The sequence below is a fragment of the Bactrocera tryoni genome, chromosome 3 (assembly GCF_016617805.1).
Source record: "Bactrocera tryoni isolate S06 chromosome 3, CSIRO_BtryS06_freeze2, whole genome shotgun sequence".
NCBI lineage: Eukaryota > Metazoa > Arthropoda > Insecta > Diptera > Tephritidae > Bactrocera > Bactrocera tryoni.
In genome coordinates this window covers 47,665,774-47,737,862 of record NC_052501.1, presented here as the reverse complement: position 1 = coordinate 47,737,862, position 72,089 = coordinate 47,665,774, and the positions used below count along the sequence as shown (strand labels likewise).

At 35.9% G+C, this 72,089-nt stretch overlaps 2 protein-coding genes and 1 pseudogene across 2 annotated transcripts; 1 reads left to right on the top strand and 2 right to left on the bottom strand.

The window, feature by feature from the left end:
• Window positions 1-50,953: 50,953 nt before the first annotated feature.
• Window positions 50,954-56,157, bottom strand: LOC120770634 (annotated as a pseudogene).
• Window positions 56,158-65,532: 9,375 nt separating this feature from the next.
• On the bottom strand, window positions 65,533-66,289 carry LOC120772556. Its single transcript, XM_040101240.1, has 3 exons — window positions 66,220-66,289; window positions 66,012-66,152; window positions 65,533-65,938 (listed from the first exon to the last, which is right to left on the bottom strand). Exons 2-3 carry the CDS (start codon window positions 66,124-66,126, stop codon window positions 65,724-65,726), a joined length of 330 nt encoding a protein of 109 aa, XP_039957174.1. The 5' UTR covers window positions 66,127-66,152; window positions 66,220-66,289; the 3' UTR covers window positions 65,533-65,723.
• A 4,440-nt stretch (window positions 66,290-70,729) lies between these two features.
• LOC120770633 lies at window positions 70,730-71,239 on the top strand. Its single transcript, XM_040098236.1, has one exon. It carries the CDS (start codon window positions 70,730-70,732, stop codon window positions 71,237-71,239), a length of 510 nt encoding a protein of 169 aa, XP_039954170.1.
• Window positions 71,240-72,089: the final 850 nt, after the last annotated feature.

Here is a 72,089-nt window from a genome sequence, read left to right as displayed (position 1 = left end):
TATTTAGAAATTAAATATTTATTTTCAAAAAAAAATAAAAGCGATTGGAGATATTTTTTTACTTATTTAATAACTTCAACGCCATTTGTTTTGATTACGTTTACAGTGTCTTGGCCCAACACTTTTAAATATATCTGTGTACATAGCTCAAATCAATAAACTAAGTTATCTTTTGATAAATAAAAAAAATTCAATAATAATTACACTACTTTTACAGTTTAAGTATTCAAAGTCTAAAGGTCCTAATTGGAGTGTCTAGAATGATATGATAAAGATTGACCGATTTCGGCTCGAGAGGCCTGTCAAGTAATAACCAAGATATTGCATTCCATGTATCTTTAATACATTATTACTTATTATTCTCTATAATTAGGAATATGTTGTTTCTTCTCATCAGCCTCTATGCCTTTCCCACTATTATGAGAACTCCAAACGGTCTTGTAATCCTCTTCCATGGCATCCGCTACAAACATATGAATTACTCTTATGATTATATTTTAGATTTGGTACGAAGTCGTCGCAAACAAAGCAAAGCGACAAACTACTACCATTTCAAACGAAATATATTTTGTATTGTGCATACTGAGAGTACATATTTTTTTGCTTTCTAGAGTAATTTTTAACTAATCAGGCACTTGTCAAACCAAACAGAAACCGTCACCATAGAAATTTAATACTATTCGATAACTTAAGGATAATGTCACGAAGCAGCAAATGTATATAGCATATCACTCATGGTTTCGCTTACTTTCAGCAAATTATATGGTACTAGATATGAGCTTTGCTCACTTATAATATTGCCTTTCTTCAGTACTGTGAAAGAGCCATAAACAGATAAAAATTCGTAACAATTACTCTAATTTGTTGCATTCTCCTTATCTAATAGTGGATGACTGAAACTAGAATATATTCTTATGAAGATTATGTGGTCCCAAGTTAGTAGAGACAATATCATAAGACAAAAATAAACTATCACTTATTTATGTAAGCAAGATTGCTTACTTTAGGAAAAAATTTATAATTGAAAGAATACAATACTGCTGATCAACAATGGCGTGGGTATTTCTAAAACCGGGAGAAGTATATTTTCATATTTATATATATTATATCGCCCATACTTTAGTGATTACTCCTCATGCCATTTTTCGGAAACACATGGTTGTATTTGTGTGTCAAGAAAGAATAAAAGCTTAACAAATATTTAAAAATTTCAGGGGTACTTATATCGAAATATGAATACTGTATTAGTAGCTTTGTTGAGAGACGGGAAAAATCTCTAAACGCATGAGTTGGTATATCGAAAGAGAAGAAGCAATGATATAGATTTTGAACTACAAGTTGAAAACGTTAGATAATGCATTATTATTTGATATCAATAAAAAAAAATACTACAAAGCAAATGCTAATCATATATAGCGTAGGTACGTAAAGGCTCAGTCGTGTACTTACATATTTTGTTCGCTACGTTCTTTCCATTTGTTTCTTTATTCCTCTCCTTCTCTTGTATAGAGAAAAAATTGTGTGTGATATGGTATACAACTATATAAGCTCACAATACGAGAATTAGTGCATGCAATCTGTCACTTGATATTTTGCATTCCATTTCCAGATTAAATCTTCGTTTTGCTTCGTTCAAGCCAATATTTACCGTTCACTTGATACATAACAAACAAAATGGCAGCAGAATGCGGGAACGTGGAAATTGGATAATAAAAATACTTCCTTTTTCCTCTACCTCATTTGTGTACGGCCACTATGTACAACCAAAATGTTTATACCCTTGTAACATGCTGCTAAAGAGTATAATAGTTTTGTTCATCTAGCGCATGACAAGATGAGTTGAAATCCGGGTGACTCTCTGTCCAAAACTTAAAAAACCCCAACAGTCGGCTTTCCAGATTATGGCGTCTGTATTTTGGGATGAGCATGGGATAGATTTTATTGACTACCTTTGACCAAAAATTATATCTAAATAATACTTTACGAAAAGTGTTGCCACCATTTTAAAAATTCAGGTCCATAAAATTAACAATTTTCAAAGTATTTATATTTTTTTAGGACAGGAAGTTAGAAATCCAATTAATTGCAAGACATGAGAATATCGTGCAAGTGTAGATATGAAATAAGGACTCATAAACACCTCTTGAAGAAAATTTTAAAAGCAAAATTAGCTTCAGAGTTTCAGAGTACCCGCAACCAATTGCAGCTGAACGTAAATATGTATATACAATGAAAATCTGTACAAGTTTGAGGAGACGATGTTTGAATAGTGCGGACATACTTGTATACGGGAGCAAATCTACATACATATACATATATCAAGTAATACGTGTGCTCATTTTAAGTGCTAATGATGATAATTTCAACGGAAATAAAACCGTTGACGACTGCCGCGGGGAGACGAAAACACTACAGAAGTTGAAAAAGACACTAAAAAGCAGAGACGACGAAGAAAGTGAAATGCGTGCTATTAAGCGCCTACCACGGTAAGGCAACCGAAGCCAAGATTTGGCTACGAAGATAATAACGTTGACAGACAGCAGCGTTAATCCGGATTAAATTCGCACTTAATTAGATCCAAATTTGTAGGTAGCAGACGACAATTATGCGCCTTTGAAACTCTCGTAAACTACTAGTTGTCATTTTTATAACATTTTCAATGAAAATGGATAAAAGATAAACACTGCGGTTGTTAGTCGACCAATTTTTACAAAAGCAATTTTTATTACAAAAACATATCAACACGTTAGTTTTAAAACTGCATCATACATAAAACTTCTTGTCTTATTATTGAACTATCAGTGTTGCCTGTTTTTCATTCACAATACATTAAAATTGACCATTTTTAACAATGTTACCAACGAAAATGCAGCTAACTCTTTAAAATTTTGAGGATTAAATGGGATTGTCTTCACTAACTCCTGCATTAATCTGGATTAACGCTTCCCTCTGTCAATGCTATAAGAAATAAAAGTGGATGTGCGAAAACATTTAACCAGCGATATTTAGCGAGTGCACATACCATACCTGCAAATCTATTTGCCAGCAAATACAGCAGATTGATGATTACATACCTGCTGGCGCCGTTAAGTAATCAACATTTCTTTATTATAATCTGCGTGCGGTACAAATTAATCAGTATGCTCGAAATAATTATGTTCATGTACAAGACCAACTAAGTAGTATGGGAAAGATAGAAAGAAAAAAAAGTGTTGACAAAAAGTACAGTTATGTGAGAGAGTGTTTCGATTACTCGCCTGGCCATTCGATCCGGTTTCGTAAATCAACAAAACATTTCCGATATACATTTAGGAATGCATGCTAAAATTAATGATGTTTTAGAGTTTTCATAGGTCAGCTGCGTCTGGTGGGTGTTAATACCTAAACTAGGCAGGACGATGCTTGTAAGGTGTACTGAGTCTTTACTTTTTTTGAATGCACACTTAAGTTCCAGTTCATTTTCATTTCTATTCATATGTATTTTTACTAAATTATACTTTAGAAAAATATATTTACTACTGAATTTGTGTTGGTAAAAAAAATTAAATTAAGCCAATTTGAAGGTTTGTCATCGAAGTTCCATTACGATTACAGCATACCTAGCATCCGCGTGGAGCGGAGACAGTTTCGTTAATGTAGATACTTGTATAACAGTGAATATTATTCTAAAGTTATATATGTATGTACACATACATTGTACAAATGTAATATATAAGTATATAAGTATATAAGTTTGTACGATTAAGATTAAAGAGAGAATATTTAAAAATTAACTGGCTGCTAAGGGTTGAGGATTATAAAATAACATTATTTACACTATGACAAGTGCAGTGTGATTTATTTAAATATTATTTTATTTATTATCTTCGCACCAGAATTGACAGTTTTGCTTATTTACGGCACCACTCAGATGAAAGTGGCAAAAACAGCAAACTCACGACGTTTACGGTGCAGTGGCCTTGGTGCTTGAGTGAGAACAATCTTATACAAATGCAAGCTTAAATTATTTCTCAAAATACGCCAGTTTGTGGCTTGAGACAGTCGCAAGTCTTGAGAATGTATTTGAATTGACAAACTGCGGTTTCAGCAACACTTTCCCTAACGGCAGCAACATTTTATTAATTCGAGCATCTCTTTATCTTTTGGCACTTGCTGGCAATGTTCGTTCAAAAATTTCAACAATGCTGCGAATAGCGAACACAAATGGATAATTATTACATCTATAAAATGGCAAAAGCGCACGAAAAGTTGCAACTGGAGAACGATTCTTTGAAAATATAGCTGAATAATTTGTAAACAGTGCTTTTGCGTATATCTTTACATGATGAATGCATTGGTTTGTGTGTACGTATATGATTGAGTATTTTATATATAAATGTGATTATTTTGCATAGAACTTCATTCGTTGTGTTCTTCTTTATTTCGGTGTCTCTTCTGCTGGGGCATATAAATATTGATAAAAAAATAAAATAAACGAACAGGTTTATGCTTATGTTAGTATACATATGGGGTTTTAAGTGACTTTATAATTGTTGTTTGTTTGGCTTTGTTAACATTCGAATTAGTATGCATTAAAACGTGTAAATAAATCTGTGTGTTTGTATATTTATGAATGTTGGCTACAAGCTATATCCGGAAAATATATGTGTTACTGTGTTGTTATTTGAATTGTATTAGTGATATGGTGTTCACACTTATATTCTCTCCTTGAAACTTGGAAAAAGTGTCATTACTAAAATAGCCAAGCCCAGCCGGTCAACAGCATTTCAGGTGTAAAAATTTGATACTTTAACAAGAAAGGAAGGGCTAAGTTCGGGTGCAACCAAACATTTTATACTCTTGAAACTTCAAGGATTTAAAGAAAAGGAAATGCCTTAAAGTGTAAAATGTCAACCAGAGAATCGGAATCCAAGCAATTGTATATACTTTATATAAGTCATATACTAACCGACATATTCGGCATACGATTTGTTAAGAAAACGATGATATACATATGTAGTATAATGGGAATGGGAAGTAGTATAAACCCGATTTTATGTTTTTTGTTCACCCCACATATTATTAATTAATATGCCACATACTCAAAATATGTTCCCTGAATAATTAGTGCAAAATTTTATCCAGTTACATCAGTTTCTTATTGATTTGTGTACTGAAAAGTGAAAGAATCAAAGATTTCGTTCTTTTTCACACAGTAATATAACAATGTAAGAGAAATGCTAGGTGTTTTGTCAAAATCAGCAGGTCGGGTCCTGAGATATGGGATTTCACCAAAAAATGGGCGGGGCTACGCCTATTGTCCAATTATTATTTATTCCTCTCTGCCGTATTTAGTTATTGATTTATTATGTTTTTGGTAGTTTTTAACTGTAGCCTTATACGCAATATATATCTATGCATATTAGGGTGTTTTTTTTTTTTGAACTATTAAGTTTTTTCAATCCCGCATGTAAAAATTTTCCATACAAAATGCACTACAATCGTGATTTTTTATCTTTAAATTCCTACAGATCAGAGGTGTTTTTTTACGATTCATTTCGTGACGGCATTGAAAATAAATAATAGTTCAAACAAAAAAAACACGAATGTATATATATATCAAGAAAAGTATTTGTAAAACAAACTATAATATAATAATTCATCTCAATACGGAATATGAACAATGTTAATGCATTTTATGATTCTAATATTTGCAAAAGGAGTACAAGGCAAATTAGAAGAAAAGTTTGCAAATAATATTAAGTTCTTAATACCTTGTATATTCTCATTTCAACATTTTAACGGCAGTCTAACACAATAAGCACAAGCTCTTTTACCACATATTAGTATACATAACTAATCATTCCAAACTTCGTTTATTTGCTTACAAGCAAATAAAAATCAACTTAATTAAAAAAAATAAAATAAATTTTAAAACAGTGGGTACGCAGCATTACACTGACCGGTACGTCTCCTCAAAATGGCACTCATACGCAAGGGCTAAAAGTATGTAGCCTTTTCAATTTTCGCTTGATTTCGTTGGGGTTCAGAGGTAGAATGTAGCTTTGCGAAGAAAAAACTATATCTTCTGAAAATTGCATACTGTAGATTATTTAAGATATTTGGTGAGTTTTCTTGCTCACTCTGCTACTCATTGAATATGTGGTTTACGTGTTAGCTGTTTTGTTTTATATTTTTGTTGCTAATTCAATTTTGATGAGATCTCCAGTCGCTTAGTTGAAAGAGGCAGAAGTTTAAGATAGGTGAATTATTTGGATATTTTACGCAGATGGGCATTCTCAAGCATTTTCAATGTATTGCTTTACTCTTTTATTATAACACTTTCAACCATTTAATATATTTACTGATCATTCCTGCTGATAACCCTTTAATCTAGGCAATATTTTATGCAAAATCCATTTCAATGCTTTCTAGCACTCTCGCTTGAAAGATATATATCTGTATGTTCATTTACATGTGTAAACTAATAAATAGCACATTTACTTGAAATTAAATACGAGACATGATTTTAACACAAATGTTAGCGACCCTTTTCAAAATTTACACTTCTGAACACATTCACATTTGCTTATTTATGTAAATAAAATATTTCAAGACTCTTTTGTGGTTTTCTGTATAAAACCCACTCACACACATTATATAAACCAAATTCTCAGCTTACAAAAGCAAATTGTATATTTCGTCGCCTTTTCTCTAATGATTTGTTGCACAAATTGTCATATTATAAATATCACTAGGTAAATCATTAATCAAATTATAAATTATTGGCACCCTAAAGTTAACAAGCGTTGGATATCTACAAATTATAAGCAAAGATACAAATAGCAAATGAACTGATCCAGAGCGGTGGCTGCTCGTGAGTAGTGACATAGCTATGTATTACGTACTACGTAATACTCATTAAATCGATGGTGGACTAGAATTAAGGATAAAAAATCAGAGTAAAGTTTGTGAAAGTGGCTACTACAAACGAGAATTAACTTCTTTCTCATTCAAACCTGAATCCTTCCAACGAACTCACTTGTACAGATGCAATTCGACGAAACCTAGCAGAGCCTGGCAGTCTTCCTGTGAAATGCTCTCTTTATTATTTCTTTTAACTAGTTTTCCTGCAACAACTTTCATCAAAGAAATGCAAATATTTATTGCCTAATCGGAAATTAGTCAGTCAGCACCAGGTGTATTTTTTTGTCAAAATTTTTTGGAATTATAATGAAATTCCCGATGTTGGGATTAAAAATTAGGTTTTTAGTATACATACATAATATTCAGATGAAATCTTATATACAGTGATGAACGAAAGTATTGGCACAGCAAGATACCTTGACTTTGGCACTGTTTTTTTACCACTTATAAAATAAGTTCTGTATACCAAATAAAAATGCTTAGTTAGGACGAGTAATTATCAATTATATTTCCTTTAATTCATTTAATTATCTCTTATAATTATTTAACAGTGGTTATAAAAAGAAAAAAGTGCTAATTTTAGCGAAACAAAGGTATTGGCTGCACCAATCTTGATGAAATTTTCAGAGATTGTTCGTTGTAGAACGGGGAAGGTTTAGAAATAAAAATACCTTATACTTTTCATGAGGAAAAGTCGGAAAATTGGACTATTCCAAAAAGTAACCTTTTTCCATACAAAGTTTTTTTCAATTTTTGTTTGTTTTGTTTTTCAATATTTTGATTTGAATCATTCAATTTTGTCCCGTTGCTTTTTTATTTCGACTATTCAAATGAAAAATTATTGAAAATTATTCAGTGAAAACTTTATGTGTGTTTTACACAAAGTGATCAATTACAGATTGAAATTTGTTACGAAGCCACGAAGAGGTCGCGCTAATATCGGTCGGCGTTCTCTTTGCCATCAAGGTATGGCAGCCCAAGGCAAGGCAAAGCAAGGCAAGGCACGAGTACTTCCAGGATGCGATGACATACGTGCGGAATTATGGACGGCCGGATATGTTTGTTTCACTTGCAATGCAAAATAGCCATAGATTGAATCGCGATCAATCAGTAAGATCGTCACGATGTCACAGCACAACTTTTCAAACAATAACTACGATGTTTGATGGACTTTACCTCATATCAATGTTCAGTATTGCATTTTGCTGAAATCGATCAAATACGTTTGCAAATACGTCACCAAAGATGGCAATTATTGGCCTTGAACGTGATAAGAACAACAAGTATCAAATGGGTTGATAAGTGAACTGCAATAAAGCGATTTTTGGGATATTTACTTTTGGAATTCATGAAAGTTTTCCGACTGTTGTGCGTCTCGCTGTTTAAATTCATTTAAGTCATTGCGTATTGTGGACGGTAAAGTGTGTGCAACTTTTTGAGAAGCATGCCAGCAATTGCAATTGCTGGAACATGATAATCACTGGAAACAAACGATAGCTACTTCGGATGTCACTGAAGGTCGCATACTTTTCGCGAAGATCATTTTGATATATCAACCTTAAAATTAGCGTTAATTATGGCATATGAAAAAAAAATGATATTGCCGATGACATTTTACATTGTATTCGCTAGGAATTGGAAGTGCGCAAATTTCGGTTGATACATCCAGTGGTTTGATATCAATTCTTCTTTTGTCAATTCACTTGAACGAAAGATGAACTCATCACGAATGTTTATCCGAACATTGGCCAAATTATCGTAACTGCGATTACTTGAGGGCACGAGCAATTTTAGCTGTTTAAAATACCGATGTTAATGACTTAAACTGGAAGATTCAAAGATAAATTCCGGGAGGTTTGCGCTCATACAAATCGATCTATCGTATTGACCATGAAAACGAAACAATGAATTATACAGTTTAATTTCTAAGTTCTTTGGAGAGGCTTGGTATGCCGCCGCATCATTTGTGTTTCAAAGTTGCATCTGTCATTATTATGTTTCACAATCTTCATGCGCCGAAACTGTGTAATGGAACCTGACTGATTGTGACGCAGTTATAGAATACAAGGGGAGATAACCATTTCAGTTCAAACGTATTCAGTTTCCAGGGAAAATTGCATTTGCGATGACATTCAACAGAAAAATGCGACATAAATCTGAAAATGCTATGTTTTTCACACGCTATACGTGGCGGGTTCACGAGTTGGAAAACCAGCTTCTCTGTACATTTACGCACCAGAACAGAAACCAAAAAATGTTGTTTATCAAGCTACGCTACATTGAAAAAAATATATAGAAAAATCGCAAATAAATGATTTTCAACACAACGTAAATTCAATTTTCTCTTCAATTCAAAAGATATAATTTCACGCTGGACAACGCCTGCAGGGTCAGCTAGTTAAAAATAAAATTTTAATTTTTTTGAATTAAAACATTAAAGTATTATTTTTTGATTTGAATTATTGTTTAAGCAAGTTTATTTTTTTTAATTTTTAAATATAAAATGTTTCTTATTTATTCTTTAATTCGGCAGTTGAGATAAAAATATATTAATACAGTTTTAATCTGGTATGTGAGAATAAAGTGGAAGAAGTTTTTCAAAACGTAAACGAAACTTGCTTTATTTTAAATGGAAAAAATGGTTAGTCACCAGCTGCTGTTGTCACTCGCTGTAAAGATTATTTAGCGAGAAGAAGATTTAATAGATTTAGTTAAAACCAACATCGGTAATGCAATCGGTGACGGACAATAAGTAATTTCGTACACCAAACAAACAACTAAGATACCACAATTAAACAAAATAAATGTTGAAATCACTACCTGAGACCATTGGAAGTGAAGATAAAAACCACACACCACCATCGCACTTTCATACAGACAGCAGCTACTGTCGGTATGAATACACATACATATGTGACACAAAGTAAGGCATACCCATCATAGACGGGATAGTGCACACAAACTTTTATAAAAGCCTAGCCAAGAATTTGTTATACATATAAAACACAAATATACAAATAAATTTGACTACACGAGAATGCAATTTGTTTAAGATCCCCATTGCTTTAGCGCCAATGAGATGTACATAGATATCTTTAAAGAATGCTAGTATCTGCAATACACTTCTTGTTTTCCTTTTTTAAGTCTCCAAAAAATATATTTAGGTGTTTCACATAGTCTCATAAAATCATAAGTTATAACGAACCGATAACGTAGCGTTGAAAATTGTAATAGCGTAAACTCATTTGTGTATGTAATCCAACAACAATTTTTTTAAAGAAATGTAAAAATTGATGATTTACGTATTATTTGTAAGTTGTTTGCTTTTTTTTGTATTGATTTCTTTAACTTTGATTTGCACTCAGAATTTTTTTATTTTACATATTTTCACTTGTTCTTTTGTTTTCATTTCTAATTTATTGAAGAAGTGATCTTAATGAAAATCATACTCAAAAACCAAATTATTCTGCATGTTTGTGAATCTGTGCAAGTGTTTGGAAACATACCAAATTAAAAATTAACAACTGTTTTCTTTTGGATGTTATAAAAATCGTTGCAAACTTAGAATACTTTGTTCAGGGTGTATAAACTACCATAAAATGATATAAGGTATATCAAATATTTTATGTTCTGTTAATTTCGCTGAGATTCCTTACCGTTATATACGGTATGAGAATCGCTTATTAGGTATTTGAGAGGAAGTATAGTATTGACCAGATTTATTCTATTTAACACATTACTATATATTATTAACAGAAAAATGCTCTTTGAATTTCATTAAAGTACCTCACATATTATCAACAACATAAAAGCAGTAAAGTTAACCAGATGTTTGACAATGCTGAAATTAGTTCTATTGAGTCTGGGAAAGTTTTCACCCGATTTTACCCATTTCAGTCGCAACCTGTTATGAGAAAAGCACGCTCATCCAACTTAATTAAGATATCTTGCATATTGCCCACTCTATGGAATATAAAGTCAGCCTGAAGCTCGAAAATCTTATATATGGGGGTTAAGGCAAATATTTACCCGATTCCACTAATTTTTGATAAAAACAGATACTATTATCAGAAAAGGATTATATCCAAATTTCACTTGAATGTCACACGCCTTGACAGATATTTTCAGCAAAAAGTGAGCCATAGACTATGGGTTCCACGTTTCCAGAATCTGAGGACTTGAATATTTTTGATTCGGTTTAAGCAATTTTTGGTCGGAATGTGGCACAGCTTAAAGGTGCTGCTCATTCACAGTTTTATCTGTATATACTGATTGGTTTTTGATTTGTATAAGAATCAGATGGAATCTAAAATTGTGTGATACGGGAAGTAGGCGTGGTAGTCCGATTGCGTTCAATTTTGCACTGTGCCAAAGGCATATCAGAATAATATTTCGCCCCGAGTTTGCTTGATATTGGTCAAGTAGTTCTTGAGTTATAGGATTTCTTCTAAAAATAGACGATGTCACGTCCGTTGTCCGGTTTTTATATTGGCTCTATAAAGCTAATTCATTCCATCTATATGAAATTTAATATATCTGACATATTTAGTTAGTGAGTTATCGCATATTACAGTTTTCGCTAAACCCATATATGGAAAGTGGGCGGGTTATAAAAATTTGCGAAGCTGTTGCTTTTCTTGTTATTTATTTTTATTTCTTCACATAAACAAACTGTTGCTAATACGCATGCATACAGGGTTCGGTGCTTAGCGTAATGAGTCCCCTGATTGCAATAGTCACTAAAAAAACTTCTGGTTTTCATGCCACTTTCTCTCGTGTTAAAGTTAAATGGGAATGAGGCTTATTATATGCGTATGGAGCTGCATAAATGAAGGCATCTCCACACAACGTACAGATTTAGCCTCAGTTGTCGATGAAAAAGTTGAGATCGGGTCATTGTTGAATCAATATTTGTTTTTATACTCTCGCAACAAAGTTGCCAAATAGAGTATTATAGTTTTGTTCACATAACGGTTATTTGTAAGTCCTAAAACTAAAAGAGTCAGATATAGGGTTATGTATACCAAAGTGATCAGGGTGAGGAGTAGAGTTGAAATCCGGATGTCTGTCTGTCCGTCCGTCCGTCTGTCCGTCCGTCCGTGCAAGCTGTAACTTGAGTAAAAATTGAGATATCATTATGAAACTTTTTACACGTATTTCTTGGCTCCAAAAGAAGGTTAAGTTCGAAGATGGGCAAAATCGGCCCACTGCCACGCCCACAAATGGCGAAAACCGAAAACCTATAAAGTGTTATAACTAAGCCATAAATAAAGATATTAAAGTGAAATTTATCACAAAGGATCGCATTAGAAAGGGGCATATTTGGGCGTAATTTTTTTTGGAAAAGTGGGCGTGGCCCCGCCCCCTACTAAGTTTTTTGTACATATCTCAGAAACTACTATAGCTATGTCAACCAAACTCTACAGAGTCGTTTCCTTCAGGTATTTCCATATACAGTTCAAAAATGGAAGAAATCGGATAATAACCACGCCCACCTCCCATACAAAGGTTATGTTGAAAATCACTAAAAGTGCCTTAACCGACTAACAAAACACGTCAGGAGCACTAAATTTTATGGAAGAAATGACAGAAGGAAGCTGCACCCAGACTTTTTTTTAAAAATTGAAAATGGGAGTGGCGTCGCCCTTTATGAACCAAAAACCATATCTCAGGAACTACTCCACCGATTTCAATGAAATTCGGTATATAATATTTTCTTAACATCCTGATGACATGTAAGAAATATGGGTGAAATCGGTTCACAACAATGCCTTCTTCCAATATAACGCTATTTTGAATTCCATCTGATGTCTTCTCTGTATAATATATACATTAGGAACCAATGATGATAGCGGAATAAAACTTTACACAAATATGGTATTTGAGCTGAGGTAACCCTTGTGGAAAAATTGTCGTGATCGGACTATAACTTTTCAAGGTCCCTGATATCGAACACGAAGAACTCAGTGCCTAACCTAACATAACCTAATTTTTCACCGAAAATATCGGTAAATCTCTCAGACATTTTCATGTAATTCAGAGGGCATCATTTTTATACTCTCGCAAAAAAGTTGCTAATAACAGTATCTCGATTATCACTTTATCATGCGGGAGTATAAAATGTTCGGTGACACCCGAACTTAGCCCTTCCTTACTTGTTATTATTGAGTATGTTACTAAGATAATTGGATAAATTAAATATTAAGAAAAGACGTTATCTTCAGTGTCATCGAAGCCACAGGACTCATTACAATTACAAAAGTTTTCATATAAGAACTTGATTTTTATTGGTTAGTTTATATGGCAGCTATATGCTTTGGCAATCCGATTTGAACAATTTCTTTAGAGAATGCATTATTACCTTAAAAAACTACTCATGCCAAATTTGTTGGGGATATCTCACCAATGAAAAATCTTTCCATACAAGCATTTTATATAGAGTTTTTATATCAGCTTAATTCTATAGTGTGTAGTTTATATATGTTATATAAATGTACGCTGAGTATTTGGTACACTTATGGTTTCTCAACAGTCAAAGTAACAAATGTACTACACTTCTTATTATCATTCACGATGCGTTGATAATTTGCTTTTAGTGAAATGCAAAATTATTGGTATTATTATGAACACATTTTTGTATTCCTTACAGGACTGATGACTTGCATTAATATAAATATATGTTGCTACAATATTGTTCAGCTCCGGTTTTGTACTGCAATTGGCAAGTCATTAAATGCGTGCTTGTGGTTTATTGGTAAAACCATATATGTATGAATACATACTCAGGAACATTGTATCGGGTGATTTTTTTGAGGTTAGGATTTTCATGCATTAGTATTTGACAGATCACGTGGGATTTCAGACATGGTGTCAAAGAGAAAGATGCTCAGTATGCTTTTACATTTCATCATGAATAGACTTACTAACGAGCAACGCTTGCAAATCATTGAATTTTATTACCAAAATCAGTGTTCGGTTCGAAATGTGTTTCGCGCTTTACGTCCGATTTATGGTCTACATAATCGACCAAGTGAGCAAACAATTAATGCGATTGTGACCAAGTTTCGCACTCAGTTTACTTTATTGGACATTAAACCAACCACACGAATGCGTACAGTGCGTACAGAAGAGAATATTGCGTCTGTTTCTGAGAGTGTGGCTGAAGACCGTGAAATGTCGATTCGTCACCGTTCGCAGCAATTGGGTTTGTGTTATTCGACCACATGGAAGATTTTACGCAAAGATCTTGGTGTAAAACCGTATAAAATACAGCTCGTGCAAGAACTGAAGCCGAACGATCTGCCACAACGTCGAATTTTCAGTGAATGGGCCCTAGAAAAGTTGGCAGAAAATCCGCTTTTTTATCGACAAATTTTGTTCAGCGATGAGGCTCATTTCTGGTTGAATGGCTACGTAAATAAGCAAAATTGCCGCATTTGGGGTGAAGAGCAACCAGAAGCCGTTCAAGAACTGCCCATGCATCCCGAAAAATGCACTGTTTGGTGTGGTTTGTACGCTGGTGGAATCATTGGACCGTATTTTTTCAAAGATGCTGTTGGACGCAACGTTACGGTGAATAGCGATCGCTATCGTTCGATGCTAACAAACTTTTTTGTTGCCAAAAATGGAAGAACTGAACTTGGTTGACATGTGGTTTCAACAAGATGGCGCTACATGCCACACAGCTCGCGATTCTATGGCCATTTTGAGGAAAACTTCGGAGAACAATTCATCTCCCAAGAAATGGACCCGTAAGTTGGCCACCAAGATCATGCGATTTAACGCCTTTAGACTATTTTTTGTGGGGCTACGTCAAGTCTAAAGTCTACAGAAATAAGCCAGCAACTATTCCAGCTTTGGAAGACAACATTTCCGAAGAAATTCGGGCGATTCCGGCCGAAATGCTCGAAAAAGTTGCCCAAAATTGGACTTTCCGAATGGACCACCTAAGACGCAGCCGCGGTCAACATTTAAATGAAATTATCTTCAAAAAGTAAATGTCATGAACCAATCTAACGTTTCAAATAAAGAACCGATGAGATTTTGCAAATTTTATGCGTTTTTTTTTAAAAAAAAGTTATCAAGCTCTTAAAAAATCACCCGATATAATAATAATTATGAATGTAAGGCTATGGATATTTGGTAATTTTCAATAATGATTGACTTTGATTTATTGGAAGATAATTGTGAGGAAGGAAATATTTAGAACGAATTTTTCCATTGTAAAACCTTTTAATTAAATTCCGTGCTAAAACCTATACGTCGAAATATTCTCTTTTCTTGAGTCTTATGACTGTCTGCGCCAAATGGCACATAAAAAATCATTAGTGTTTAGTATACGATTGTCTCTCTGAAGTACATAAAGTTCAATCAGCGATTTTACGATGAGTGAAATTATTCCTCAAAGAAGGTCCATTAAGTTTTGTGTTTTTTTTAGCCCTTTCTAATCTGTTTTTTAATGTATTAGGTACAACCCTGACCAAGTTATGACCAAAAATTGACAATACCAAACTACAACTGTTCAAGCTCCCGATAACGAACACATAGGCTCCAGTTCCTACATCGAACATTTTATCGAAAATCGATAAATCTATGAGAAGAGTTAGTGAGCTAATTTAAGATCACGTTCTCAGTCCTTTTGGTTTTGGATTTTAAGAGAATGATGGCACACTTAATATGCCCTGTTCAGGGTATAAAAATCAGAAATCAAAAGTGCATGAATATGTCTGCAAGATAGTCATCGTGCTGTTTTGTGTATGTAAGCAGAAATGCAGAAATATCTGAAAAAAAGTTTACAACTAACAGATAAAATACTGTTGAGAAGTGGAATGCGTGTTGTAAAAACCGAGAGTGTCGTGGATGGTTAAGTTGATGCATTGGCAGTGAAAGCTGCTGAGTGAGAGTCGCGTGGCATCACACACTTCCACGTATTTATACAAGTACCCGTAGAAAGACAATAATACTTGTAGGGTGCGACCAACAGACAATTAAATAAGTATATTTAAATTAAAGTAGAAAAATCAATGGCCTTTGATAAAACTTCTTACCTGAAAGTTCAATTATATAAATTTTCTATTTTGCAACAGATATTGAAGTAGTTATATAATATAACATCGCACATTTAAAAATGATTGAAAGCATTCTTCTTTCTTACTGGCGTAGACAACACTTACGCGATTATAGCCGTATTAACAAGAGCGCGTTGGTCGTTTCTCCTTTTCACTACGTGGCGCCAATTGGTGATTCCAAGTGAAGAAAGTCCTTCTCCACCTGGTCCTTGCAACGAAGTGGAGATCTTCCTCTTCCTCTGCTTGATCCGGCAGGTACTGCGTCGAATACTTTCAGAGCTGGAGTGTTTTCCTCCATTCGAACAACATGACCTAGACAGCCTTCCAGGCTGACATTGTTGGTGGTGGTTATGCTGGTTCCTAAATAGACGCAATTATCTACAACTTTAAAGCTATTTACAGTCACGTGAGAGCCAAATCCCGAGTGCGACGGCTGTTTGTTTGATGACAGGAGATATTTCGTCTTACCCTCGTTCACTGACGGATCCATTTGCTTTGCTTCCTTGTCCAGTCTAAAGAAAGCAGAACTAACTGCGCGGGTGTTGAGGCTGATGATATCAATATCATAGGCATACGCCAGCAGCTTTACGCTCTTATAAAAGATTGTACCTGCTCGACTAAACTCTGCAGATCGAATTATTTTCTCCAGCAGCAGATTGAAGAAGTCGCAAGATAGGGAGTCGCCCTGTCTGAAACCTCGTTTTATATAGATCGGCTCTGAGAGGTGCTTCCCGTTTTTGGTGTTGCTCAACGTCAGTTTACACAACCGTAATAGTTTTGCAGGTATACCAACTTCAGGCAACGCGGCATAAAAGCAGCTCCTTTTCGTGCTGTCGAAAGCAGCTTTCAAATCAACGAAGAGATGGTCTGTGTCGATTCTCCTTTAACGGGTGTTCTCCAAAATTTGACGCATGGTGAATATCTGGTCGGTTGTTGATTTGCCGCGTCTAAGGCCACACTGATAAGGTCGAATCACTTTGTTGACGGTGGGCTTTAATCATTAACCTAATACGCTCGATAGAACCTTATACGCGATGTTGAGGAGGCTTATCCCACGGTAGTTGGCGCAGATTGTGGGGTTGGGCATAGAACACTTAAATTCCAATCTTTGGGCATGCTTTCGTCCGACCATATTTTACAAATAAACTGATGTATGCTCCCTATCAGTTCTTCGATAGTGTTTGATTAGCTCAGCAGGCAATCCATCGGCGCCCGCTGCTTTGTTATTCTTCAGACGGGTAAATGCTACTCGAACTTCTTTATTCTATCTTTTCGTAGAATTTTCGAACATTACACCTGTCGGCCAGTTTATGTCTGCAAATGCGGGTTGTGGTCGATCGTAACGTTGCGAGGTGGGCAGTCTGTTTTCTCTCTGCTGCGATATGGCACTCCTCGTCATAACTGCTGTTCTTTTGAATTTTCCGAAAACCAATGATTTCGGTTGCAGCTGTACGTAAAGAGTTTTAAATGCCGTCCAACAGTTCCCTTATACCGAGTTGCGGACGAGTGCTCTCAGAGAGCAGGAATGCAAGTCGAGTAGAATATCGTTCTGCTGTCTGTTGTGATTGCAGCTTCTCGACGTCGAACCTGACGTGCGTTTTTTTGCTGCACAGAGGCGGGTGCGTATCTTGTCAGAAACAAGGTAGCGGTCCGAGTCGATGTTAGGATCTCGGAGCGCGCGCACATCTAAAACTCTGGGGACGTGTCTTCCGTCGATCACAATATGATCGATCTGATTGTCGGCTTTTCGATCCGGAGACAGCCAGGTGGCTTGATGTATTTTCTTGTGCTGGACTCTAGTACTGCAGATAACCATATTTCAGGCCGCGGCGATGTCGAACAGCCTCAACCCATTTGGGGATGTTTTGTCGTGGAGGCTGAATTTACCGACCGTAGGCCAAAGATACTTTCTTTGCCAATCCTGGCGTTAAAGTCGCCAAGCACGATTTTGACATAGTGGCGGGGGGCAGCTCTCATAAGCGCGCTCCAAGCGCTCATAGAAGGCATCTTTGGTCACATCGTTCTCTTCCATCCGGGCGTGGGCGCAAATCTGCGATATGTTGAAGAACCTCTCTTTGATGCGGATTGTGGCTAGACGTCCATTCACCGAAGTGAATGATAATACTCGCCGACGGAGTCTCTCTCCCACCACGAATCCCACACCAAACTTGCGCTCCTTTATATGGCCACCGTAGTAAATGCCACAGGGGCCCACTCGTCTCTGTCCTTGTACCGTCCATCGCATTTCTTGAACGGCGGTGATGTCAGCTTTTATTTTGACGAGTACATCAACCAGCTTGGCAGCGGCACCTTCTCAATTAAGGACCGGAGTTTGGAGTCATGTGTAGAAGTTCACGCAAGTGAGGAAATTTCTCTGATCGCCATTTACTTAGGAGTTGCCAGAAACGATTCGTTTGCATATGGCTCAAGTAACTCCCATCTTCCGGTCCTTGACTAAGTATCCTCTGGGTAGCCTAAGTACATCCGTTTAAAGGCAAGCTAAAGTGAGAAGGTGAAACATCCCCTCCGCAGGTTTGTGCGCAGGGTTTGGGACCCGCCACGTAAAAAACAGTACCAATGAAAAGATTGAAAGCATTACTTAATATTTATTTTTAAGGTAAAGCTCTAAACCTCTAAATCTCTCTATCTAACAACAAATGTCGTAATTTTATTCTACTGGTGTGTTTATTGGAAAATAAAAAATACAGGTTACAGAGGAAAGGGACGCAATAATACGCATATGCCCCTAAAAGTAACATAAGCTTTCAAATGTAAGGATGATATCAAAAATAATTTGATTGATTTACTGGATGGAAGAAAGGAAGGATAAAAAATTTAAAAGAACGGAAAAACATTGGGTAAAAATCTTAATATATAAAAATCCAATGTCCGTGTGTATGTTTTGAATGAACTCAAAAACGAGTCAACTTATATTCATGAAAGTTGGCATATACATGTAATTTGGTCCAAATTAGATGATAGGATAGCTTACATCTCAATTTATACTCGCAATATTATATTATATTAAATTATTTCTATTATTTGTTAGTTCAAAAAGAATTTAACAGATGTCGCTAATTATTGATTGGACTGAGTAAGTATTCTGTATGTTAAGAATACAAACGTTTCATATAAGCTACAATTTTATCGTCTCCACAATTAATAACTAACATTTTGTTTTACTTCTAACTTACAGTTACATAAATACAGCCAATTATATAATCTACAAAATCAGAGAACAGTGAAATTCATTTGCATTAAATTAAATTAAATTAAATTAAAAGTTTATAATTTTCAGCTGTCACAAAAACAACACTGACAATACCGACAACACTGAATGCTTACCAAAATTACATAAATACCAACAGTGCAGTATTGTATGCGGCAGGTAGTTTACTACAATACCCTATGTGGATGCCATTCGATGGCCACAGGTGGTGTGTATGCAGGAATAACTATTTCTATTTAGGAGATGCATGTATGCATTTATTTATATCATATTTAATGAAAAACTATTTAATAATGACCTGGTTTTGCATAAATATGCTGTAAATTACTGCTTTCTCAACATGTATCAACATGCAAAATTTAGCAACGACATGAACCTACGGTTATTTTCCAATTGGAAATGTGTTATGCGCAGCGTATAAGCACATAAAGAGAAGGGTTACCAGCACAAATAAGTTTAATTAAATTACAAATTATGAATGTAAACTTAAATTAAACGTAAAACAATGTAAGTTAAAAAAGCAATATACTTTAGCTGATTTATAAAAATACTGGTTTTGTACTGTTTTACAATTAATTTTTTATTGCTCACTCATCATTGAAAAAACAAACAAAAAACATTAAAGACTTTGCGACCCTATGCGAACAGTTGGGTATTATTTCTCCAATTGGAAAACAACCCACTACAAAAGCACCAACTACAACAATCTGAGACCTTTTCGTTTAACTGAAATTCTACAGCTGGTTTATTTGCTAACTGGTGCTGGAACACACAGGTGGAAATTCTCAATTAAATTTAATTTTTATAGAAATTTTTGTAATTATATTAAAAAATAGTTTGTTGAAAAACGGTGCAAATACAATAATAAAAATTTTAGCAGCAAAAAATGTTGATGTTGATCTGATTAACTACCAGATCCAACTATTATTACCAGGTGATTTAATGTCATTTAAGTCTATCGATGCTACTGTAGAAGAAACTAGACGGTGAATTTCCCAATTGAATTTTTAAATTCTTTAGATATATCAGGAATACCACCACACAATCTACGATTGAAAATTGGATCACCGATTATCCTACTGCGTAATTTAAACCCTCCTAATACCATGTTCAGACCGACACTTAATCACACGATTTCGGCTGTTGAGTGGTTTATCCCACTAATCTTATAAATTTATCAAGATTTCGCCATACAAAAATCACAGTTCAAAATCACTTCATCGGAGTGATTTGAAACTGATCCACGCTAAATCTCTCTGTGCGACTCTGATTTTGCGCCTACTTGGCAGCATTGGAAATCTATTACATTATCACAGCTCATTTAGACACAACAAAAAGGAAAAAATGTAAACAAACAAATTTTTATTAGAGCAATGAATCTAATTTCTGCTGAAAATCGACTTCCCAAATGAAAAAAATGGGTCCATTATTTCCATCATATGGAAAATATTTAAAAGAATACGGTTTTTATTACAAAACACTATATGACAATGTTTTCTTATGATAAATATTGTGCAATGTAAATTCCTGAATGGCAAAAACAGCTGTTTTTAATCTTTTCAAAGCCAATAAGAACACTTTTGGGTTATCAAATGCTTAAATGTATTCTAATCTTTTAAATTTTCGGTCTGAACATGGTATAAACTATCCACGTTTGGTACACGGTACACGTTTGGTGATCAAAAGAATTACTGTAAACGTTCTTGAAGCAACTATTTTGACAGGAAAGTTTAAAAGAGAAATTGTTTTGTTACCACATATTCCGATGATACCATCCGATTCTACCATTTAAAAGACTACAGTTTCCCATTCGTTTAGCTTTCGCGATGACGATAAATAAATCCCAAGGCCAAACAATATATATTTGCGGATTAGACTTGGCAAATTCATGTTTCTTCAATGAGCAATTATACGTATCGTGTTCACGAGTAGGAAGACCATCAAGTGTATTTGTATTAACAAAGGACCGATTGATCAAAAATATTGAACATCGATTGGCGCTTCATTGAACATTAACTGTGATTTATTACGAATAAAGACATTTAGAGTATATCTACATATATACTAGCTGACCCGGCGAACTTTGTACCGCCTAACAGTCAATGAATGTGGTGTTACAGATAAGCAGAACTTTATGATTTTTTGAAAGCAATACAATGAATACATATAATATTTATAGCGGCTTCGCTACATATAAAGTGAAATATTAAATCAAACTCATTTATAAAAAATATATTTAATTATTTGCTAGCTATTCTTGAGTTATAAAGTCACAACGAAAAATGGCATTCATTTTTATATACATAGACATAAGATTTTGGAATTCTTACAAATCCACTGCCGTTATGGCTTTATGTCAACTTCAGTAAGATGAATCCAAAAAATTTGGATAAACAATATTTTTTGTTTTTGCATTTTGAGCATGAATAAACAAACGGCTGGGGGTACCGACTCTGGAACAGGCAACATAAAGTTGGCTATGTGAAAAACATGATTCCTCCAAATTCACACCACAAACGTTAAGTGTTTGCTCTTGAGCTTTGTTGATGGACATCGCAAATGATAAACGCACAGGATATTGTAATCGTTTGAATTCAAATGGCATATCAGTTGGAATCATAGGGAAACTTCTCCTTTTGATTTACCAGTTAAGATCGTAGCTTCAATCAAATTTGGCAATAAATTTTTTACTGCCAATCTGGTGCCATTACGCAGTTTTGGTGGATTAATATTTCGCAATAATATAATCAAAGAACCCACTTTCAGATTCAAGCAATGCGGTGGCATACCAGCCGGTTCTAATGAATTTAAAAATTCAGTAGGATAATTCATTGCCTCACCTTGTTTCATAGCACTGTAAATTGATTTATATGTCGTGACTACGCCTGGCAGTTTTGCTTGAATTTGAAAATTAATGGCATTGATATGAATGTTCTTCGGTGCTAAAATGGCGCGTTCCCTCAACCAATCACGGTGTCTGTAATTCTGAAGAATATTTGGAACAACACATTCAATCAATTCATCTATCGATTTCGTAATTGTGCAAAAATTGTTCGGCACAGTGATCAATCCGTTGGTTCTGTCGATTTGTATTTTGCCATCATCAGTTTGTAACAATTGTTTTGAAAACTCATGGGCAGCTGGATCATTTTGTAGGTGAATACGCATATTAATGGTCAGTGTCAATTTTTGTACATATCTCCAAAGAACTGATGACTTCAAACAGGCATTTATTTCATCAGCAGGAGTTGACCGAGGAATGACAGGCAATGTTTGTCGAAAATCCCCTGAGAGTAATATCAAAGCACCACCAAAAAGCTGTTAATTACCACGTAAATCTTGCATTGTTCGATTAAATGCTTCTAGTAATTTTTTATTCGCCATTGTACACTCATCCCATAAAATAATTGACGTTAATCGTAGAACTTTTGTCATAGCAGAATTTCTTGAAATATTGCAAGTTGGAGTTTCAATCACTTGTACATTCAATGGCAATTTTAATGCAGAGTGTGCTGTCCGACCACCTTCTAATAATGTAGCAGCAATTCCCGAAGATGCAAGTGCCAATGCAATTTTCTGTTCCGATCGAATAGTGGCTAAAATCAGTGATATAACGAACGTTTTGCCTGTACCACCAGGTGCATCCAAGAAATATAACCCACCTGCATTGGAAATGGCTTGCATGATTGTGTCATAGACATGTTTTTGCTGAATATTCATTTTAGTTATATTCGATTGTACAAATAAACGCAAATCATTAGAATTGAATTTCTGCTCATGTTGCAATTCACGATCAAACAGATCTTGCATGTCACGATTTGGTGCGGTCATACCCAATTGTACTAATGTTTTATTTGCAATCCGTAGACACATATCTTCAATTATTATCAAAGCTTCGTTGTACATTTCCAAAGTTGGATGACGCATACGAATTAAAATATCTTCTGCAATATTATGTTGATATTTGTTCCATAATTCAAGTGGATTTGATGGCATACATGTTGATAATATAACGGCAAACGGCATTCGTATTTGTTGAGGATGAGCCGAAATAGATGCATCATGAAGTGTTGAATCCCAATGAGCATCATCCCCCAACCAATGCAAAAGTTGGCATGCTTCACGGTATGTTTCACACAAATGACCGTTGACTGTTCTAAATTCTTGAAATGATTTTGGGCCATTCACGTTAACTAATAGCAATCTCAAATAAAAACACTCAACATTGTTTGGATGTACTGTATATATTCTGCCAATTGCATCTGTTTGGAAAATGCCCATGAACTGCTGTTCCTTGTTTACGTCTTTGAAATTTTTTCGAAGACACATTCCATGTGTAATACTGAGGCACTTCAGAATATAACAAAGTTATCGCAAATGTATCAGTTTCGCATAATTTGAAAAAAGCTGTTAACGTAGTTGCTGGTGGCTGTGCTGCTCTTTCTAATAAATTTACTACATTAAAATAAACACGTTGGCCATTATCAAGATGTACAGCCAAGTGAACAACCGCAGGATGTCTTTCGTGCATTGGAAACAACATAATCCTTCAGACAGCTTCATTGCTACAAATATAGCGACCCATTTGATACTGAGTAATTTCATCATTTCTATTCTCACCAGCAACACCGAAAATAGCCATATCGCTCCCTTTATTTACATACTTGCAAATATATTTAATAGATTTGACAGAATTACAATATTCCACATTTATATGAGCGTTGAATATTTTTGATAATAATGGACAATACGGAACCACCCAACGATTATCAACTTCAACTTCCTGATTATGCATTCTAATGGTTGCCGTTTTGCCATTATCATTAGGTGATCTACGTCGGTACAACGGATATCAGTCATTGCCCGTTATTGTGTCTGAAGTAAATTGCCTTGGGTATTGTTTCGAAAACTTTTCATCAATCATACATGGTGAATTCATATTTAGTTCACCGCACGGTCCATGTATCATGTTTTTAACGACAACTTGAAATAACTCAGGATCAGCAGTGTGATTAGGAATTTCAGCTGATATAAAGCTATCTATATAAGGATTTGATCCAGAGTTACTTTATGTACCAGCCAAATTAGTATATGTGCTGCGGCAATCCCCTTTTCTGCCATTCAATGGAGTACATATGGCAACGCACCTCCCCAAATACATATAATTTCGCAATTAAATCCATAATTGCTTTACATTTTTTGTTGTCGACTGTCCTGCAAATAAATTGTTTTTGATGTCATCCCACTGCGGATTACATGTAAATGTAATGAACAGATCCGACCGTATTTTCTTACATAACACATTGCGTCTTGTGCATATTCGTTCATATTCCGTGGGCTACCAATATACGAAGATGGCAATATAGTTAAACGTCCGATGTCATTAATATTAGCATCATTCGCTATCGCATCTTGCAAATGAATATATTGTTCAGATCTTAATTTTGCTTGGTTGAAACGAATAAAATTAAGACGTTCTGTTTCTATTTTGACGTACATATCAACGATGTACTGATGATATAGTTTACGGCATCTCAACATATAATTTTGTTCTTGTGGACGAACCATCAATCGATAAGAATAAAAATTCATGGCACTAACTTCTGTTTTCTGTACATGTAGACCATCAAATAAGTGAAAAATGTGACTTAAGAAATTTCTACAAATGATGAAATGTCAACACACTGAAAATATTATTTACCTGTTCGTGGATCAATCATTGGTATATTTATATTATAGCCATCGTCAACTTTCCAATGCAATATTGGGTATTGTAATGCGTCATAACTACGATGAAGTTCCGAAACACGTTGCAATTGGTCATTTCTACGATGAAGTATAATATCACGCGATTGACACTGATCACCACGACTTACAATTGCAATCTCATCAATTGTCGGTGCATTGAATCGCCTTTCATGCTCTCCAAAAGGTGTTCTATCAGCCCTTATTACGATTTTGTGATGATCAGAGGGCATACGATCGAGAGCAATTTTGAACAATTGAACTAATGCGTTATGCTGATGGAAAAATCTTTGTAGCTCACAAATAATTTCTCGTCTTGTATTCAAAGCAATTGCACAACGTTGATCCAATTCACGATTTTCATCACCAATAAATAAATTAAATTTGCAAAAATTGATAATCAGCGTCGAGGTATGGCAATAACGAACCAGCTTGATGATAAACTGCAACATGTATGCAATTTTAGGTATATGTATGTTGCATAATAATTTTTAAAACTATAGAATACTTTTATGATTCAGATTGATTGGGACAATCCTGTTTAAGTATTTACCTTAAAAGTCGGCATAAAATTATCTCTAATAATGTAGATTTTAGTTTATTTGAATGTAACTTTTAGTTTATTTGAATGTAGCTTTAAGTTTATTTGAACAACAAAATGTATTTTAATTAAAAGTGATCGAAAAATTCAAAAGTAACAAGGCTTCTTTTTAATGCTCGATGAGTCGCGCTCGCCGTCTCATCTCCTACTCCTCGTCATCCTCCATTCAGTGAGTTGATGCAACAGCTCGCTCAGTCAGCTCGCTCAGGATAGAGTTGCCATCCCACATCTCGGCCATCCTGCTAGGCATTCGACTCGAATGTGCCACTGACTATATCATTCTCCGGCCAAGGCTTCATATACTCTGCACATGTTGTCGTGCGTTTGGCTCCTTCGCTGTCACCGACTCGTAAAACATCGTACGTGTTGTTTGCTTTTGTTTTTACCACGCTATATGAACCCAAAAACTTGGGTTTAAGCTTTAACCCTCCACCGAACTGCGTACATTTAATAGCCACAAGATCGCCATCTTTGTAGCGGGTTGCTGGTTTGCGACGAAGGTTATAGGATTTTCGATTTTCGTCTTGTAATTTCAGTATTTATTGTTTCGCTTCTTTTCGCATTATTTCACGGCCGTCGAACTAGCTGATGTACATGGTCGTCTTTAGTACGCATTTTAGTACCTACTAATAATTCAAACGGTGTATGACCAGTGCTTCTAGTGTACGTCGAGTTAATTGATTTTTGTACGCTATCCACATATTTGTACCACTTCGTCGGATCTTTTATGCTAAGTTTGGCTAAAACATTGCTAATTGTCGCATTGAGCCTCTCCACTTGGCCATTGGCTCTGGGTAGACCTGTAGTTACTTTGCAGTGTATGATGTTTTCCACCCCACAGTACGCTTTGAAATCTTCAGACATGAACGCCGAACCACGATCTGATACTATTTGAAATGGGTTGCCAAATACAGCACTCTGTATCTCTAACTTTGAAATTACCTCTTTAGCAGATGTCGTTTTGGTTGGGTAAAGCCAACAAAATTTGGTGAAAGCGTCGATTACCACCAATATATGTTTATATTGCTTGCTTGTGGATTCTAATGGTCCTAGAAAATCGACGTGATACGTATGTAACGGTTGGTCTCCTTTGGTTAAAGGATGCAGTTTTCCTTCTCGTTTACCTTGTTTACGGTTGCCTACAACACACTGCACGCAATTCGTAATAGTATTTCGGATCTTCACTTCTAGTACCGGTATAAAATATTCTTTGGTTATAAGTTCTTTCGTTTTCTTCACTCCGAAGTGCCCTCTTTCGTGCGCTTGCTTGATGATGGCTCTCTGCATTTCTTGAGGGACCACCAACAATTCAACGTCGTCGATCAACTTGTACAAAACGTCCCCCTTAATGAAATAGTCGTCGTATGCAGAGTTATGCTTTAGTACTTCCCTTATCGTTCGTAGCTCTTCGTCTTGGGATTGCGCGCGATAAATTTTTGTAAGTATGCTTTCACTGTTGATACTTAGCACGGCATATCTGCTCTAAGCATCGGCATGTCTCATTTGCGAGCCTGATCTGTGCTCCACTACATAGTCGTATTCCTGCAGAAATAGTACCCATCTAGCCACCCTGGTGCACAGATCCATTTTTTCCAATGTCTTTGTAAAGGCTTTGCAGCCTGTTACCAATTTAAAGTGCAAACCGAGTAAATAGACTCTAAATTTTTTTAATGCCTCGATAGCTGCCAACACCTCTAGCTTATAGCTCGAATATTTCTTCTCTGCATCTGCTGTCTTTTTGCTCATGTTTGTCTTCTGGTGATTTTTGTAGGAGTACGGCACCGTAACCATCGGCGGACGAGTCTGTGTGCACCTCTGTTTCATAACGCTGATTAAAAATATTCAAAACTGGTTTCTGGCTCAAAAGCTGCTTCACCGTGTCAAATGATTTTATTTGTTCTTCTCTCATTTCGAATTTCCTATTTTGTTTTCTTAAATCACTAAGCGGTTTAGTTATCGTCGAAAAGTTTCTTATGAATTTTCTAAAGTAATTAGTTAACCCTAGAAAACTTTCTAATTGCTTAAGGTTTTGTGGAAGTTTGTATTTTAACAAGGATTCGGTTTTACTTTGGGAAGGCGTAATTTGCTGATTTTCAATTGTATGTCAAAGGAACTCTACTTTTCTTTTAAGAAACTGACATTTTTTAAAGTTTATTTGCAGTCCATGGTCTCTACATACATTAAACACTTTTTCTAAATTGTTCAAAGCCTCACTTTCATCACTAATTGGTATTATGATATCATCAATGTACGACAGTGCAATGCCGCTTCGCATTAAATCACGGAAAATTGCGTTGATGTGTCGCTGAAAAACACTCGGCGAATTTGCAAGACCAAACGGCACCTTTAAGAATTGATACTGACCACTGTGCGTAATAAACGACGTGTATTTTTGACTACTCTTTGCCACAGGGACATGAAAAAAACCGTTCTTCAGGTCAATTGTACTGAAGACTTTCGCGTCTTGTAGTCTATCCAATTGGTCTTCTATCAGTGGTAGTGGAAATCTGTCTCTGATGATTACCTTATTCAATCTACGATAATCCACACATATGTAGCCTAGATGTACCATCGCGGTTTTTGACTAGGACAATCGGACTACTATACTCAGATTCCGATATCTCAATTATACCATCACTAAGCCATTGCTCAATTTGGTCGTCTACAACACATCGCTCACTAAAAGGCAATCTGCGCGGGGTACAAAATATTTGGCTTTCGTCTTTAACAACTATGTTCATTTGCACATTGGTAGATTTACACTTATCTGGTTTGTAGTCTTTTAGCAGTTCAAAAACTTTTTGTCTAGCATACGCACTAGCACCTACGTCAATATTTATTTTATCACCACTCTCTGGTTCAATATCAATGTTAAACACAAAAAACGCCTTATTTTCATTATCACTATTAAATTTTCTTATATTAAGTCCTGAAGGGTTAATTTTTATTTCAGCTAATAAACAAAAGTCAGCACCGACAATCATATCAACTTCCAAAAACTCAGTTGCCACCACTTGGAACAACAAATTGTAATAGTCATCGTCAATTTTTATTGTTTTTTCTATTTCACCCATTGGTTTAAAATTACATTTTTTACCAAAGCCAGTTAGCAGAATTTTTGATTCACTTATTGCCGGCCTATTTAATGTCTTGTATAAATTGAATGATATTATATTAACTTTGCTGCCGGTGTCAAACAAAGCTTTACAATACATACCATCTATGCTTGTGCATAATATCGTCTTTTGCACTCACTATGTTTACACTTTTTGCGTTGTTGCTCGATTTTTTAAACACAGAATCCTTCGCTATATGGCCAAATTGCTGACACTCAAAACATTTTGTACCTTTTTCTTTTTTATCGCAATTTACTGATTTGTGCCCTTTTGCACCACAGTTATAACACACAAAGTCTCGTTTAATATTTTTGTTATTTTCTTTTTCGTCATTTTCTTTTTTCAGCTGTTTTTTCACCGTCACTTGCTTGTTTCTTTCGCGTATACGTTCATAACATTTAAGTTTTTCCTTAAATTATTTTACATTTTTCGCGCCGTACAAAATTGTTTTATTAATGTTTAGATCTAACATTCCGTCAATCACGTATTGAATTAACGCGCATTCTTCGATATTGCCACGCGAAGCAATTTCCTTCATGTTAAAAAAATACCCCAGCACACTCTCATTTTCCTTCATTGTTCTACCCACAAGCAATTTATGCAATTGTGCACTATTTGTTACTGATTTGAATTCATCAAGTAAACATAGCTTTAATTTTGCCCACGACGTGACACCTCTTTCACTTGATATAAAAAGTTTAGCAAGTCCTTTAAGCGATTTTTTAGCTAACACAAATTTTTGAAATTCGTCCCAAAACATAATTGCCGCTGTCTCTTCAAACTTTTCTATCCATATTTCAACTGGTATTTTTTTTGTGCCGTCAAATGTTCTCACCGTATCTTCTAAGTCTCGAAAATTAATAGCAAACCGTGACATTTGTGTCGTAATATTTCTCGCCGCGTCTGTATTTATATTCGCTTCACCCTCATTCGCAAAAGAGAGAAAGTAATCGTCGTTAATATTTATACTCTCGCAACAAAGTTGCCAAAGAGAGTATTATAGTTTTGTTCACATAACGGTTGTTTGTAAGTTCTAAAACTAAAAGAGTCAGATATATGGTTATGTATACCAAAGTGATCAGGGTGAGTAGTAGAGTTGAAATCCGGATGTCTGTCTGTCCGTCCGTCCGTCTGTCCGTCCGTCCGTGCAAGCTGTAACTTGAGTAAAAATTGAGATATCATGATGAAACTTGGTACACGTATTTCTTGGCTCCATAAGAAGGTTAAGTTCGAAGATGGACAAAATCGGCCAACTGCCACGTCCACAAAATGGCAAAAACCGAAAACCTATAAAGTGTCATAACTAAGCCATAAATAAAAGTGGGCGTGGCCCCGCCCCCTACTAAGTTTTTTATACATATCTCGGAAACTACTATAGCTATGTCAACTAAACTCTACAAAGTCGTTTCCTTCAGGTATTTCCATATACAGTTCAAAAATGGAAGAAATCGGATAATAACCACGCCCACCTCCCATACAAAGGTTATGTTGAAAATCACTAAAAGTGCCTTAACCGACTAACAAAACACGTCAGAAACACTAAATTTTACAAAAAAAATGGCAGAAGAAAGCTGCACCCAGGCTTTTTTTAAAGATTGAAAATGGGTGTGGCGTCGCCCTTTATGAACCAAAAACCATATCTCAGGAACTACTCCACCGATTTCAATGAAATTCGGTATATAATATTTTCTCAACATCCTGATGACATGTAAGAAATATGGGTGAAATCGGTCACAACTACGCCTTCTTCCAATATAACGCTATTTTGAATTCCATCTGATGCCTTCTCTGTATAATATATACATTAGGAACCAATGATGATAGCGGAATAAAACTTTACACAAATATGGTATTTGAGCTGAGGTAACCCTTGTGGAAAAATTGTCGTGATCGGACTATAACTTTTCAAGGTCCCTGATATCGAATACGAAGAACTCAGTGCCTAACCTAACATAACCTAATTTTTCACCGAAAATATCGGAAAATCTCTCAGACATTTTCATGTAATTCAGAGGGCATCATTTTTATACTCTCGCAAAAAAGTTGCTTATAACAGTATCTCGGTTATCACTTTATCATGCGAGAGTATAAAATGTTCGGTGACACCCGAACTTAGCCCTTCCTTACTTGTTCTCGTTGAGTTTACTCTCATAGTCTGTACTCGTTCATTTACGTCATCGTTGTTGTGTTTTGAGCTTGCGCCGTCGCCGTCGTTGCTCTCGTCGTCGCTCTCTTCGTTTTCGTTAGCGCTGTCGCTGCCGCCGTCGTCGTTAGCGCCTGCGCATAACAAGCGTCACTTTTGAAGATTTTCAAATATGTAATGTTTTAAATTTTCGCGTTTGTAATTTAATACTTAAAATGTTGCATATGCAAGCGAGGTCGTTTTCGTTTAAATTTTTGTCTACGTATGCTAACTTTTGTAAGTATGCCTCGTCGCTGGCATCAAACAAAAATCCTTCAAATTCGCGCAACCGTTTGCGGTTTGCTCGGTCACCGTAACTTTCAAACACGAACTTGTGCAACGCCGTGATAGCCTCTTTTCTGCTACGCTTTACAGCCCTATTCTGAAAAAACCTCTCAACTGAGTTGAGAGGAAAAAGTTGAGAGATTTCTTGTGAGGCATATTTTGTGAGGCTATTCTTGCTCAAACCTCATAATAAAAAAGCTTAAAAAAGTCACCACGTGTGGTAAAAAGCTTTTTGCTGTCAGCTGTTTTAGTAAAAGTAAACAAACAAAAACACAAATGGATAATAAAGATATGTATGCGTCTGTGCTTGAGGGTGAAACAATCCCAATGTGGGTACAATCGATTGCGCCGATTGTGCCCTTGATCCCAAATTTGGTGTAAAATCTTTCAGAGAAAATTTATTTATTTATATTTATTTGTATTTATTTATCTTACCCCTTCTTTGTATCTGAAACATCCTGCGCGCTTTAAGGGCAATAAATTTCACTGCCCTTAACATCCATAATTAATTTCGAAATAAAGTGCAGAGCTGTAGACACAGAGGATTGGCTTATAGAGAGCATATAACTATTACCAACGCATTTTTGGTAAGAGCCATGCCCGTAAAAATACAAACACGCCAGGAAACGCAGATCAAAAGATATACTCGACTTCTGCACATCATGCGGCACCAATTCACCTATAAGTATGTACTTTACATAGCGATTTTGGGAATCGAAATGTATTTATAAATGTTGTGTCTTGCATGGTAAAAGGGTCGCTTTTGTCTCGTAAACCCTTCAAAATTTTCCTACTACCCCCGATTCCTCCTCCTCAACAATTGCCGCATACACAAAGAACAGTACCTCCATGCTAGTTATAACACTCAAATATTTTTTAAAAAATGTCAAATATTGATGTAAAACAAAACAAACACAGATGTTTTGTATTATGATGGCTGCTTTCACACGTCACAGATATTTGTGATAATAGTGAGCATTTGAGCTTTTGAATTTTCGCCAGAATAAGGTAGCCCTCACTATAGTGAGAAACATCACTGTAGTGAGGTTGGTAACTTTTGTGAGGGCATGAGAATAGGGCTGTTAGATTTTCAGGTATCTTTTCAAACGCAACAAGCGACGCCATTATCCCGAATCGCACACACGCCCGCACACAGCATAATTTTCACTTATGGACGAGCCCCCAAAATGTAGATTTTAGTTTATTTGAATTTAGCTTTTAGTTTATTTGAATGTAGCTTTAAGTTTATTTGAACAAGAAAATGCATTTGAATTAAAAGTGAACGAAAAATTCAAAAGAAACAAGGCTCTTTTTAATGCTCGATCAGTCGCGCTCGCCGTCTCGTCTTCTACTCCTCGTCATCCTCCATTCAGTGAGTTGATGCAACAGCTCGCTCAGTCAGCTCGCTCAGGATAGAGTTGCCATCCCACAATAATGTTAGTAGCACCAAAAGAAGTCATTTGAAATGCCGAATTGTATTGTTGAATATGACTCAAAAAGTGCTTCGAATTTTCAGAAGTCCCAAAAATTAAAGAAGACGATGGTTCGGGTGGAGTTTCTAATGGTGGCAATCTCAGTTTGCCATTAGCACAACACATGCCGGGCGTTTTACCTGGAAATTTAGCCGCATCACATTGTGGACATATTGCGTCCATTATTCCAATATATCCGTACATACTGTAATTAATCTGACTGTTGTAATTAAAAGCAGCACGCATAATTTCAGGTACAACAGATCTATTTCGTGCATTACGTTCACGCTGCGATGCATTAGCTTGTGCTCGTTCATCTGGAGTCTGTGATCGCCTTTGTAATGCCGTAACATTTGCATGACGCGTCCGCCGACCTATATTTCCTCGTGTGGGTCGTGGCATTTTTCTTTCAATTAAAAAAGAATAAATTAAATTTAAAAAAATGCCTACATTAATACATAGTGGTACACCATATGTTTTTTCAAATAAGGAAACACATATGTACATTCGTGTAATTCACTTCAATAGTTCAAAACTTACCGTTTTTTGCTCGGAAATTCGTTTTGCGCTATATTTATTTTTTTTCACAAATTCACACAAACTTCAATAATTATTAAAAAAAATATATAATAACTAATAATTTTGCACTGCGGTAATTTCGGACACTACTGAACGTATGGGGCCAAAGAAACGCTCCAGCGATGTTTACACTCCAATGTCATATATTCTCCTAATTTGAATTTTCTTAATGCTAAGAGTCAAAGCTCTATATACCTACAAAAAAAAAAAACAAAATATTAATGTATTTCTCTATGCAAAATAAATGCACAGTAATATAGTTCGATGTCTTTTCAAAGCCTACTTTGTTTGTCGATCTGCCTGCTACAAACATACCTACATGTGGATATAAATATAATGCAAGTAAGTTTGTAGGTGGGAATAATAAGTATGCTAGTTAAGACGAAAGTTCATAAATTTTGAGAGCGAAAGAGCGTAGCTAAGTAGGTAACAAATCGTTTAGTAAATGATTAAACTATTATCGATGTATGTATGTTAAGATGAAAACGTATAATCCGCTGGCTAAGTGGGATGAATCTGACCAAACAAATGGGTTTTTGGTGTGTTTTCAAAAATAATTTCACCATCCATTGAGCGCTTTTCAGCTTTCCAAGTAGGTACGAGTTAAATAAAAAATAAATGTAACATATGTGTGGTGAAATTTTTGAAACATTTTGGCCGATATCTCGAGACCCTAGTCACGGAGCGGCATCAAAAATACTCTATACTATAGAAATCATCAACAGTTTCCATTTGCTACCCATATTGTACAAACACATCCTAGGGTTACCCGGGTCTACGTTTTGGCCTATTTCTCGAGACCCTGGTATCTGATTCTTAAAATTTCAAAACACAAACCATACTGAATAGTCCAAACAAAGCCTAAAAATTTGGTTTGGATAGGTGAGCCCGTTCTTGAGTTATAAAGTCACAACGAAAAATGGCATTCATTTTTATATATATAGATTATATTTAATAAAAATATTTAAAGTATTTATTAAATATGTTATAAAAATGTTATGTTAATTTGTGTTAAATTTTGTCTTTCAAATCCTTTGAATCACTCAGCCACAGCAACGCGAATCATATGTATGTTGCGTCGCGGTGAACGGGTTTTTAAAAAAAGTCAAAAAATCAAATTGGATTACAACGAGGTGACGTTGATGGCGATCAAGAACAGACTGCCTTATTTTATAAAATTGGCTTAAAATGAAGCTTGTTCTAATTACAACTTGCTTATTAATAATATTAACTTATTTTTAACATATCATTGCTGAATAAGCATACTTTTATTACTTTCAGTAATTCTTAGGAAATTTACTTGTTAAATTAATTTTTGATTACCTTATTTGTATACGCAAATTGCAAAAAACGGAAATGGTGTTATGTTGCAATTGGCTTTAACAGTTCATCGTATTTGTCAAATGCATTGTCAGGTGTTTTTACATACTGAGTCCTAGATGTAACTACTCCCCCCTTTATAGTAGAATTCCCCTGAATTGTTTTATTTAATATTATTTTTACATATTTGTGTTTTTTGATAATGACACTAGCTACTAACAAGATTGTAATTATGCTCAATATGTTGCAAATATAGGTATGTATTTTCAATTTAAAAATGTTTTCTAAATTTGATTTATGTTCTTCTACTATTTCGTCAAAAGTAATTTTTTTCGTAAAATTCTGACTGTCTTTATATTTTAAAGTTACAATATTTTCTTTTATATCTTCAACAAAATTTGAAAAATAATAGTCATTAATTTTAATTGAACAATTATTAAACCTTATTACATAGTTTCCACTTATTAATGGTAATTCTTTATTACATGTATTATTAATTTTTAAAGTGTTTGGATTTTTAATAAGAACTGTTTTTATATTTAATTGTATTATTTCGAGTTCTTTACATTTTACAAGATTACAATTATTTCTTAAAATACAATGTTTGCTTATTTTCATTTGTTCTAATGATTTACTATCTTCAAGCATTAATGTTTTATTCTTGTAGGTAAATATTTCTTCTATTTTTGCATCTATTTCATTATTTTCTCTGCTAGGTATCTAGGTATTGGGATAATTTTTCTTATTTGTACATCTTCAAAATTTTTTGGTATTTTTATTCCAAATACTAGAAATGTATTATTTACAATTACTGTGCCTAGTTGTAAATATTTTAGCTTATTATAAATTATTATTAGTTAAAATATTCGGGTGTATTATCCCATATTTAGCGGATACTACATTTTCTTGTATGTGTTCTATTTTACTCTTTAACAACTGAATTTTGGTGTACTGATCTAAATATAAAGTTTGCTTGTATTCGTCATATAAAAGCTTGTTTATCATATTAAGCTCTTTTTCAATTTTTAATCTGTCACTTTTAACAATCTCTTTTAAGTGTTCAATAGCTGATGAGAAATAATAGTTAATTTTAATTTGTTCTTTTTATTTCTGTCAAATCTATTGTCCCGTTACAATGTTGTGTCATTAAAGCTATTACTGTCCACATTATCCAAATCTGTAAATTTTAAAGGTCTTTTTATATTACTAGTATGGATTTTTTCTAAGTTTTGTTTTCTATATTTAGGCTGTTCCTTGTGCCTAACTGCTTTATAATTTTTTATAAATCCCTCCGTTCTTTGTTCTGTATAGTCTTCCCTGTTCTTATTTAGTTTGTTGATTGTCTTTTCTTTTTGCTGTTCTAAATTTTTTCTTACTATCTCTTTATCTACTTTATTGTTATGTACCTCGTTGGGTGTGAATTTTATTGCAGAATGAAATCTGTCATTATAATTCCTAATAGCTTTTTGAATTAGCTGCTTAATTGATACATTTTTATTTAGTTTATATAACATTCTAAATTTTTCAGAAATTGTATTTGAAATCTTTCAATGTCTGCATTACCCGTGTGACTGTTGGGTTTGGTTAAATGGAGTTCTATATTTTCAATATTTAAAATTTCCCTAATTCTTGTAGCATTAAATTCATTGTCAGCTACTATTTTCTTTGGTTTTCCAATTTTGGTAAAATAGTCTTCTAATTGTTCGATGAATGTAATGTGATTTCTATCGGTTAAAGGATGTGCTACTCCATATTTGGAAAATTTGTCTATAATTGTTAAAAAATGGAATCTTTTTATTACATAGGTGTCTATGTGGATTATTTCATTATTCCTCGTAGGCGTTTCTGTATGAAAAAGTTTTTGTTTAATAGGTCTCCTATCATATTTTACTTATTGACATGTTTCGCATTGATTAATTACTATTTGTATTCTCCTAATTTCGGATAATAAATTTTATTTCTAAGTTGATTATATGTTTCTTGTATGCCCGAATGCATACTTTCTCTAATGTGATACAACGAAATTTGCTTAACAGTTTCCACTTCTGTTTCTATATCCTGTGCTCTCATTCTGCTCTTTATAAATTCTAATTGTTTATCATTTGAAAACATTTCCATTAGTTTCTCTTGTACTATATTGTACTGTCGTTCAGATAATTCCGAATAAATTCCTACTTTTCCTTTTGTTATATATTTTTTCAATATTTCACTCAATCTATCGAAATCATACTCTGAAATAAAAATAATTATTTTTCCATGTATCTGTTTTAGTTCTTCCGTCTTGTTGTTTGTCAAAATAATTTGGGTTTTATATTTATTAACTATCTCCTCCTTGATATAAAAATGATCTTGTAAATTTTCTTCTGCTGAATGTATTGTTTGTATTGATGTATCGTCATCTAAATAGTTAACTATATTTAGGTCATGCTCTCAAATTTCCTCGGTATTTTCATCCTCGTTTCCTTTTATCTCATCTTCATTATCCTGTGTTCTGCTAAGAAAATCTGCTACTCTGCTTTCCTTTCCTTTAATATATTCGATGTCAAATTGATATTCACCTAATTTTAACAACCATCTTTGATGTTTTGCTGACATGTCTTTCCCTCTATATTTTGAATGTAAATATTTAATTGGTTGATGATCTGTTACGATCTTAAATTTTCTACCGTATAAATATGGTCTAAAGTAGTTTACGCTCCAAATAATTGCTAAAAATTCTTTATCAGTTGCTGAATAATTTCGTTCATGATTATTTAAGGTTCTTGATGCATAACATATTGGGTGTCCTTCTTGAGATAAAATGCTGCTAATTTGATGCATCTGTAGTTAATGTAAATACTTTTTCAAAATTAGGATACCGTAAAATTGGATGCGAGTTTATTAATCGTTTAAGTTTTTCGAATGCTTCTATATATGAAGGATCTTTTATACTAATTCGGACTCCTTTTTTTAGATGTTTTGTAATTGGTTGTGCTACCTTTGCATAGTCCTTAACAAATTTCTTATAATAACCTGTTATACCTAAATAGCTCTTAATCTGTTTTTCCGTTTTTGGTTATTCTAATTAAATACATTTATCCATTTATCCATTTGTATTCTTAAATTTTTTGGTTCTAGTACCTTGAAAATATCTCTGATTGATTGTATATGTTCCTGTAACGTTGTACTAAAAATTAGTATATCATCTAAGTATACTACGCATGTTTTGTTTATAAAGTCTCGTAAAATTTCGTTTATGAGTCGTTGAAAGGTTCCTGGTGCATTTTTTAACCCAAATGGCATTTTTGTAAATCCATACAAGCCATGAGGTGTTACGAACGCTGTTTTACACCTATCTTCCTCTTTGATTGGGAATGTTTCGCCTTCTCACATTAGCTCGCCTTCGAACGGATGTTCTTAGGCTACCCAGAGGATACTTGGTCAAAGACCGGAAGTAGTGAGCTGCTTGAGCCATGTGTTAAAGAATCGTTTCTGGCCACTCCCAAGTGAATGGCGATCAGAGAACTTTCCTCACTTGCGTGAACTTCTACACATGACTCCATCCTCCTGCAGAGGAAGAGGAAGACCTCCACTCCGTTGGAAGGACCAAGTGGAGAAGGACCTGGCTTCGCTTGGAATATCCAATTGGCGCCACGCAGCGAAAAGAAGAAACGACTGGCGCGCTGTTGTTAACTCGGCTATAATCGCGTAAGCGGTGTCTACGCCAATTAAGAAGAAGAAGAATCGATTACTATCCTGTACTTTCTTTTCCCTGAATTATCCATTTTCTTTGGAATTACTATTAAAGGGCTGGAATATCGAGAATTACTTTTCTTTATAATTCCTTGTTCTTTCATTTCTCTGATTTGCTTTCTAACTTTTTCTTCATGCTGGGGTGGATATCTATATAATTTAGAATTTATTTGCTCTTCTGTAGCAGTTTTTATTTCGTGTTGAATTTCCGTTGTACTTGTTAATTTTTCTCTTTCTTTAAATAAAAGGTTTTCGAATTTTTTCAATTATTTCGTGATTTTTCTAAACTCTTCTGCATTTTGATGATTTAATTTAATTTCTTTTAATTTCTCATTTGTTGTTTCTAGGGTACATATTTCATTGAAATTGAATGGTTTATTTAAAAATTCCGATTCTTTTTTATTTAGTGAAATTTTTCCATCTATTAGATTTATCATTGTGTTTAAATGATTTAATAAATCAATTTCTATTATAAAATTATATTTCCTATTTTTTTATGATGTTCGATATCCATCTTAAATACGCGTTTTCAGGTAAATTGAATTCTTTTGGTGCTTCCGTATGCACTTCATGAGTAATTGTTTCTTTGCTTGTTACTGTTCTGATTGTTATATTATTTTTAAGTGGAATTTTTCGAAATTCGTTCAATACAGAATCCACTAAACTTATATTCGCTCCCGTATCGATAAGCGCAATGTATTTTTTATTTTTAACTGTTATTATATTCGTGGTAAGCTCTCCGAGGCTTCCTTGTAAAAAAAATTGATTCATAAGCTTCCCTATAGTCGTCACGTTCTCTATACTACTAGGGTATCCTGCTATTCGGGATCTCTCTTAATCTGAATTATTAGTTTCTCTATAATCTTCAAGTTCTGTATAGCTTTGCCTAGGCGTTTGCAAGCGATTTTGGCTGCTCCTGCTGCTAGGGTGTCCTGCCATTTGAGATCTCTCTTGATCGAATTCTATACTATCTACTTCCATAGGCTCTCCTCTATCTAATCTTACTTGGTTTGAGTTTATATTTCTCCTCTCTCTACCTGAGTTATTATCTTTATATGTTGGGAACCTTTGCCCATATTGGAGAGAATTATTATCTCTATTTCTTTTCTGTTGGAAATTCTGTCTAAATTTTTTAGAATTGTTATCAACATTTCCCTTATTTTGTAAAAAATTTGGAACATTTTGCCTAACTTGACCTGGTCTATCGCCTTTGCCTATATATTTCTCATTACTATCTATTATTATAGTATTTTCTATTTTTGTTGTATTGTCCGTGCTGCCCATATGCTAGTTTGGTTTTTTTAAATTCTGGCCTAATACATGTATCCTCATATCTTCTTTTTGTCATTATCTCTATAATATTATAAAGGTCATGTTCCTCGTAAATTTGTCCCCTGTGTCATTTCTTTAATTGTGTTCACTAAAAGACTATCCACGTTGCTCATGTCTATCCCTACATCGTCCTTATAATATATTCTAAGTTGATCAGCTTTGTATTTGATATTTTGTATAAGTATTGCTAAGTCACTCACCGTGTTTGCCTTTATACTGCATATTCTCCTGTATACTTCATGGGGTTCCAGATCAGGTTTATATCTTAACTTCAGCGCTTTCTTGATTTCCGTCCAGTTGTCCGGGTGCGGTAAATTTATTATAACGTCCTTTGCCTCCTCTTGTATCGTCCTATAATATATTGCCCTGGTGGCTTTCTTTTTGACTTCCTCATCTCTTATATTTGACAGCAGATATTCGGTGCTGCTCATAAAATAATTTATTGTTACTTATCCTTTCCCCGGGAATGTGGGTATGTGCTGAATGGTTTTCATAATTCGTTGTAGGTCATTTTCATTGGTTGTTTGACGATGTTGGAGATCGGCATATGCTTGTCGAAGTTGCTCCAACTGCTGCTCTCTTCTGCTCAGTTGCTCGATGAGCTCTACGTTGGGTATCTGAATCTGATCTTGTGCCATTTTTCTGTTGTTATCGAATATTTTTTGCCGCTTCGATGTTTGTGACTCCACGCTTAGTTATTTTTTTTTTCTTTTGTTCACTGCGAAGTTGTTGTTTTTTCGGTTATTTTCGGTGGGTTACCGCCTTTTATTTATGGTCGATTCCACTGCGAAAATCACAAGGTTTTTTTCGGTTATTTTCGGTGGGTTAACGCCTTTTATTTATGGTCGTTTCCACTGCGAAAATCAAAAGGTTAATTTCGGTGGGTTAACGCCTTTTATTAAGGTCGTTTTCACTGCGAAAAATTATTTTATTTTATTTTTGTTATATCCTGGAGGGTCTGGTCAACTTTCTGAGTTGGCTACAGATCAGCAGGATTTGTTTGGGTATTATCACTATCCTTATAATAATTTTTTCCAAGGATTACCGACTGCGCCAATTATATGTTGCATCGCGGTAAACGGGTTTTTAAAAAAGTCAAAAAATCAAATTGGATTACAACGAGGTGACGGTGATGGCGATCAAGAACAGACTGCCTTATTTTATAAAATTGGCTTAAAATGAAGCTTGTTCTAATTACAACTTGCTTATTAATAATATTAACTTATTTTTAACATATCATTACTGAATAAGCATACTTTTATTAACTCCAATAATTCTTAGGAAATTTACTTATTAAATTAATTTTTGATTACTTTATTTGTTTAAGCACATTGCAAAAGCCGGAAATGGTGTTATGCTGCAATTTGCTTTAACAGTTCGTCGTATTTGTCAACTGCATTGTCAGGTGTTTTTACATACGTAGTCGTACATGTAACTCGCGTGGCCGTGTCTGCTAGTATATAACAAATAATATCTGAGTGTGCGAGTTATGGAAATACATAAAAGCAAACACATGTGCTTTTTTCCTGCCATACCTAATGATGTTGAATTTCGGTGACAACAAACTACTTATATCATGTAACTGATATGTAATATCGTCAGAATTGCCAAAGAAAAACCTTTGGAAAGTGTGAACTCTTAATATTAATTATAACATTACGGTTTTTGGTTTTCAATATAAATAACAAAGGGTTTATTTCATCTGATGCCAGAGAAAATTTTAGTCGTTGAATTTGGCAAACTTCGGAATTAAGAGATTTTTTATTCCATTACAATGCAAAGAAAAAATACAAATTACTAAAACCAAGGTGTTTAAAGGAAATGTATGTTATACAAGTATTGTTATACTGGTGCACTCAGTTGCGTCTTCAATAGTTATACACACATCATTCATATGCTATAGTATGCGAAAATTTGCTTTCCGCATATTAAAATCCTTCCTGCCAACATCTGTGGGTGACAGATAAGCTATCGTTGTGATGTTCAAGAATTACACATATGTATATACATAACGACACACATACCCATACACAATGGTTTTTGTGGGAGTTCATATGCAGTACCCCCAATGGCGATACTTGACAGTTATTCGTTAGCTCTTTTCTTTTTTATAGTTTATTCCTTGGTGTCGATAGTACTTATTTGTTGTTTTCACTTTTAATACACATTCCTGCTGAGTGCAGTGCAACCACAAATAAGATACTATATATGTGACATAAACTCAACCGAAAACTCATTTATTATATTGAGTTGATGTGAATATCGAATTTAATTTTACTAGGGATGAAAGGTTAGGACCATAACCGATATAATTTATATTTGACGCCAAACTTTTAGTTGGACCAGGGTTTTGACCAACTATTTATTTAATTTATGGCTTTTGAGAAAACTCGTCTACTTAATTTCAATAAAATATCCTTAAATTGTTTAAATTCATATGGAAAGCCTGAAGTCATTCTAATAGTGTATTGGGGCAGAAAAGGTCTAGGCTGATTCCATTAGTTTTAAGATTCTTCGGGAAAACTTGAAAACTAATTTTTAAGCAGTTTTATAAATATTATTCAAACCTTAACATCTATTAATATATAGTCTGGATTAATTTTTCCTACCTGTAACACTTTCTATGGAATTATGATTGAAATCGGAGAAGCAGCTTTTGTCAATGTGGAAGCTCCATACTGACCTATGGGCCATGAAAACTAAACTAAAACATATTAAAACTAAAAGGGTGCACTACAACTATTTCAAAGGAAAAACTTATCCAAAGGCACAATAAGTCTAAGTTAGATAAAGGTATGATGAAGCAACCGCGAAATTTTTATGAATTAAATATTTTAAATTATTTAAATTTAATTTTTTCTTTTATTTAACCTGACTCTCAATCATATTTTATTTCCCTTGTATACAGCATGAGAGCATTTTTTACTTTATATTGAAGAATTTAACCAGAAATAATATTCGAATAGAAAATTTTCCGCTCTACAAAAAGTTTCAAACATTTTTTCACAAAAACGTTATTTTAAAAGTTATACGTAATTAAAATTATACATAAAATGGCCTGACCATTTGTCCAAGTGATTAACACATTCAGTGTTGCTTAAACGACATGATGTACTAGTTATATGAGTACAGTATATTTGGTGCATAAATTTAACTGCGTAAAATTTTTAATGCAAAGTTTGTATGGAAAATTCAAGCCTCTTATATAAAGCGGAAAATTTTCTATTCGAAAAAGGTTTTCAAAGTTGTAGATATATTTGTTTTGAAGATAAAAATTTGATTGCAAAGGATCAAGAAATTCGGTTGTTCCGAAGCTACAAAAGTCATCAATTCTTACAACAACTTGATTTTGATCGGTCAGTTTGTCTGGGAATTATATGTTATAGTGTCGCGAACTGAGCAATTTTTTGAGATTGCACGGTTGCCTTGGACTATAACCCATGCTAAATTTGGTGAAAATGTCTAGTCAAATGAAAACGTATTCCAGTTATATGCTATAGTGGCAATATCGGCTGTTCCGAAAAAATACCAGATTTTTGGAAAAAAATATATATTTGAAAATTTTAGACCGACGGATGGACATGGCTTAATCGACTCAGGTAGTTATACTTATCATATACCTATATATTTTATAGGGATCCCGAAGTTTCTTTCTAGGTGCGACAAACTTATTATAATGGGTTCTCAAAAAAGACTTGCGGTATTTTTATTGATTTTTTTTTTTATCGAAATTGAAATGAATTTTTAGCTTTCCAAAAAGATATAGCATGACCCGATGCGACGAATAAAACTAGAACTACGGGTTTTCAGCGCCAACTAGTGAAAATACCGCAAGACTTTTTTGACAACATAACTCCCGCATTTGCTGATATACATATATGTGTGTAAAGTAAACTGGATGTTAAAATTTCTTTATATTAGTTATATTGAGCCAAGGGATTCAACTCATTTTTGACATATAGTAGTATACCAGTATTATTATCAAAGAAACATTTTCTCCGTTTTCAAAAACATACTGCTGTGATCAACTTGAAAGGTGAATTTTTAATTTATACTTCGCGTTTTCGAATCAGAAAATATATTTTCTGAAAGTTGGTATTTAGGCGGGGTTATGTTTCGATTTCATATATTTTTAGAGTGTTCATAAGGGTATAAAATGATTTATTTTGTAGCTTATTTGAGATCACGGTAATGGCCCGATTACGTCCATCTCCAAACTCGTCCTTCTTCTTTTGGTCAGAGAACACATGCACAAAGTTTCATTGTTATATCACAATTTCTACAGCGTGCACGTTCGGACAAACTTACGGACAGACATTTACTCTTCTCGTCATCCGGATCATTCATATATATACATAATATAATCGTATATCGAACTCTATTATTGTTAGGTGATACAATCAACATGTTACAAGAGTATACAAATCACAAATTTGAAAACGCCACAGTAAATCTACATTTTGATTGCCCATTCAGCATCGTGTCAATGTCAACAATAAAGCTAATTAAGCAGCCGACTGTGGTGGCTCGCGTAGTATAAAACGACTCAGTACCTACATACTGTCTTATAGTAGCAACTGCATGAAAACACATATATTTATTTTGTGAAGGAATGGCTAAAATTTTATTTAACAAAGCGTGAATTCGCTTTTGCATTTCCATGTGTGATATACTATATAAGTGCCCATGCATGCCTTGACATTGAGATGACCTTGTGTCGACTGCGCTATGCAACAAGCTTGAATGTTACTCATTACATACTATTGGAAAATATCTCTTTGCTGGGGTTAAAGAAAATTGGGACATACAGTTTGTACAGATATTTTTCTTCACAGTTATTTTAACATACATAGCTACCGAGAAGTTAAGTCAATTACCGCTAGAAATACCATTTTATTAATAACTAACGAATACAGAGGCAAGTTAATTATCCAAATAAGTTAAGTTGAATCGAATGTATAATTACGGAACATTAGTTTTTGTTCTAGGAGCGACTATAATTCGAGAGGATCTACAAACAGCAGAAATAATACTTTGTCGCTGTTCATTTGATGCAAGCAAAGTTGCTTCATATGCGACAGTTGTTTAAATTATATTTCAACCTATAAAATATAAAAAAGCTTCTCCTCATATTTGCTAAAATAACTAAAAGTAAGTATGTACCAGTTTTAAGTATTTGATCATTTTCTTCTTCTTTTTAGTTGGCGTAGACACCGCTTACGCGATTATAGCCGAGTTAACAACAGCGCGCTAGTCGTTTCTTCTTTTCGCTACGTGGCGCCAATTGGATATTCCAAGCGAAGCCAGGTCTTTCTCCACCTGGTCCTTCCAACGGAGTGGAGGTCTTCCTCTTCCTCTGCTTCCCCCGGCGGGTACTGCGTCGAATACTTTCAGAGCTGGAGTGTTTTCGTCCATTCGGACAACATGACCTAGCCAGCGTAGCCGCTGTCTTTTAATTCGCTGAACTATGTCAATGTCGTCATATATCTCGTACAGCTCATCGTTCCATCGAATGCGATATTCGCCGTGGCCAACGCGTAAAGGACCATAAATCTTTCGCAGAACTTTTCTCTCGAAAACTCGCAACGTCGACTCATCCGTTGTTGACATCGTCCAAGCCTCTGCACCTTATAGCAGGACGGGAATTATGAGTGGATTATAGAGTTTGGTTTTTGTTTGTCGAGAGAGGACTTTGCTTCTCAATTGCCTACTCAGTCCGAAGTAGCACCTGTTGGCAAGAGTTAGCCTGCGTTGGATTTCTAGGCTGACATTGTTGGTGGTGTTTGCGCTGGTTCCAAGATAGACGAAATTATCTACAACTTCAAAGTTATGACTGTCAACAGTGACGTGAGAGCCAAGTCGCGAGTGCGACGACTGTTTGTTTGATGACAGGAGTTATTTCGTTTTGCCCTCGTTCACTGCCAGACCCATTTGTTTTGCTTCCTTGTCCAGTCTGGAGAAAGCAGAACTAACGGCGCGGGTGTTAAGGCCGATGATATCAATATCATCGGCATACGCCAGCAGCTGTACACTCTTATAAATGATGGTACCTTCCCTATTAAGTTCTGCAGCTCGAACTATTTTCTCCAGAAGCAGGTTAAAAAAGTCGCACGATAGGGAATCGCCTTGCCTGAAACCTCGTTTGGTATCGAACGGCTCGGAGAGGTCCTTCATGATTCTGACGGAGCTTTTGGTGTTGCTCAACGTCAGCTTACACAGCCGTATCAGTTTTGCGGGGATACCAAATTCAGACATCGTGGCATAAAGGTAGCTCCTTTTCGTGCTGTCGAAAGCAGCTTTGAAATTGACGAAGAGGTGGTGGGTGTCGATTCTTCTTCCACGGGTATTTTCCAAGATTTGGCGCATGGTAAATATCTGGTCGGTTGTTGATTTTCCAGGTCTGAAGCCACACTGATAAGGTCCAATCAGTTTGTTGACGGTGGGCTTTAATCTTTCACACAATACGCTCGATAGAACCTTATACGCGATGTTGAGGAGGCTTATCCCACGGTAGTTGGCGCAGATTGTGGGGTCTCCCTTTTTATGGATTGGGCATAGCACACTTAAATTCCAATCGTTGGGCATGCTCTCGTGCGACCATGTTTTACAAAGAAACTGCTGCAAGCTGCTTATCAGCTGTTCGCCGCCGTGTTTGAATAGCTCGGCCGGCAATCCATCGGCCCCCGCCGCTTTGTTGTTGTTCAGGCGGGTAATTGCTATTCGAACTTCTTCATGGTCGGGTAATGGAACGTCTGCTCCATCGTCATCGATTGGGGAATCGGTTTCTCCTTCTCTTGGAGTTGTGCATTACCTGCCATTCAGCAGGCTGGAGAAGTGGTCCGCCCATAATCATAGTATGCTCTGAGCATCGGTGACTAGATCACCTTTGGGGGTTCTACAAGAGTATGCTCCGGTCTCGAAACCTTCTGTAAGCCGCCGCGTTTTTTCGTAGAATTTTCGAGCATTACCCCTGTCGGCCAGCTTATCAAGCTCTTCGTACTCACGCATTTCGGCCTCTTTCTTTTTCTGTCTGCAAATGCGTCTCGCTTCCCTCTTCAACTCTTGGTATCTATCCCATCCCGCTAGTGTAGTGGTCGATCGTAACGTTGCGAGGTAGCCAGCCTGTTTTCTCTCCGCTGCGACACGGCACTCTTCGTCGTACCAGCTGCTCTTTCCAAAAACCAATGGTTTCGGTTGCAGCTGTACGTAAGGAGTTTTAAATACCGTCCCACAGTTCCCTTATACCGAGTTGTTGACGAGTGTTCTCAGATAGGAGGAGTGCAAGCCGAGTAGCAAATCGTTCGGCTGTCTGTTGTGATTGCAGCCTCTCGACGTCGAACCTTCCTTGTGTTTGTTGGCGTGCGTTTTTTGCTGCACAGAAGCGGGTGCGAATCTTGGCTGCAACAAGATAGTGATCCGAGTCGATGTTAGGACCTCAGAGCGTACGCACGTCTAGAACACTGGAGACGTGTCTTCCGGCTATCACAACATGATCGATCTGGTTGGTGGCGTTTCGATCCGGAGACTGCCAGGTAGCTTGAGGCTGCTGTTGGTTTTTCATTCGGGTGAGCTTTTTACGTGGCGGGTCCCAAACCCAGCACACAACCCTATGTAGGGGATGTTTCGCCTTCTCACTTTAGCTCGCCTTCGAACGGATGTTCTTAGGCTACCCAGATGATACTTGGTCAAAGACCGGAAGTAGTGAGCTGCTTGAGCCATGTGTAAAAGAATCGCTTCTGGCCGCTACCAAGTGAATGGCGATCAGACAACTTTCCTCACTTGCGTGAACTTCTACACATGACTCCATCCTCCTGATCATTTTACGTTATACAATTCCTACCAGTAAATTTATGCAGGCTGAGTGCGTACGACCGAAAGGCAATCCAAAAGCCTCGCTATTGCATATTAATGTCATGCATGAGTGGAATATATGCGTGTTCGTATGATTGTAGCCGCTTGTTCGTCGAGGCGTATGAGTGACGTGTTTAAATACAAATTATCCCCGTTTAATAAATATATGGACAACTTGATTTACTCAAACATACATGTGAAATAATCTGTTGAAGTGTATGAGTAAGAGTCTGAATAATACATATACATATAGTATACTTTCTAAGTATGTTGTAGAATTCTTTAATCGATTTTTTGTGTCCAAATAATTAAAAAAAAATTACGAATTATAAATACTTGAAATAAAATATAATAATTCGAATAATCTAACCGATATATTACCCTAAAATTTCAGTGAATTTAGTTGAACTGTCACTGATTTAAACGACCTAATTCTTAAAAATCACAGATGTTTCTTTAAAATTCCTATAAAAATAGTGATACACGATTATTATACGAATATGTAGTAATTAGCCATTATCTTCACTTTTACTCTTTCCTTCCACAAATAATTTTTTTGTTGATTAAATTAAATCAATTGATTAAAAATTAAATTAATAATAATTAGTGCAACTTATCTCAGTTTTTCAGTTAACTAAAAAATGTATTCATATTTAACTATGAGAAGTCTAGCAAAAGCTTAAACTAAAGGTGCTTTCCACCTGGTCATCTATATGTCGACTGGTGCGTTAGAATCTCCTATCTTTATCAATTGTCCAGTAAATTTCATGACATTTCATTTATTGGAAGTAAAGTTATTGCGTTTTAAGTGTCAGTATGTTTGTGTCATCGGTGCGAAAATGAGCTTCGAACAAAGAGGCAACATTAAGTTTTGTTTTAAAATTAGTAAAGTGGTTTCAATGCTTTCAAAGTGGTCGTGAGGACATAAATGACGAACAACATGTAAGCCAATCAAAATCCGTGATCACCGGAAATTCTATCGAACGTGAGCGTGAAACTGTTCATCACAAATCAGCCAAAATCATCATTGAAATTCACGGAAATGGAATTGAATATCTCCAAAACATCGATTTATCGCATTTTTACCGAACATTTGGGCTCACGAAAGGTGTGTACACGGTTTGTTCCGCACAAATTGACTGACGGCTAAAAATTGCTCTTATCGTTCGATGCTTGTGACCGATTATTTGACCAAAAATCACATTTTAACGATTAACTTTTCACCTGATATGGCACAGTGCGACTTCTTTCTTTCGGAAAATGCATTTGCTCATGAAAGGAAAGCGTTATGTAGACGTAAAGGCCATTCAAAAAAAATATTTCTTTTAAACATAAATTCTCTCTAATTGTTAATTTCTTTCTTTAAACTTTAAACAGCTAACAACAGGCTTATTGTATAATAGATATGAACGGAGCATATGGTAAAATAAAAAATGTTTGTCAGTTCTGTTCCATATCTCTTGTATTGATAAGTGATTTTAGGACTGAAGAGTAGTATCTTGTATAGTATCTTGTCTTTCTGAAATACATAAAATACATTCGAAATACTCTGTAAAACAATACATTCAAACTACCAGGATGTCATGAAACTATGCGGGACAAAGTCACTTCGATGTTTGAAAATCTTTATAGTAGGTATATGGGGGTTCAGGGAAGTATGGACCCGATTCAACCCATTTTGATACATAGAATAACTATTGTCAGGAAATGATTCTCTCTAAATTTCAGTTGTATATCCGATATACTGATCGATATTTTCGGTTAAAACCAAGTATAGCTGGAAGGCTCCACATATTCGGTTTTCAGGTTTGGTTTTATTTTAGCAATTTTTGGTCATAAAGTGGCACACTTTAAAAAAATTATTAGTGCAAAATTTAATCCTTGGCGATTTTTGTTATTGATTTTTTGCACTTTTAGTAGTTTCTAACCATACCGTTACATGGTGAGTCAGCGGGGTTATCACACTGTCGGTAGAGGTTCCTATTATATTGTGCTAGGCAAATTTGATTGTTGTAGCTTTAGTGGCTTAGAAGATATGTACATTAAACATATTAGAAAGCAGGACCGCGCCCAGGAGTTCTTTGTAACTGCGATCCTGAGGTAATATCTCAATGCTCACCGCGAATCTTCCAAAAAAAGTTTTAAAGACGACTGCAAAAAGCGAACATATACACAGGTAGCCCAAGGTATTGCTTGCCTTGTCGACACCACAAACTAATTTCAACGTAGCCAATATCTGCAGGAGAAAAAGGCAGTAGGGTTGATAAAGCTATTTATATTGATGTACTATCTAGGTCCAGAAAGAGCATATACAGACTTACAGTTACTAATATGGGGCACTGGGGTGTTGGAGACCATGATTTAGAAACTGATTTGCCTTAAATAAATATTTTCTGCAGATACAAGCATGAAATGAATACGGAAACGGTGTTCCACTTTCTCTGCGAATACCCAGCTTTATCACAAACCTTGCATAAAATACTTGGAGCCCCTCAGGCAACAAAACCTTGAATGGTTGCTCACAAAAAACAAACCGGATAAAATAAGTTTCATTGAGAGTTCCAAATAGTTTGAGCGCAACGATGAAAGGGATCAGCAAAACTATAGCGTGCAAATCAAAGAAAACAAGAAACCCTTCACAGGTGCATTTGTTTTAGTAACTATGTGTTTAGTTTCCATGGAAGCTATATGCTATAGTAATCAGATCTGAAAAAATTTTTCGGAGATTATATTATTACCTTAAGCAGTAATCCATGTCAAGTTTCGTGAAGATACCACGTCCGATCGTTCAGTTTGTATGGCAGCTATATGTTATAGTGGACCGATATCGGCATCCGACTGCAAAATTTCAAAACGATATCTTAAAAACTGAGGTACTGGTTCGTATATATACATGGTTCGGATATAGACATGGCTAAATCGACTCAGCTCAACATACTTATCATTTATAGTATATACATATATACCTTATAGGGTTTCCGATCCTTCTTTCTGGGTGTTACAAACTTTGTGACAAACTTAATATACCCTGTTCAGGGTATAAAAATAACGAAAATATTAACACATACTAGAGAGAAGGGTTGTCCTGAGGGAACAATTATTCACCTATTGGGCTAAACTAGCCGCTTCTAGGCGAGTTCTTCCTTGATACGTTCCAATCTTACCAAGAATATACCCAAACTTTTTTCACCGTCAATCATTGGTTGTCTAGGATAAACAACAAACTCCAAATTGCATACAATTTCATATTTAAGATTTTGACCCGCATTCGCATACTTTCCGGTTACGTAGATACGATTATCGTGGGAAACAATTATTTGACAATTTTCCATGGCAATGCTTCCACTAAGTGTAAACATGTCAAAGTATTCAATAATTCAAAGCGATTTCCTAATCATGTTCATATATTTAATATTACAAATATTTATTTTTTTTATATAATTTAAATTAGCTCGAATTGAGCTTTACATACAAATAAAAAAAAAACACATTACCTCATATTTTTTTCAAATCAACAGCAATTCATAGAAATATACTAATTCACTTTCTGCTTGATCTGTTCACTGCTGATTTGCCGCAAGATCCAGCGTATCAACAGAACAAGAATTCCAATGCCAACAGCGGCGGCGGCAAATACAAAAGCGATTACGTCCAGCAAATAGAATTGGTACCACTTCAAGTCCAAGCCGGCAGAGCGCAAATTACGCGCGCTCTTATGACGTATTACGTAATCGATCAAGTAGAGCGCAGCCTCACGTGGACCCATGGGACGATCGTAGAAAATGTTCGCGTGAAATGCGTTTGATATTGTCGCGATATGCAAAGAGACCGTCGTGTGAAATGGAAACACGCACATTAGGATGGGCCAAGATGCCATGTTCGGTCTCATTCAGGAATTGCTATATATCGGTGGGCAACGCTTTTGGCGAGTAGATATGCATGCCACCGACATTGATCATGTTATCCGTCCTGGGTCCAGCTGTCGACAATGGAGTATAGTTGCTGATCAGTATGGCTGAGAGATTTCTATTCATTTCGGAAATGCTGGGGAATTTCACTGCAAAGTAGAAGAAGTGTATGTAAGAATTGTGGTTTATTTCAAGTTTTATCTAAGACTTACTCGGCAAGTGTCCGGAATATTTCTGCACCAGCACATATGAACATTTTCGGAAAATACCTAAACTGGAGGTCCAAGTCCGTGCACAATGCGGTGTACGTGTTATGGACGCGCTCGAAAAAGCTCATATGTTCCGTTAGCGGTATATTGCCATGGGGCACGTTTGACCTCTCATATATGTTTGTTGTGCAAATGTGGTCGCGCTTATAACGGGTATATTGTAGACATGTGCCAAGGCTAAGAATGCATCCTGATAGAAGTAAAGTCTAATTTTAGTGTTAGTTGCGGGTAGTTACTTTACAGATATAATATGGTATTAAGTGTGATTTTCACTTACTTTCCGACCAAAAGTCATAAACCGGCTCTATGAGAATCTCCGTGTAATTGCCGCCTAGTTTTTTTCTGGCTCCAGCGTGAGTGCCGTTATCATGGTGACCTGAGGAATTAAAAATAAGTACCAGCTTTTAGATAAAATTTTATATATACATCTATGGTTTCACACTACACCACATTTCTTTCTACATACCTCACGTCCGTGCTTCAACAACTCGCTTATCAGCACACGATGCAGGGAAATACCTAATATGTACAGTTAAATCACCGCAAAATTAGAGTTAGAGAGACTTCCAGTTATGGAAGGAGATTTGTATGAAATTTTACTTCTAATGCCATTTCAAGAATTACAGAAGTTTCTACTGTAGTATATGTATATACATATATATTTATAAAACATAAACTGATCGGCATATTTGACAAAAGGTTTCTTAGAAAAACGATAATCGAAATTCCTATTTATGCATTGTTTAGAGTAAAAAAAACTGCACAAGAAATGATACATATATGGAGTTCAGAAACTAATGACCCGACAGCATATACACTAGAGTGATTCAAAAAAAAAAAATTTATTTTTTCGTTTGGTACTCGGAAAAATAGGTTCCTAGACACCTCTAAAAAAGCCTCTCCAAACATGAGTTTTTAATTGTAACGGGAAGGTCCTCCTACATACAGTTGTCTATTTTTTCTTATTATCAGATAGAAAAATTTATATCTCGCTTCCAACTACTTGAAAATATATCTTGTTCCTTAGTCTTTGTAGGAAATTGAATGCCCTACAAAAGAGGTCTATTATGATTTTTTCGTAAACCCAAACGTTTAAAAGATATTAACAGTTAAAATTTGATTATTTTTGGGAAAATTTTTTATTTCTTACCAAACCGGTCAAAGGTAGAACGACTCGCATTCGCGTAAGATTATAAAATAATGAAAATCTTAATTGCGGGTCACATGAAAAGGAACAAAGAAAGTGATAACAAGATTTTTTACTACAACGTTATGTTTTCTATGTAATCATGTGCGACACGGAAAAATAAACTCACGCTCACACATCCGCACAAACGTTTAGTCTTAAAGTAATTTGCGACAAAACCACAAACCAATGACCGATAATTATAGGCGAAATGAACGCTGGCAGCAGACGCGGCATTAAATGTGTTATTTACTGCAGCAGCAACGTCTGAGTTTAAGGATATTTGCGGTTTCTTCGGATAGCACGTTTTTCCAGTCTCCAGCTATCTGTTGATTCTCTGCTAATAATCGGCGACTTCTGGTTGCTTGTTGTTTATTGTGGTTTCGTTACCGTTGACATTGGCGTTCATTGCAAAAGGAAAATCCGTTCTAAGACCACTTGTTATCTCAAAAACACTTACATACATACACATTGGTACCTTTATATAGCTATATTTTTCTACTTTTGCAACCAGTTGCTTCAGGGTATTATAGTTTTGTTCACCCAACGGTCGTACGTATCATCTAAAACTAAGAGAGATAGATATAGGGTTACATATATAAAAATGATCAGGATAACAAGAAAAGTTGAAATCCTGTCTGTCTGTCCTCCTGCCCGTGCAAGCTGTAACTTGAGTAAAAATTGAGATATCTCGATAAAATTTAGTATTTAGGTGTCACATTGTGAAAATAGACGAAATTGGACAACAACCACGCCTACTTCCCATATAACAAAATTTTAAATTCCACTTCATTCCAGCCAGTACACAAATCCGGCTAAATGTACTCTATATGATTAGTTTTATTAAAGTATTTCCCTGGCTTTGTTTCTTGCAAGAGTATAAAATGTTCGATTGCACCCGAACATAGCCCTTCATTACTTGTTAGTCTTGTGAAGGCAAAAATTTAAAATCTGTTTTTATGATCCCAACAGTATTTGAAATATATTATATTAAAAAGTGGATAAATATTTAAGATTTGTTTTAAACTATATTAGAAGGCTTGAGAGAGCTTTCTTTCAAAGATATTTTTCAGAAAAGTTTTCAAAAAAATATAGAGAATCTTTGCGAATTTCATTAAGATTTCTTACATATTGACCGATAGAAGTTAACTCGAATTTCAAAGATATTTGTATTAGTATATGGACGCTGAATGATTTTACCCATTTTTGGTACAAGGACATCCTGTAACCACAAAATTATTCTACTCGAATTTCAAAACCATAACTCATGTGGTTAGTATCTGACTTTACCCACTCTAAATAAAAATTATTTCCTTCCGGATAGTTTGGTTAAGTTAGCTGCAACGGTTTGGAAGGTAGATATATTAAACATTGTATTTGGCGTGGTCACGCTCAGTACTAAAAAGCATTTTGCAAACACATGCCCTTGTTACTGCAATCTTTTGTACCTAATCACAGCATTTAACTTTAATCACAGCGCATCCTAAACGTTTGTGTATATATACTGTATGTATACATGTATATATTTATATACATGCATATCCTTTCGAAATGGAAAGTTGTCTCAAAAATTTTTTAACCATAAAAAATGCATTATATAACAGATGTTATTTATTCACATTTGCAGTTCAGTGTTGAAAATCGATACGAGAAAGACAACCAAAAAATATTTTCAGAATCTTAAAAACTTTCCCACAAGCATGCATAGATATAGCTGACAAGCCAGTAGTAGAAAGACTAAAAGCAAACAGTTTTCATTTTGAGATCAAGTACTTGGAATGTTGCCAGAGCCAAGTTAAGCCAAAGACATTTCAGAGGGAATCCGTTGAATCACTCAAACCGGAACTAAAGAAATCCAACAATTTAGATTATTTGACGCTATTGAATGCGTTAGTTCAAAATATAGTTGCCACAACAATCAACTGTTGAACACTCTTCGCAGTTCATGCACGCTAGTATGCTCTTCACTTTTTGGAGTAGCAAAATTCTTCTTATAAGTACACAAGCTCTACAATACAGATGCTTTTATTCGCCTTTACTGCTTCAGCACTTAACTTTCTTAAGATTTGAATGGTCTGACTTAACTTTTCTAAACTTTGCCATACTTTCAGCGATTCAGTTGCAAGTATTTTGCTCACTTCTACTTGTCTAAAAACGGTTCTGCAAGTATTATACCATACATACATACTCGCATTCATACTTTTGATGTTTTCTGCGCAAATAATTTCATTTCACATCTTAATGGTTCGCATAAACGTTGGTGCTAGAGGTTTAGTTCTTTGTTGAGCTTTTGCTTAGCTCTTGCTCAGCTAGTAATTCTAAGTTGCTATCATAAAGATAATCCGGCTGGACTTTGTGCAATAGTTTTGGACATTGTCCCATGATATATGTATACAGACTAAAGGTTGCAAATCCTCACTTTGGAAATCTTTCAAGTACTCGTAATTATCATAGACTTTGGAAAGCCACCAATTGCGTAACATATGCTAATGAAGTTGTTGACGTGATATTAAGCAGTAAAGGTTTTAGTGACGTTAATTATCATAAAAACGTAATTTAGTGGCTTTACTTCAAGTTTTATCAAAGCAGTTAGAGGAGAATGCTGTGCGGTGTGTGTACAAACTATTTAAAGTAGTAAAAATTTCCATCTAAGCATCAAACAAGCAAGGTGAAGATAAATAAAGAGAACAAGTAATATTTTGCTCCAGCAATGAGCAGAGGAATGTGTTGTGGGTGTTTGGAAAGTAAAGATGACAGCAATCTCTTTATACAATACATGTAATAACTATGTAAAATCTTAACATATTTTGGTCAAAATATTGGTGTGAATATAAGTTGCACATACATATTTGAAACTACCTCGAGTTTTTTTAAATTTTATACTCTAAAAATTAATCTTTTATTTTGATTAGATTGATCTCTATGACATATCTTTTCCGCACGAATATGCGCTCTTAAGTTAATATTGAATAGTTACTGAAAGTGAAGCTAAAAGAACTTATTTGAAACAAGTAACTGATAACACTAGTTTACAGTATATTTGTTGCCGAAGAAATTTTAGCTGTTGCTGACTTCATACATTCCAAAAATATAATTCAAATATATTTATGAGCTCTAGTTTCAGAGTTTCAGCCATGTAAGTATTACACAGAAAAAAACCTGTATTTATTAAGAAAAATTTTATTAAGAAAAATAATTAATCATTAAGTTCTAATATACTTCGTTTTAAAGCACTTCTCCGATGTGTAGACTTTGGAAAATGACGTATTAGAGACCAACAATCGTCAGACATCATATTTTTATCCCAGAAACCCTGATAACGCTCTTCCATGACGCGTAAGCCTTGATGTATACGCTCTCCCTGCTCTTCGCTCATATCTCCTAAATTTTCCGGAAACCTCTCTAGGTGACTATGGAGGAAGTGGAGTTTTATACTCATATTGCATCCCATATTTTTTAATTGTAGCAGAAGGTCTTCTACAAGTTCAATATAATTTTCACATTTTTTATTTCCGAGAAAATTCTGCATCACAGATACGAATGCTGTCCAAGCCTTCAGTTCTGACTCTGTCATAGAATTTCTAAATTGAGTATCCTTCGTAAGTTGTCTAATTTGGGGGCCATCGAAAATTCCGGCTTTAACCTTTTCCATAGTGAGCTGAGGAAATATTTGGCAAATGTTAGAAAAGCAGTTCCCATCTTTATCAAGTGCTTTTACAAACTGTTTCATGATGCCCAGTTTTATATGTAATGGTGGAAGGATAATTTTGTTACGAGCTACTAATGAATTGTGGACTATATTGTGCTTTCCAGGCTCCATTTTTTCTCTCAAGGGCCAGTTTTTCTCACCCAATGCTGTTGTTTAGCTCTACTGTCCCAAAGACATATAAAACAGAGAAACTTGGTATAACCACTTTGTTGACCGAGAAGAATGTTGACCATTTTTAAATCAACACAAATTTGCCACTCATGGTCATTGCATTTTATTTTGCTCAAGACTAGCGAAATGTTACAATATTCCTCCTTTAACTTTGTACTGTGGGCAATAGGTAGTACCCCAGCATATTTATTTCCATTATGTAATAGAATACATTTAAGGCTACGTTTTGAGCTGTCAATGAATAAACGCCAGTCGTTTGGTTCGTATCGCTTCAAGCCCATTTTTATCAACAAGTTTTTGATATCTGAACAAAAGGTAATGCTGTTTTCTTCGGAAAAATAACACCGTAATTCTGCATCTCTTTCACGATAAAAACTTATTTTAGTATCCGAGGATAGCAAGTTTTTTTCTTTTAGTCTTGATGCTAACAATTCTGAAGCTTGTTTGGAAAGATTTAAATCTCTTACAAGATCATTCTACTCATTTTGGGAAAAGCGTTTTGGCTCATTAGACATACCTTCAAAATCAGCATCATTTTGTGATGAGCTTGGTCCTTCAATGTCTTGCTCTAATGGTTCAGATATATTTTTAGGCTCTGAAGAGTTAGGTGAACGCTGCACTGGACGTTGAACACAACTAGTACTACTTGGGTATTGCCATTTAGCTCGATTTTTAGTGTTCAAACTGTTTATGTTCACACTAGAAAAATAACAGTCTACGAGATGATTTCGTGGTTCTCCCAAAATAATCGGTGTTCCAAATTTAAAGGCACTTCTTTTACCACTTTTCCATAACCTTAAATATTCCACACAAGATTTACAAACACAAATGGGAGCCCAAGAACTCTTATTTTTGTCTAAGAGCACCCCAAAATACTCAAAATAGGTATTTTTCACCAACTCTGTTATAACTTTTCTACAATTTTTAAACACATATTCTCCGCATATGTAGCAAAAATGATCTGGTTTATTGAACTACTCATGAGGCAAAAATTAGAGAAACTAATCTTAACACAGTAAAATACGCCTGTTTTCGGTTAATATACATATATGCTTAAACGACAAAAGTCAAAAACAAAGTAACTCGAGCTGCTCAAAAATTTTTGAGGGTAGATTTGACAAAAACAAGTAATAAGTGAACAATATCAATCGCAGAATTCGCGGCAACAGACAAAAAGTTCAATTCTGTAAACTAGTGTAATTAGCCCTGATAAATATCTCTTCACCATGATTCCTTTTTAGAACGGTTGAGGAACTTAATGCAAAGTACTTTACGGTAATATCGAGCGAGCGTGGCAGTATTTTATATGCAAACAATTGATTCTTAATTTGTTACAGAAATAAAAGTAACTAAAACTTTATAAGAGACATTGAATGAGTAATAAGATACAAAACTAAATAGACAAAGACACGCATACAAAGACTTCTATACAAAAAAAAACAGTCCCTATCCTTATTCTCATTTGCTCCGTAGAAAAGCAAAACGATTATTAAACGGTTATTAAGTGGTGAAGCTTAGACTGAGCTTTACAGTTCCCTCTGTTCGCACAGTTAAAAGTAAATATTGGCAGCACACTTGCATTCCAGTTAAATGCCGGTGACAGCCCAGTGTTGAAAAAAAAATTGCAATTAAAAGCTGCCAATAATGCCAATATCTCTTTACGGAACTAATGGTAAATACTTTCACTTTAGATCCTTCATGTAAAGCAGTCTTCTTATACCACTGATAGACGTCAGCATTAATAAGGATTAAGTCATGAAGTAGAGAAGATAAATCCGTTGCTAATTCCCATTTAATCCTCAGAATTTTAGAGATTTAGCAGCATTGTAATCTATTATGAATGAAAAACAAGCAATACTGTTGATATGTTTTTGAAATAAAAAATGGTTTTGGAAAAATTGGTCGGCTAACAATCACAAAGTTTTTCTTCTATCCATTTTCATTGAAAACATTATAAATGACAATCAGCTGTTTACGAGAGTTTCAAACTTGCATAGCTGCCGAATGTCACTCACAAATTTGGACCATCTATTAAAGCTATTATTATTATTGGCTAGACTTTATCCATAAGTAATGACCTTAACCTCAGCTGTCATGTGCCTTAGCATATTCATTTATCCTTGAAGCATTGACCTTGCGAGCAAAAGCTTTTATGAGCAGACAAGACAAAAGAATATTCCCTATTACGAGAATGTGCACAAAAAACAAGTAACGAAGAACTAAGTTCATGTATAATCCAACATTTTATTCTTTCTTGCCTTGTAAAAATCAAATACGGGGAAAAACTTTCAAGTTTTTGTACTAAACAAGAACAAATGTTAACATCAGTGACACCGAATGTATAACACCTTTCATAAATACAAAATACTCATTACTTAATTCCGATTGTTCAGTTTATACACATGTACAGTTCATATATATCTATGTATATGCTATAGTGGCCGTAAGCAGCTTTCGTGGCTTCGAAATATTCGACAATGAACAGGAATCCAGAACGTTGACAACCTTATAGATGTGGCGAGAGATAGAAAGAAATATGCTGCGATAATTCAAAATCTGTGATTTTTTTATTTTTTTAATATACAATAGATATATTTAACATGTAAACATTACATTATTTTATTATTATTAAGCTTATTAATATTGTACATATTATTAAATGTTATATGATCACCAATATTCGAATACGAATTGACAAATAAAGAAGAAGATAGTCAGGGGTGTTGTGGAGTCTGATAGGTGTCGAAATTAGAATTGAAACCGATCAAAAAAAGCAGTAGGTGTCATGAATTCAGATATTATTGGTTTGATATTCGAAACAGAATTTGTGTCGGTTTTGGGTGTCACGGAATCAATTTTATCGGTTCTGCTGTCAGAAAGAAATCAAGAAGACAGTCGCACACAGATTTGAATTGTAAGTTAAGAAATCAAGTTATTTTATTGTTACGAATTAATTTATCTTTATTTCTATAGACATAAGAATAAAACACGGAATGTCTTAATTATTGAGTTTTGAAAAAAAAAATTCGGATATTTAAGAGCGGAGCCTTTTTTAGAGGTTTAAAAAAGTCGTTTTTTTAGCTTTTTTTGTGAGGGAAAGAAATAAATGATTAAAGCGAAATTTGTAGGGTTTATATTTATATGTATATTTAAATATCATCCGCAAATTTTTTGGATACGAAATCTTTGACATTCTGCCTTTCAAAAGCAATTGCTAGATGCTTCTCGCATGTGCATATGCCAGACGGCGGGCAGGATGCAGGTCGAGATTTCTATCGAAAACAAAAAATTCAAAGAGATTCATATTTTTAATAACTTATGTTCAAGTTAAGTTTGGAAAATTTTTAAAGAGATTTAAGCAAAAACTAATTCAATTTTTTAAAGCTTCTAAAGCAGGCTCCCTGTAAAATGTAATAAACGTAATTTAGCACCCAAATGCGTCTTTATTCATTCGATAAATGTTATCTCTTAAAATCTTTCTTTAATTCGGAACTCATTAAAAACTTTAATAGGATTGCTTCCAAATGTATTCATTTGCAAGTTTGTGTCTCACATTAGTAAACAGCTGATTCGATTATTGGTTTTGCATATGTTCGAAAAGACTAAAATCCAATCAGGCTCTGTGACACCATTGATAATTAGAATTGGTTTGCAATTCTGACAGCTAAGCAATTCTGTCTTGGATTCCACAACACCCCTGAGTGACTTGATCTTAACAATATCTGCATAGATTGCACCGTTGTATTAAACAATAACCCACGCAAAATTTCTTGAAGATATCTCGTCAAAATTTTAGTTCGATATCTCAAAACCTGAGGGACTATTTCGAGTATATACAAATAGACGGGCTAGATTCGAGTGCAAAGATTCTTAAATAGAAAGGACATATGTAAGTATGTCACCCTCCTAGACATGCAAACAACATTGTCGCAATTTGGTACAATATCCCATGCAGACTATTCACAGATTTAACAATTGAATTCCGAAGAAAAATAAAAAGAGCTAATATATAAAACGGAACACGTTAGCTGCAACCGACTCATGAATCAATGGTTTGAATGACAAACATTTATGAATTGATGAAATATTTATAATACAGTAACACGTTTAACAGAAATAGCTATAAAAATGAACCAATGTGTGAAAGTGTATTTATTATAGAAACGACAACGCTTACATAAACACGAGCAGGCCAAATCAACACATTAACAACAGCAGCAAGTGATAAAAAGCAAACCAGTATTCATTCGATCAAGGACATCAACTTCAATTCCATAAAAAGTTTACGCAACAATCAGCGAAATATGAAATGCAAAATTTTTGTTGAGACTTATGTTGATGATGGTTTATTAGCTTTTTGATGCAAAAAAACAACAAAAAGAGTAAAATGAAATCACATATAGATATGTGAGAGACCAATTTACGACGATGATGGTCGAGCCTATGATGCATTCAATTGGTCGAGTAGTTGTTTGAGTGGTTACCATATGTAGTGCTTAAACGAAAGTTTATAAGTTCTAATTTGGTCCCGTTTGCAAGCATTTTTGCATTATTAATATAAATTAAAGGACCATTTTGAAGCTGAAAAAATCATACAATATCTAAGAATTGAGTTTTTTCGGTCTAGACATGATAATAAATCGCTGACGTACGAAACTTTCGACCATTTTGAGTTGTGTTATGACAATTGTATATACGTAGTTCGAGTGAGTAATTTGAATGTGTAAGTTTCCGCAAACGGTAATATTTACTCATCCTGCAAGTTGAGGGCAAGACTGGCTTTAAATTTATCTACATATATTTTCACACTCACACTTAGATACCACTACACCACTATAGGCATCAATACAAAGCACGTGGTACTTTCTTCCTATACAAACACTGACACATCCTCGTTCTCATTTTAGATTTGCAGCAATCTGTCTTTTCATTCTAATACAAAAAATTGCAATCGGAAGTCAATACCAAATCAGTCGCCATTATTCTTTGGCACTGTAACAAAATAAATTTACTCAAAACATTTAACATTGGGATTACATATATATCGGTATTTGTTGAAAGTTGCTTCGAACTTTTAGTTCATTGTTGGCGAAAACATGATTGTTTTTTGGCAAAAAAAAATTTTTTAAAGGAGATGTATTTTAAATAGTTGGAAGGTAGATTTGAATGCTTCAAGCTGATAATAAACAAAAAATTTCAAACTACAAGGCGGAAGGCCTTCCCGTTTCAATTAACAGCTTATACTTGGAGAAACTTTCTTAGTGGTTTCTTAGTGGTTAGTCGAATTCTCCATTCCTTTCGCCTTCTGGAAGAGTATGATTTCCTATCCTAAGGTTAATTTACATTTGTATATCTAGTATGTATATGAAAGGCGTACAACTTCTCTCAACAAAATATAAATTCGTCCGTATAGTCTCGATGTTTTGTTTATTTACAAATGAACATTCAACTAAACAAAAAATGATTGCTCGTATATACATACAGTAAGTTAGAAACTTTGTATTAACTTTACTATAAAATAATTATACAGACAAAAATAGGAATAATCGGCTTACAACTTCGCCTTCGTCATATAACATGTACATATATATCTATAACACCTCACATGTATCTATGTATCAATACATGTATCTGTAATCTCTCCAAAAATTTCAAATACTATTATTCCCTTCTGAAGCTAAAACAAGAAAAAACATTAACTTCGGCTACACCGAAGTTAATACAGCCTTCACAGGTGCATTTAAAGACGTGGTTTTCATCCAAAGAAAATTTTAAGAATATTTATTATTAACATAAACTTAATGGAAAAAAAATTATAATATTTATACATACGTGTTCTTAACATATTTTCAACTTGTTGTCTCATTTACATATAATTGTCATACCTTAGAACTTTTACTGAAAGCTCAAATTGGAAAGTAATTGATATAATAACCGATTTGTTTAGAATATATTATTTGTATAGTGGTTAATTCTGATTACAATATAAAACAAAAAATGTAGAATATTAATTAGTTTGGTTACACCTACAAACTATATTACATTGCGGAGAAAATTGGTTCGCTATTTAATGAAAAAAGTTATTCATGTCAAATTTTGTGATGATATTTAGCCAAAGTTTTCCATACATATATGAACTTGATTTTGATTGGTCAGTTTGTATGGCAGTCCGAAGTGTCAAATACGCGAGCTGCTGCCTAATTTTGGCAGTTCTTTTTTCCTTTTTAAGGAGCTAATAACTAACTATAGCATATAATTGCCATACAAACTGAACGGTCAAAACCAAGTTCTTGTATGGAAAATTTTTTAATTTGTGAATGGTTGAAGTCAATTTATAATTTGGATTCAATGCAACTGTTTGCGTTCTGTTTGGAGGCTGGCATAACAACTGTGCTGCCTATTTTAGGAGTAGCAGTTGAATTACATTAATTATAATACCTAATGGCGCGTTGTTAAATGAAATAATGCTGACCGCATTACTAACACGCGTAGCAAGAGCAGCACAGCTTAGTATATATTGGAGTAAAGTTGTCACATACTGGCTTTTATGTTGCGTGGTATTTGAAAGCAAAATGTTAATTTGTTATGAAATATTGTAAATCTGGCATATTTCTTTTATACTGTTCCTGTGTATATTATATTCAATAAAGTCAGTCGTCTTCTTACATTGAAACTGCGTGTACGTAACTCTGTTCAACAGGTTATAGGCCTATTGCTCAACAAGTTATTTGCCTATTGCTAAAAGTAAATTTATTTGAATTTAATTTTATTTAAAAGGAAATTGCGGCAGGTGCTCTTAGTTTTCCTTTTGAAATTTCGCGGACGTGAAAATTTCGATTATTGGAAGCGGAATGCAAAATTGTATTTGGTCCTAAAAAGTTGCTGGAAAATAACGGAGAACGGTTTATCCGAAAATTCAACGGAAAACGATCGTGACAGCAATGAACGGGCACTGGCGGAGATTACGCTCATGGTGGAGCCGAGTAATTTTTCGCATATTGCGAACGCAGTGAGTTTAACTCGCAAGGTAGAGCTTTTAAAGAAGCTGGTGCAGTTAAAGCTGGAATAGTTTCAATCCGTACAGGATTATGTGAAGGAGATGGTCATGACATCAATCAAGTTGCAAAATGCAGGTCTGGACGTAGGTGATGAACTGGTGGCATCATTATTGCTTGCTGGGTTGCCTAATGAGTATCAAGCACTCGTTATGGCTGTGGAGAACTCCAAAGCGAAATGTCAAATTTGACTGTAGCAAAGATCCTGCTGACAACGCATTATTTTCGAAGTATTTCCAACAGAAAAAGAATGACAAAAGTTCTAATCGGAAATAGTTTCGTTGTTATAATTGTGGACAGGAAGTCCATATGCGTAAAGAGTGTCGCAAGTCTCCGAAATCAAAGAAAGTAAATGAGAATGAAGGTAAAAGCAGGACGGCAATGTTTTCAAATTCGCTGCTAGCGAATTCGTGTTTGCATTCTCAGAGCGGCGAAAATGTATGGTACGTTGACTCCGGCGCAACGTCACATATGACAAACGATCTGAAGTTGCTTTCGAAGTTGAAAGCATGTAACGTGGCTTTTACCACCTTACAATAATTTACGTCAACTTCGCTCCACAGTACATCATGTACCCTCACCATACCACCAAACGTACTAAACTTCACCGCATTGACTACGCACACAAGTTACCTCACTACGATGATGAAAGCTGCGCTATGCTGTTATAAAAGCAAGCACTTTACACCAAATGCGATCATTTGCTCCAGCTCGCCGAACAGGACGGTCGCCCACCATTGCGCAGAAAATAGCTTTAAGCAGGGGTTGGTATCGGTACGCGCAAAGGCTCGACCGTTACTATAAGGTGCACAGCTGCTCTGCCTCGAACAGCGTCAGGACCCCTGCTTACGTACCGTAGGGCACCGTTATAAAAACTAACGCGACTAACAGGCGACATGTAAGTGGAGTACAGTTGTGAGTTGATAGCTGGAGGCCAACGAAAATGGTTGGCTATTAACCAAATCTCTCCTACACAGAGGAGCCCGTCGTATACATCACCGTGTCAGTCGCAACAAGCGTCAACGCCTGGCTCAGCAATTCCGTTCGTATACATCACCGTGCCAGTCGCAACAAGCGTCAACGCCTGGCTCATCAATTCCGTTCGTTTCCATCACCGTGCCAGTCGCAACAAGCGTCAACGCCTGGCTCATCAATTCCGTTCGTTTCCATCACCGTGCCAGTCGCAACAAGCGTCAACGCCTGGCTCATCAATTCCGTTCGTTTTCATCACCGTGCCAGCTTCAACAAGCGTCAACGCCTGGCTCGCCAATCTCGCTCGTTTTCATCACCACTGCACACATCACGCTGGTCTGGCTGTCCACATAAGTGGTGGGGTGTGGAGACAACTTTACGAGGATTAAGCTCGTCTTTTTTTGCTAAGGGTTCGTGGGTCCCAAGGCTGACCTTCGAGCGGCTGAGCAATACCTCAACTATGGACGAAAACCCATTACAAATGGCGCCCGAGCAGGGACCTGACTTTGTGAGTGACAGCGAAAAACATGAAACGGTCACCAACGCTCATGAATCATGTTCGCCGCGCCCCACAGTGAGACAACGCCGGCATAAAATACAAGGAGTCATTGTAGAGCTCTGAAATTTTGCACAGGTTATTTTTGAGACAATTGCAGTTTAAAAAAAAAAAAAAAAAAGAAAATTCGCCCACTTTTACGCCCACCTGCCATACAGTCGAAATTTGTAAAATGCCGTATTGTCCGTAATACTTTAGGTATAACTTTCAATTTTGGTATACTTGAATGTTATATAGTTACAAACATTATTTGAAATATAAATTGAACTTTGGCCCAGTTTTAACCCCATCACCCATACTACCTCAACATAAAAAGTACCATATTTTCTAAAATATATTAAATACATCCTTCAAATTCTATATTACTGTAATTTATATCATTTAAAATGTTTCATGCAAAAATTACAATAACACGCCCACTAATACACCCACCTCCCATTGAAATGCAATAAAAAAAAAAAAAAACAATATATTTTTTTTCATTCAATCAATAATTTTTTAACATCATCATGGTATTCTAATTTTTTCAATTTGTTTCTCATTCTAAATGAATTAATATAAGGATCTGATGATATTTGCAAATATTGCATTACATCTTCATTCGTAGAACTACGTGAATTTTTACGAGAATGGAATAGCCTACAGTTTCTACACTCCTTATTCATTGCTTTTTGCGCTTCTTCGGATAACATTCCTGTAGCAAAAAAAAAGTTAATATTAAATAAAGTTTAAAAAAATACTTTCAAAAATAAAAATTGCAAACAAACCTATTGGCAATATAGCCTCAGATACCATTTTGCTGCCGTGAATGAGAACTTTATGCACAGTGATGGGCATGTAGTACCAGCCATAAAGCTCTACATATAATTTTGCAGTGTCCATGCAATACGTATGGAATTTACCAACATCTATACTTTTTCTACTATTTATAGTATTTAATGTAATTTTAAAGCGGTGAATTAAGTCTACATTTACACCAGTTATGTCAGCGGTTATTTCTGGATCTTCAAAAAATCTTCTAGAGACATTACCATCATTGGTTGTTCCCATGCCTTGTTTCACCACATCGACTTTTAAGCCCAGAACTAATTTGAATTTTTTTTTCATTTCTGTTTTAACAGCTTCTTTCTGTTCTTTTGTATCAGACAACAAAAATAATTATAATGCAAGAGACTAGCAGCCTAATATAGTGAGCATAATTTTGGTTTTGGTTGTTGTTGGTTTTTGGGCATTTTTTCCATCCGCTGAGCCAAACCAATAATTATAATGCAAGAGACTATTTTCTATTTTTCTTCCAGGCGACAAGCGGCACTACAATATAACAATTAAACTAACCACATTAGAAAGTGATCATAACACAACATAGATAAGAACAATATCTTACACTATCAATTTAAATTAAAAATTATGCAACTATCTAACCCAAAGTCAATGACCTTCAACAAAATTATCTATCAAATTAATAACGTAAATAAAATTTATATAAACAAGAATATTTTTATTAAAACATAAATGATCTTTAAAGCATAATTCTGAATAACTAACAAAAAACAAATGTAATTTATTACTATTATCTTGCACAATAAGTGAATAGTAAACAATTAAAAAAAATAAAAGTAAAAAGTTGTAAACATGCTATTGCATGCTAACATACGTATAGCGACAGAATGTGCGCGTTACGTACTTTTTGTAGTTTTTTGTATGTTTAATGTGCTTTTGCAAACTTTTGCTATATGTCCTCTACTTTAAATTAAAGCTGAGATTTCAAACTTTCATTTGATATAAGTCTGCACCTAGGGCGAGGGGCTGCTCTATATTTCCTAGGCCATTGAAAATGCAAAATGTTCAATTTTTGCACCACAATTCTGTTGTTAAGAAAAAAAAATGTGTTTTTTTTTTTTAAATTTATTTTTTCATTTACTCATTCTACAATAACTAAATTAATTAAAAAAATACTTTAAAGTTACATTTATTATGTATTTTTATTTTAATAAGCTTTTGATTATTACATATTGAACTAACATATTTCAAGCGCGTTGGCATACCTCTACTTTGACTTGCTCTAGACCAAAAAGTAATGAAGTTATGAGGCTGAAATTTCAGGGAATTATTACTCATATATCTGTTAATATACTGTGAAAATTTCATCCAAATTTTCTCCCCCCCCACACAATCATAAGCATCGCAGTACTCCAGCGAATATTTGGAAAGGGAAATGAAGGAGGAAGATAACGCCACCATACTCGTTCCAACCACCACAGTGAGAATCCCCAGCAAAGCGATAGCAACACGTGACATCACACTGTCTGCAAAATTGCCAGATTTGGAGGTTATGAACTCCGTGCGGCGATGGAACATACGCTACAGCGGTCGCGAAAATTTACACGACTTTTTAGAGCGATGCGAGGAACTCGCCGAATGCTACTCTATAGCAAATAACCAGCTTCTTGCTATTATGCCGGAAATTTTGCAGGACAAAGCGCTGCAATGGTTTCGTGTAAAACGCAACGCCATCAACACGTGGGACGACTTTCGTTACGAGGCTGAACGGTTCTTTTTACCGAAACGTCACCTCGCACATCTGGAAGAAACCATCCATCAGCGCAAGCAATTTCCCAGAGAGGCAAAGGATTATGTGCTGGCGATCCAAACGCTTATTCGCCAGCACCCGAAACTTCGCGATGAAGATCACACCGAGCGTATATATGACGGTCTAAGGGTGGAATATCGCTTTTATGTCCGTCGGAGTGATTTCAACAGCGTAGACGAACTGCTCGAATTAACGGAAGAATTCGAATTGCTGAAAGGCGAGGAGACCAGGCGAGCAAGAAACACCAATCACTGTTTGACGGTGGTAAGCGCTAAGTATTGCCGCGAGAAAGTTTGTTGGCGATGTAAGCAGTCGGGACACCGAAGACACCAATGTCGCAACCAGCAGCGAATATTTTGCTCTCGCTGTGGACGCGACGGAATCATTTCGCGAGACTGCGATTGTCCTACACATGCGATAGTGCGAGCTACTCCGTCTAGATCCAGTACAACAGCACTCAAAGCAACGCTTCCGTACCCAGAAGGGAAACAAGATGGCCGTTATTATTTGCCCATTACTGTCGCGGGCATGCAGATCGAAGCCCTGGTGGACACCGGAGCCACGCTCACATACATCGGTAAGGAACTTCAGCGTCATCTAGACAAACACAGAATTAAAGCCAAACGCCAGACCCGTCGCATTCAGCTAGCTAACCAGACGTATATACCTAGCACGAAGATGTATCCTGTTACTATAGAGCTGGGTAACAAGTCTACACACCTACTTGTATCAGCTCTACCGACGCTTTCGGAACATGTCATCTTAGGCATGGATTTCCTAAGGAAGCGAGACCTGACTATCACCATCGATGGTCAACCCCTAACCGCTACACGCCTAAACACACTGGCACCTACCGATGACCTTGCTATGCTAACCGAGAGGCAACATCTTACGGAAAAGGAGAATCATCGATTAAATACTCTCCCCACTGAAAACGCGGCAGTATTCTCGACGATCACCGGCACCAGCACAGTCACCGAACACATAATTCGCCTTAAACACGACCGTCCATTAAAGCAGAGGTATTATCCACGCAACCCAGCGATGCAAGAAGTAATCAATCAAGAGGTGAACGAATTGATTGCTACCGGCCGCATCGAAGCCTCTAACAGCGCCTATAGCTCGCCCATCGTCCTAGTGCGAAAGAAACAAGGAAGTTGGCGAATGTGCATAGACTACCGGCAACTTAACGCAGCGAGCATACCAGACGCATACCCACTTCCGCAAATAAACACAATCCTAGACCAACTCAAGGAAGCTCGGTTCATTTCAACCATCGACCTGAAGAACGGCTACTGGCAAATTCCGCTACACCCCCGCTCACGCCAGTATACCGCATTTACCGTACCGGCGAGAGGTTTATTCCAATGGCGAGTAATGCGTTTTGGGCTGCATTCGGCGCCGGCAACATTCCAGCGAGCCCTAGACACCGTTCTGGGACCAGAACTACAGCCGAAGGTCTTTGCCTACCTGGACGACATCATTGTATTGGGAAACACTTTTGAAGAGCACTTAGACAACTTGCGAACGGTGTTCACGTGCCTCCAGCAAAACCAAATGCAGATCAACTTTGAAAAGTGTAAGTTCGTGCAGCAACGCATCCATTACTTGGGCCATGTAGTCAGCATCGAAGGTATTCACACAGATCCGGACAAAGTCGCAGCCATTAGCGATATGGCAGCGCCTACCACCATCAGAGCATTACGCCGCTTTTTAGGAGCAGCCTCGTGGTACAGACGTTTCGTAGCAGACTTTGCCACAATATCAGCACCGCTGAACCGCTTATTAAAGAAGAACCAGCGTTGGATATGGGGTTCCGAACAAGAAGAAGCACTCCTGCATTCTGCAGACCGACGCCAGCGGAGAAGGACTCGGCGTAGTGTTATTTCAGCGTCATTCTGACCAAGAACGGGTCGCAGCATACGACAGTCGCAGCTTGACGGAGTTGGAGAAGCGGTACTCTGCCACCGAACAGGAGTGCCTGGCCGTATTGTGGGGTATAAGGAAAATACGACCATACCTGGAGGGTTATCATTTCACCGTAATCACCGACCATCATTCACTTAAATGGCTTCACACCCTGCAGAACCCATCCGGAAGACTTGCAAGGTGGGCACTAGAGTTACAGCAGTTTGACTTCGGAATAGAGTATCGTAAAGGTACCCTCAACGTAGTCGCCGATGCGCTATCCAGATGCCCACTGAAAGACCAAGGAGGTGATGCGGAACTTTTGCATGCCGTCCATGATCAACCGGATAGATGGTATGAAAGACGTATGCGCCAGGTACGCCATCAACCGAAGAAACACCCCGATTACCAACTTATCGATGGCCGGCTCTTTCGACACGTCGCCCCACGCAATAAGCTATCCAGGTCACCATGCTGGAAATTATGCGTACCAGAGCATAGTCGACTCGAGGTCCTGAGAGAAAATTACGACGCTAGTACCGGCGGTCACATCGGTGTACACAAAACACTCAAACGCACACAAGAAGGGTATTATTGGCCTGGGATGCATAGGGATGCATTCAGATATGTTCGTCGATGCCAACAATGTGCCGAATATAAGGTAGACCAACGCCGACCTGCCGGGATGATGGCCACCATGCAATGCTCACGACCGTGGGAAGTTGTAACGTCGGATTTTGTAGGCCCACTACCACGTTCAACAAATGGCAACACATGCTTGCTAGTGCTCACGGATAAGTTCTCCAAGTGGGTGGAGCTCATGCCAGTCCGGAATGCAACCACCGCCAGTGTTATAAAGGCGCTACGAGAGCGCGTGATATACCGGTTTGGTTGCCCTGACGTATTCCTTACCGACAACGGGAAACAATTCATCGGCAAGCTGCTTACGAGAACCCAACCGAGCGCACAAACAGAATCGTGAAAACCATGATCGCACAACGAGCAAAGGCCGATCATCGGATCTGGGACCACCAACTAACCGAAATAGCGTTCGCAATAAATACATCACAACACGACTTGACAAAAACATCAGCAGCTGAGATAAACTTCGGGTACACACCGGCTACATCAAAACAAATCCGTAAAGAAGGGAACGTGCCTAACGAAGAAGCCACCGCCGCGCCGACCCTCACCGAGCTTTGGCAAGAAATTTCTCGCAACTTGTCTACTGCAGCAAAACGCCAGAAGAAATACTACGATTTGCGCAGACGACCGTGGAAGCCACTTATCGGCGAGAAAGTACTCAAAAGAGATCATCCGCTCTCTTCCGCAGTAAACAGCTTTGCACAGAAGCTTGCTCCGAAATACTCTGGCCCGTATATCGTCAGAAAATTCAAGTCGACCAGTACAGTCGAACTCGTGAATCCCAACGCACCAGGTGGGCGTACCATCCACGTGCATCTGCAAGATCTAAAACAGTTGCCAACCGAATTCTAAACTTGAGTAGCTGCTAGCGCACTTTCTACCGATCTTACGGACTCTAGCTCCGAGCCACTTAGCACGAATGTATCGCAACAATAGACGTTGCCAACACTAATCGAAGCGTCCGTTTGCTCATCTCTTTCCAGATAGTAAAAATGAAACCCGTGATCAGCAGAAGGCTACACGCATCGGGCCGCCATACCCAGCGCCAACCACAGCCAGCCAGCCTCCAGCCGAACTATCGTGGGAGATCGGAACCGCTCCTTCCACCGGCCGCCAGCGAAGTATCATTGTCCGAAGTGAGGGGGGGACTGTAACGTGGCTTTTACCACCTTACAATAATTTACGTCAACTTCGCTCCACAGTACATCATGTACCCTCACCATACCACCATACGTACTAAACTTCACCGCATTGACTACGCACACAACTTACCTCACTACGATGATGAAAGCTGCTAGAGCTTTCCACCATACGTACTAACGCACCATACGCATACAACTTACCTCGCTACGGTGACGAAAGCTGCGCTATGCTGTTATAAAAGCAAGCACTTTACACCAAATGCGATCATTTGCTCCAGCTCGCCGGACAGGACGGTCGAGCAGCATTGCGCAGAAAATAGCAGTAAGCAGGGGTTGGTATCGGTACGCGCAAAGGCTCGACCGTTACTATGAGGAGCACAGCTGCTCTGCCTCGAACAGCGTCAGGACCGCTGCTTACGTTCCGTAGGGCACCGTTATAAAAACTAACGCGACTAACAGGCGACATGTAAGTGGAGTACAGTTGTGAGTTGATAGCTGGAGGCCAACGAAGACGGTTGGCTATTAACCAAATCTCTCCTACACAGAGGAGCCCGTCGTAT

Bases quoted from the DNA above. Each gene is read 5' to 3' on its own strand.
- LOC120772556 (XM_040101240.1), bottom strand. From the start codon at position 66,126: ATGGACACTGCAAAATTATATGTAGAGCTTTATGGCTGGTACTACATG. The intron at 65,939-66,011 runs GTTTGTTTGCAA...TTTTTGCTACAG, and splicing joins TGAGGCTATATTGCCAATAG to GAATGTTATCCGAAGAAGCG.
- LOC120770633 (XM_040098236.1), top strand. From the start codon at position 70,730: ATGATCGCACAACGAGCAAAGGCCGATCATCGGATCTGGGACCACCAA.